At 44.3% G+C, this 72,089-nt stretch overlaps 1 protein-coding gene across 1 annotated transcript; it reads left to right on the top strand.

The window, feature by feature from the left end:
• Nucleotides 1-24,371: 24,371 nt before the first annotated feature.
• On the top strand, nucleotides 24,372-25,123 carry LOC123134855 (uncharacterized). Its single transcript, XM_044554013.1, has one exon. The coding sequence runs from the start codon at nucleotides 24,462-24,464 to the stop codon at nucleotides 24,987-24,989; it is 528 nt and encodes a 175-aa protein (XP_044409948.1). The 5' UTR covers nucleotides 24,372-24,461; the 3' UTR covers nucleotides 24,990-25,123.
• Nucleotides 25,124-72,089: the final 46,966 nt, after the last annotated feature.

The raw sequence follows: 72,089 nt of genomic DNA on the forward strand, positions 1-72,089 counted from the left end.
CAAATTAATTTTGCAAAAGACTGTGAATAGATCTAGGAAGAATTGGTCCAAAAAACTTGATGATGCATTATGGGCCTATAGAACTGCATACAAAAATCCTATTGGTATGTCTCCGTATAAAATGATTTATGGAAAATCATGTCATTTACCTCTTGAACTTGAACATAAAGCATATTGGGCTATTAAAGAGCTCAATTATGACTTCAAGCTTGCCGATGAGAAGAGGTTATTTGATATTAGCTCACTTGATGAATGGAGAACCCAAGCCTATGAGAATGCCAAGCTTTTCAAAGAAAAAGTCAAACACTGGCATGATAAGAGGATACAAAAGCGTGAGTTTAACGTAGGAGATTATGTGCTATTATTCAACTCTTGTTTAAGATTTTTTGCAGGAAAACTTCTCTCAAAATGGGAAGGTCCCTATGTTATCGAGGAGGTCTATCGTTCTGGTGCCATAAAAATCAACAACTTCAAAGGCACAAATCCGAGGGTGGTAAACGGTCAAAGAATTAAACATTATATTTCAAGTAATCCTATCATTGTTGAAACTAATATTATTGAAACCGTAACCCTTGAGGAATACATAAGGGACACTTTCCAGAACATTCCAGACTCCGAAAAGGCATAGGTATGTGGTACGGTAAGTAAACCGACTCCAAAACAACTTCAATGGCAATTTTTATCAGTTTTGGAATATTTAAGAATTTTAGGAAGAAAGAAGTAGTCCGAAAGGGACACGAGGATCCCACGAGAGTGGAGGGCACACCCCCCTGTCTCGTGGGCACCTCGTGTGCCTCCCGGACTCTGTTTTCTTAGACGTTACATATTTTGGTTGGTAAAAATTCATTATATATACTCCCGAAGGTTTTGACCACCGTATCACGCAAATATCCTTTGTTTTCGTTTCGAGCTATTCCTGTTGCAGAATTAAGCAAGATGTCTTCTCAGGAGTCAGTTGGGGAGAGCCGGGTGTCTCACCCAACGCCAGGTCCAGGAGCGAATAGCGATGCCTACCACTTTGGACCATCAACAGAGGAGGAGATGGAGGCTGATTTGAAAAGGATAGATGCCGTGGAAGAAGATCAAGAAGTCTCCACTTGTCTCCGAGCAGAATTCATGATAGGGGAACTACCGAGCGTGGCTGTTCCAACTTCGCCCATCCCTTCCAATTCTAAATTTCTTTCTTATGAAAATATGAAAAAGAGTTTCACTTGTTCTCCAGAAGCTATGCAACATCCTTGGGTAAAAGGAGCTTTGGCCGTTACGGGTAAGCTCCGTAAAGAGATTATGGATCTCAAACAACAAGTCAATAAGCTCGAGGATGAGAACCGCATCCTGATGGGCATCATCGCCAAGAAGATCATAACACCAACCGTGAAGAAGGAGAAATAATCACATGGGTATGGGCACTCCCCTTGGCTACTGCCAAGCTTGGGGGAGGTGCCCCGGTATCGTATCACCATCACACTCCTATCTTTATTGCTTTATTTAGTTCGATCCTTTTAGTAGTATTTTGATCTAGTAGATTGAAGTTTTGATATCAAGTAGTTTGAGTTTTGCATTGTGATCTCTTTTTGTATTCGAGTCCACGAGTTATCTATAATAAAGATTAGTGTTGAGTCAAGGGCTTTGCTATGTGCTATGATCTTGAGAAAGTAGAAAGAATAAAAGAGTTCATATTGATCTTATGGATAGTGATAACTTCACCTATAGGAAGTATGAGGCATAAAAATTGTTGAGAGTTGATAAACATAGTTTTGGTCATCGTTGCAATTAATAGGAAGTGATAAGGAAAGAGAGGTTCACATATAAATATACTATCTTGGACATCTTTTATGATTGTGAGCACTCATTAAGTATGACATGCTAAAAGAGTTGACGGTGGACAAGGAAGACAACGTAATGGTTTATGTTTTCTCACATCTCAGTTAAAGTATGTTGTCATTGACCTTCCGAACATGTTGAGCTTGCCTTTCCCCCTTATGCTAGCCAAATTCCTAGCACCAAGTAGAAATACTACTTGTGCTTCCAAATACCCTTAAACCCAGTCTTGCCATGAGAGTCCACCATATCTACCTATGGATTGAGTAAGATCCATCAAGTAAGTTGTCATTGGTGCAAGCAATAAAAAGTGCTATCTAATTATGTATGACTTATTAGTGCGGAGAAAATAAGCTTTGTACGAACTTGTTGTGGAAGTAATAAAAGCGACGGACTGCATAATAAAGGTCCACACACAAGGGGCAATATAAAGTGACATTCTCTTGCATTAAGATTTTATGCATCAACCCTAAAAGCGCATGACAACCTCTGCTTCCCTCTGCGAAGGGCCTTTCTTTTACTTCATGTTCTTACCTTATGCTTTTATTTTGCGCTTGAGTCAAGGTGATCTCCACCTTTCCCTTTTTCATTTTATCCTTTGGCAAGCTCTTCATGTTTGAAAGCTCATGATATACATATCCAATTGGATGTTCGTTAGCATGGGCTATTATTGTTGACATCACCTAAAGGTGAATACGTTGGGAGGCAACACAATAAGCCCCTATCTTTCTCAGTGTCCGTCTAAAACTCCATAACCACAAGTATTGTGTGAGTGTTAGCAATTGTAGAAGACTATATGATAGTTGAGTATGTGGACTTGCTAGAAAGCTCTATTGTTGACTCTTTCTGATGTTACGATAAATTGCAATTGCTTAAATGACCGAGATTATAGTTTGTTAGTTCCCAATGAAGTTTTTGGACCATACTTGACATTGTGGATTGCTTGTTACTTGAGCATAGGAAATCATATGACAAAATCTATATATATTTTTGTTAATAGAATGATCATGATGCCCTCATGTCCATATTTTATTTTTATCGACACCTCTATCTCTAAACATGTGGACATATTTTTCGATTTCGGCTTCCGCTTGAGGACAAGCGAGGTCTAAGTTTGGGGGAGTTGATACGTCCATTTTGCATCATGCTTTTATATCAATATTTATAGCATTATGGACTGCTATTACACATTATATCTCATTACTTCTGGCTATTCTCTCTTATTTTACAAGGTTTACCATGAAGAGGGGGAATGCCGGCAGCTAGAATTCTGGCTGGAAAAGGAGCAAACGTTGGAAACCTATTCTGCACAACTCCAAAAGTCCTGAAACTCCACGAAACAACTTTGTGGGATTTATAAGAATTTCTGAGCAAAAGAAATAGGCCAGGGGGCCCACACCCTGTCCAGGAGACAGGGGGCGCCCCCTATAGGGCGCGCCCCTATCTCCTGGGCCCCTTGGTGGGCCTTCGGCATCCATCTTCTGCTATATCATCACTTTTACCCTGGAAAAAATCGGGGGCAAGCTTACGGGACGAAACTCCGCCGACACGAGGCGGAACCTTGGCGGAACCAATCTAGGGCTCTAGGACACTTCCCTCCAGGAGTGGAAAATCATCACCAACGTCATCACCAACGATCCTCTCATCGGGAGGGGGTCAATCTTAGATATAACCACATGTGGTGGTGTGCTGGAGGAGTACCTTGTTTTCCTGTGCTCATATATTACAAAATCATACGGAGTAGAATATAATTTTGTTTGCCATGCAATCTAATCATATGTCTCCTGTCCTTTATTTTTCAACCACCTGCTATCTGCTACTTTTACAGTGCACTAGTTCTGCACACACTTCACCCATACTCTCACTATTGTGTTTTTATGCAAGGGTATTTCAGAGTCTGCCGAAAGAGAAGCAGCAAAGAAAAGAGAGAAGTCGCGCCAGCTTTCTTCGCGGGTATGCACGACACGTTACAGCACTATAAAGGGTGCAGCGTCAGCAGATGGAGACCGTAAACATAGCTCTGGAGTTGATGACCTCGCTCGCAATGAACCACCATCCCAGGTGCTTGCTTTAACTTCGCGGTGTCATATGTGGTTGCATGTTCCATATGGTGTCTAGCTTGTATTCGAAAGGCCGTAGTCGGTCTGATAAGGAAAGATATTTTTTTACATGAATCACCATCCCGTGAGCACCAGAAGACAAATAGCTAGTCAGGGCACTGGACGAGCCAGTGACAAGCCCAGCAAAGATAGGCATCACCTAGAAGCCAACTAAAATCTATGATGGTGGCGAAGCAGCCCGCTTCCCACCAGGATCTCAGGTCCTAGATGATCATGCTCACCACTCCAGCCGGATGTCTAGCTTGTATTGCTTCCAATTTGGTTAAATTGCATCTGCTTAGCTTACACATTATACCTTTGAATATGACATGCCTTTCTGTTTTTGGTACATACTAGTACATCTGTGTATTAACCATGTTCTTACATCAAACTAATGTGCTTGTGTATCCCTCATCAATCACTTATGATGAGGCAGGCAGGCAAGGGGACTACTCCTCATTTAAAGAATGCAGCTCAGCCTCCCGACATGATTCTCAAGAAACAGAAATGCTAGATGAAGATAGTGAACGTAGCTCTGTAGTTGATTACATCATTTCCCCTACACTAGCATCGCAGGTGCTTGCTCTAACTTGGCAGCATGATATGTGGTTGCATGTTGCATATGGTATCTAGATTGTAATTCTTCCAATCTGGTTAAACTGCATGTGCTAGTCTGCTTAGCTTATACATTATACCTGTTAATGTGACATGCCTTCCTGTATTTAGTACATAGTACATCTGTCTAACAAGCATGTCCTTACATAAAACTATTGTTTTTTTGTATCCCGCATCAATCAATATGATGAGACACCTTTAGTATATGCAGTGTGATATTAGTTGCATCTTTCATATGATTTATAGCATGCGCTGCTTCTAATTTGTTGAAATTCCATTTATGATGGGATGCTTTTAAATTGGCAGAGTCATATTGGTTGCATCTTTCATGTGGTGTCTAGCTTGCATTGCTTCTTATTTGCTGGAATGGTTTCTGCTTAGTTTACACAAACAGTTGTGAACATGCCATGCCATCCTGTTTTTCGTACATATTCCATCCTGGTATCATGTGTTTGCCTTACATCAAAGTAGTGATTGTCAGTATCATGCATGAATGAGTTCTGAAGAGAGAATTTTATTGCTTTTTCTTGTCGGTTTTACTTGACAATTCAAAATCAATAAAGCGGAAGGAAGTTAGCAAGGCAGCGGATAAAGGTGCTCCTTCCGAACGGAGGGCCTCTACAGTTTCTACTCCTCCACACCCCCAAGATGATTTCCAAGACGACACATGCATAGACACTCAACAAAGCTGTGTTTATGATGAGCACGTATCCCTTAGTGCAGCATCACCGGTGCTCCCTCTAACTTGGCACTGTTATATGTGGTTGCATGTTATGTGTGATGTCTAGCTTGTATTGCTTCTAATTTTTTTGAATTCCATCTGCTTACTTTACACACTATACTTGAATAAGACACGTGTTCCTGTTTCTAGAACATACAATATATGTCTATCACACCATGTTCTTACATCAAATTACTACTGTTGTGTAACCTGCAACAATCACTTATAATAAGACACGTTTGACTTCGGAGTGTGATATAGGTTACATCTCACATTCTTTTCTAGCTTGTACTACTAATTTGTTGAAATGGCACTTATGATGAGATAGTTTTAACTTGGTAGAGTGATATTCGTTGCATCTTTCATATGGTGTCTAGCTTTCATTGCTTCTAATTTGTTGAAATGCCTTCTCCTTAGTTTACACATCATAAGCTGTGAATATGCAATGTTGTGAATATGCAACGGCACTAATGATGATAGACCTCTAACATGGTAGTGTGATGTTGTTTGCATCTTGCATATGATTTATTTCTTGTACTGCTTCACATTTGTTTAAACGCCATTTATGATGAGACACTGTTAACTTGGCAGAGAGATATTTGTAGCATCTTTAATATGGTGTCTACCTTCCACTGCATTGCTTCTAATTTGGTGAAATATCTTCTTCTTAGTTTACACATCATAGTTCTGGTTATCTCTTCCATCCTATTTTTCATACATATTACATCCACCTATCATGTGGTTGTCTAACATCAAAGTTCAGTTCGTCTGCATCATGCATCAATTTGTTCTGAAGAACTAAATTGTTATTCGTTTTTCCTGTCGGCTTGACTTAACATGGCTCAGAGAAAGAGGAACAAACAAAGAATGGCAGGGAATGAGATGCGGATGAATCCTGCAGATTCTGCTGGTACTGATGGTGCAATAGAAGGTCAATGTCCAGCGGAAAATTCTACAAACACGCCATCCCATGCTACACGAGCTGCAAAAAAAGCCAAATAGAAACAAATAGCTGCCACCAAACAAGCAGAGACAACCCTAGGTCTTGCAACACCTACCACAGTACTACCAGCTACACGACTTACTCGTGCGTCAACTAAGCTAGCAGCATGTTCCCAAGCTCCCTTGCCACCTGACACTACTTCCCAAGCACTCTTGACACAAGATGACTTGGCAATATCAGATGAACCTTGTGAGCCTCAATAGCAAGAAGGTAGTTGCTGGAGTCAAGTTACAGTTGCATGCTTCTTTATATGTAGTCTAACAGTTTGAGGTACACTAGCACTTCCTATGTTCGTTGTTAGACTAGCACATAGGCACAAGAGGAAATAAACATCATGGATATTGCTTGATAGGTTAACTAAATCTAGAGGAGGAAGAATGGAGATCCGTTTGGAGGCAGGTTTAAAAAGGCCACGTGATGCTACAAAGTCAGTCAAGTTAGTATCAGAGGCAGCGGTTGTCGTTAGGTGTCATGTACATATCCTCCCAACATGGATTCAGTACAGGAATGACAAAGACGAAACCCAGTTCAACACCTTCCTCGACCATTTATCTGTTAGTATGGTTATGTATGGAAACTAGTAATATTGTCTTGCTCTGTCCCATACTTTCTAGGTTGCTGATAATGAGACTCCCATAATTTTCAACAGATGAGGTTCAAGTTGGATAGCCAAGATGATGCAACCAGACAAGCTTGCACCCATGTTTTCATGTCTGCTCTGCGACAGTATTGGTATAACTTGAAGAAAACTCACTTTGAAGGCAAGGCTAACAGTGAACTTTCCCAAACATCTCCAGTGGAAAATATATCGGATGAAGACTAGAGGGGCCTTGTTAAACACCGGTCTGATCCGAAGTATCAGGTACATTATATATATATATATATTATATGTGATCAGATCACATGTTGAAGTCCTATTTACGCATGTGCCACACAAATCTATCTTCTTGTAGGTAAACTACTCAAAGAACAAGGCCAACCGTACGAAAGTGAAATTCCTACAGACGACAGGATCTCGTAGCTATATTGCACACTGCGAGGCTCTTGTAATTAGCTGCTGTTTCACTCTTTTAGTTGTACCATATTATCAGATATATATTGACTTGTTCGAAATGCAGAGGAAAGCCCGCAAGGACCAAAAACTACCTGAACCAAATGCTGTGGAAATCTTCAAGGACTGTCACACCAGCAAGAAGAAGGGCATGACTACACCAGTCAAAGCCGCTGTTGTAAGTCCTTAATCCCCATGCCTTTTAACTACTACTTACTCTGACTTGTGCCTTGAACTGCATGGTTTGCAGCCAATGTCTATTACTCTTTTCAGTTTTATACACAATTGTCTTAGTGTATCATTGCACCTTACAAGGTTTAAAAGAGAGGAGTGATGTTCCTTTGATCTTGACCCGTAATCTAGTTCCGTGCTGGACTTGCCCACACAATGTTACAATTGCATGTTTGTCTGTTCTCAGTTGTTTTGTGATATGAATGATGTCATATTATGCTTACCGTATTATAAACTTCGTCTCTTTATCCTTAGCCCTCAATACAATGTGAAGAAATAGACAATACATTAGTGATGGTACATGGTCATATGTTTGGAACCTGGTTTTATTATGTACTTTGCAATAAAATACAACTAATATTTTACATGGGTTCACCAGAATAAGTTCTGTATATAGACCAAAGCTATTTTTTTTGGTTTTGCTGCCTCCTTAATATCTTCTGTTCTGGTACTACTAATGTAAAACCTCAACTTTTCAGCGAGCTATGAAAAAAATGGTGGAACCTCCACCGTCTGAAGGTGGCGAGGCAACTATAACCGCAATGTCAGCTCTTGCTGCAGTGGGTCAGTACCTGTCCACTAACAGTGCCAAAAGCACGTTCCTGCGTAATACTGGGTTGGTTGTTACGGCAATATCGTCCAAACTGCCTCATGATCAAGATATGCAAGCTCAAAGCAATGTTGTATCTGCGCTCCAGGCACAAGTCCATTCCCTAACAGAGACCCTTTGTGAAACAAGGAGAGACATTGTTCGATGTCGTCAAGATATGCATGGTTTTCAAACCAGACTATCAGACATTTGCTATGTTGTTCAGGAGCCTAGGGGAAATGAAGGCGAGGGTTATGGTGCTCCATCGGACAATACAACATGAAAATGTAACAGTCAGGTAAAATGAACTGAGCTTCTGAACTTCTGGTGGTGCATTTATCTGCTAGACTGTTCAGTTTTATGCCAACCTTCCTTTTGTTATATAGTTATAATTTGTTTTGGCGCGATACAAAATTTATTCTTAACATGCAGCCACCGGCTGAAGAAAACAACAAGCCATTTTTGTATAGTGTAGGGTGTTCCCTATATTTGCACTGGTGTCGATCTTTGATGCTGAGTGGATGTAATCTGTGCAATCGCCTTAATAGCCTAGCGTTAGTTTCGGCCTTATTTATTTCCTAGTCTTCTTTTTCCCAGGTTTGCTAGTGGCCACAACTACCATGGGCCATATACGGGCCGTAGGATCCATGAGTCTCCTACGGGTCATAGGATCCATGGGTCTCCTATGGGCCGTCGATAAATGGGCCTCCAACAGGGCCGTAGAATCGGTCGGTTTCGGGCCGTCAGATAAATGGGTCTACATGGGCCGTAAATGGGCGTAATTGGTATCGGCCCAGCACGGTAACGGGCCGTTAACTGGTCGTAGGACAGCAAAGGCTTAATTCTGTGAAAGGCATAATGGGTTGTTAATGGGCCAGAATATAGGACGGACTGGAAACGACGCAACGGGTTAACAGGCCAGAAACGGGCCTACTCTTTCCATGGGCCGAATTTGGTCAATTAGGGTAACAGGCCAGTAACGGGCCGACTCTTGCCATGGGCCAAATTTGGCCCATTAGGGAATAGGCCAGAAACGGGCCGACTCTTGCCATGGGCCGAATTTGGCCCATTAGGGTAACAGGCTAGTAACAGGCCGACTCTTGCCATGGGCCGAATTTGGCTCGTTAAGGGAACAGGCCAGTAACGGGTCGGAAGTAATCGGGGGCTGAAAAGGAGCCCAAGAACATATGGGCCATCAATAGGCCGAAAGCTAACACGGGCTGGAAACGGCCCATGTAAATCACAGGTCGTTAACGGGTACATAGAAAATTACTGTTCATTATGGGCTAGAGTCACCGTGGGCCTGTAAAGGGCCGAAAGATACAAAGGCCTCATATGGGTCGAAAGACATCATGGGCCATACATGGGCCGAAAGTGAAATCGGCTGGTGTTATATTCGACGGCCCACATGACGTTGTTGGGCCGATATCCTTCAGGGCCTAACGGTCCGTGAGTTAACGCGCCGTAAAATGGGCTATTTGCGAAGAGACCATTAACAGGCTTTTCATGGGCCAGCCCGTTAACTTTTAACCAAGTCAAACGGGCCGGCTTTGTAAGCTAAATGGGCCAGTGGTGGACTGTGGCACCTGTCGACATATCATAGGCGCCTATCTGACCCACTGACGAGCTGACATGTGTTTTGTCCGGCCAATCAGAATTTTACACGTGGAAATTTCCCATTGGCCGGGGCTGTTAACGGGTTATCGGATTGAAAACCGACCCGATAGCTTAACGGTGTTCCGTTACGGTGGACGCCACGTGTCGGTCACCCTTGACGAAAGTACTTCTGTGACACGCTATTTATCGTCATGGAAATGGATACTTCCGTGATGATAAATTTGGTAATGTCATGGAACACTTCTATGACAGCACAGGTATGACTATCTTGATTCTGTCATAAAATCGTCATGGATGTACATGCATGACAAAAAACGCGACCTACTGTGACAAACACGTATCATCACAGAAGTGTATTTTTTTGTAGTGTTGATTCCTGCCAACCCAACAGACACTTTCGGAGATACCTGTAATGCACCTTTATAGACAACCAGTTACGTTGTGACGTTTGGTACACCCAAAGCATTCCTACGGTATCCGGGAGTTACACAATCTCATGGTCTAAGGAAATGATACTTGACATTAGAAAAGCTTTAGCAAACAAACTACACGATCTTGTGCTATGCGTAGGATTGGGTCTTGTGCATCACATTATTCTCCTAATGATGTGATCCCGTTATCAATGACATCCAATGTTCATAGTCAGGAAACCATGACCATCTGTTGATCAACGAGCTAGTCAACTAGAGGCTCACTAGGTACATGTTGTGTTCTATGTATTCACACATGTATTACGGTTTTCGGTCAATACAATTATAGCATGAACAATAGACAATTATCATGAACAAGGAAATATAATAATAACCAATTTATTATTGCCTCTAGGGCATATTACTAACAGGAGGTCCCCGCCAGGACCACGGAGTCCTGAATGTGTCGCCCGCCGTCCAAACATCGCCATGGCCGGAGTTTTACAAGGCTCAAGGCTTCGTACTACTACGTTGCCAAGAAGCTCGGTAGGCAGTCCACGACAACCACCGCCGAACAAGTGCCTTACATTTCGGACGTAAACACAGCATTGCTGCTCTTCTCAGAATCTGCTTCGCCAGAGCTCGTCTGAGTATGGACAACGGGTGGGGATCACATGGGTGTCCGCACACTGTTCGCTCCTATGCCTATAGCTGGGGAGAACATGTACGATGACGGGGAGAGGGAGATGTTCGAGATCATCCATGATTGAAGCGGGGGAGGAGGTGGTTATGGGGCAGACATGTGGAAGACTCAGATCTCATCCAATCTGGCAACTACACCAACACGCAGCAGGGCTACACCTAGACCGACACGTAGTCTTACACCCAGATCAGCATGGGCACAACACAACAGGATTGGCCCGTCGGACAGGCGGAGGAGGAGGACGGCGAGGATGATGATCCGACTGATTTTGCCAGTGATCCGAAGAAGAAGGATAGAGGAGAAACCTTTGACATGCAAGATGAGGAGATGTCATGTGATGCATGGTTGGCCACTAGCCTCGATCTAATCCATGAGATGGAGCAAAAGAGAACAAATTTTTGAGCCAAAATTCACACATGGTTTCATGAACACAAGCATTTCACGCCCTACTCTGATGCGATCATCCGCAACCATGAATCAAAGTCCCCCAACCATCTTTGGTACACCATCCAAGAGGCCGTGTTGAAGTATTGCAACCACTTAGCACACCTCATCGCACGATGGCCTAGTGGTGCGCAAATCACAGAGCAAGTAAGTTCATTTGGACGGATATACGTAGTTGTGTTGATCACCAGCCGAATATGCATAGTTTTATTGATCACTAGCCAGATATGCATAGTTTTGTTGATCACTAGCCAGATATGCATAGTTTTGTTGATCACTAGCCAGATATGAATAGTTTTATTTTCACTAACTGGATATAAATAGTTTTGTTGATCACTAACCGAATATGCATAGTTTTGTGGCAGAACATGCATAGTTTTGATGATCACTGATCGGATATGCATAGTTTTATTGATCACTAGCCGGATATGCATAGTTTTGTTGATCACTAGCCGGATATATATGCATAGTTGTGTGTCCGGATATGCATGGTTTAGTTCACAATGTTTTGTTTTGCAGCCTTCTCATGCATGTACGGTGTTCAAGAAGTTGGAGAAGAAAAACTTCACCATCATGTATTGTTGGTTAAAGTTGAATGGAAACCAAAGTGGAATGTATACATAGCCAAGACAGCCATTCAAGCCACCGAGATAGAAACCAGTGACCCAACTAATCCAACAAAAGAACCACTCAAGAAGGTTTCGGGGAAAGAAGTGGCTGGAGGAGAGGGCTAAGCGAGAAGGTGCGACGGTCAAGATGACAAAGAGGTTTGAGGACATCTTGTCCAAGAAGGAGGCATACGTCAAGCGCTCGAACATCAAGGAGGGGAAAAAGGCAGAGAGGTTCAAGCTATTGATGGGGGCGATCGAGAAGAAGCTAGTTCTTGAAAGAAGAGGGTCGTGATCGAACATAATAAGGTCATGCTCGAGGACAAGAAGAGGATGCTCGAAGAAAAGAAGGTGAAGATCACAGCCGATGTGGAGGACAGCAAGATGTTTTCATTGAATATGGGGTCTTTGGATGTCGACACAAGGATGATCATGCAAGCCGTCCGCTACAAGATATTGCAGCGGAAGAAAGATGAGTTGGAGGCGGCAGACAAGAAGGAGGAGAAGGAGGTGGAGGCTTCATATGTGGCGGCGATGGCACCTTGAGCGTGGAGGCTCGGATTGTTGGTCCGACAGGGTAGAAAACTCCATTTATACATGGAGTGTCGTACTGATATTATTTTCTTATTGGGCAAGTACAAAACTTAATCATACTTGTCTCTTGTTGGTTGTGATCGGGCATGTGTTTGGCTGCTGGTGTGATCCAACAGACGCTATGAATTTATTTGAATTTGAAATTGCCTTTTACTGGCGGACATATACAAGATAGCATTGGATGGCCGGCTCCCGCATCCGTGTACGCAGACTAGGGGCTGGAGCAAATTTGCGTCTCAGTGTTGGAGATGCCCTAACTGATGGAGAGTGCACGTGCGCGAAGTACGTCGCATATCTTTCTGCTTGCATAGCTACTGGAAGCTATGAAGCACCGATACGGCGATACAAGATACGGTAATTTCTAGAAATAGTAATACGAAGATATGACAAGTATATATAAATAATAATAAAATGACATGTAATACAAACTAACATAATGAAATATATGAGATGAGATCAAAATACCACCCATTGGTTGCTTGACTCCTTCCACGCCTCTTTTCTTTTCTAGGCTTGAATCATCATCCAGGTCCTCAACTCGTCATGGTGTATGCAAATTAGAAAATACGTCAGATGATATTAGACTTCATAATATGAGATACACATCCAGTGGTGGGGCTTGAGAAAGCTGGTGGGGAGGGGGGGACCGAATCTGAATTTTGTAGGGTACAAAATACAGCAGTATATCTAATGTATGCTCTCCCTGATAAAGTTTCTTCATAAATGATAAATAGAAAGATCCATAGTCAGATAACAAGATAAGGGCATCTCCAGCCGTTGGAGCCCCCCAGGACAATCCCCGGACCAAAAATAACACGTCTTGGGGGGCAAAACGCTTCCTCCGGGGGGCGGCGAGTACGTTTTTCCAGCCGTGGGTGCCCCTGGGACAATCGCCGGACAATCGCCGTGGGTGCCCCCAGGACAATCGCCAAGAAAAAGGATGCGTGGGGGAATAGGATTGGTCATTGCTTCCGCCGGCGCCCCCAACAGCCCCTCGACCCGCTGGGTTTGGCTTGAGTTCGCCTACACTTTTTTGAGGTCCTAGGGGTGCTTGGGGGGCTTTCGTTGGGCCGAATTTTGCCTTTTTTACGTCGCCGACGAAGAAAAAGGGCTCCTAGGGGCGCTCAGGGGGGGGGGAGGCTGGAGATGCTCTAACAACAACATCCGAGACTCAGGTGTCAATAGACCCATAGTCAAAGACTTCGATCGAGTACGCTGGGCGTGAGGAGAGGCCCCCGCTCCCCCGCTCCCAAGGGTTCCCCCGCCGCCGCCGCGGCCGGAGCCGCCGAAGCCACCAGCCCCCTCCTCCCCCTGTTCCCCTTATCCTCCCCCACCCCTCCTCCACACCCCCGTACCCCCGCGCCGCCTCCCCGAGCGAGGCGGCCGGGGGCCCTTCCTCCGCGCGCCTCTAGCCCCTCCCCACGCCCATCCCTCCTCCCGCCGCCGTCAGCCTGCGCCACCGGTCCTCGGCTGCGTGATGCTGGCGGCGGTGGGATTGCCCTTCCCCACTCGCGGTCCTGCCCTGCTCGGGCGGTGATGGCCGGTGGCGGTGCGCCTCGGCCGGTGGTGGTCCGGCGTCCTGGTGTGGACGCCGGCGATGCTCGTCGTGGATGGTGCCGCCTCTTGGCGGCGGGGTTGTCCGGTGGTGCTGGCCGGCCGGGGGCGCGTCCCCGGCCTATATCTGGGCCCTTAGGGTCCCTTCTGGGTCCTTGCGGGTCGGCTCTGGAGCGACCGCGACGCTCTCTCTATGGGGAGGCAGGGGAGCGATTGGACTGGGATAACGACACCGACGGCATACCAGCTGCTGCGCGGAGGCGGGAGCTGTCCGGGTCTTTGAGGGCCCAGCCGGGCCTGTTGGGACACGGGCCCGGTAGGCTCCTGCCATGGTGTCCGGTCGCCTACCATCGTGGATGGTGGATGTGAGGCCCTCCCGTATGCCGACGGTGTTGTTGCCCTAGTCCCGGCTCCTCTTCTCCGTTGTGCAGACCTGTTGGGGATCGTTGCAGAAAATAAAAAATTTCTACGCATCACCAAGATTAATCTATGGAGTAACTAGCAAAGAGAGAGAGAGAGGGGAGTGCATCTTCATACCCTTAAAGACCGCGAGGCGGAAGCGTTACAAGAACGTGGATGAGGGAGTCGTACTCGAAGCGATTTAGATCGTGGTGGATACCGATCTTAGCGCTGAACAATGGCACCTTTGCGTTCAACACACGTGCAGCCCGGTGACATCTCCCGCGCCTTGATCCAGCAAGGAGGAGGGATAGGATGAGGAAGAGGGGCTCCAGCAGCAGCACGACGGCGTGGTGGTGATGGAGAGGCAGTACTCCGGCAGGGCTTCGCCAAGCTCTTGCGGAGGAGGAGAGATGTTGGGGAGGGGAGGGGCTGCGCCTTAGGTGTGGTCCTGCAGCCCTCCCCTCGCCCCTCTATTTATAGGAGAAGGGGGAAGGGGGCCGGCCCCCTCTAGATGAGATCTAGAGGGGGCGGCGGCCCAGGGAAGGGGGCTTGGCCCCCAAGCAAGGGGGGCGCCCCCTTTAGGGTTTCCCCCCCAACCCTAGGCGCATTGGCCCAAGGGGGGGGGTTGCGCCCAGCCTTCCAAGGGTTGTTTCCCTTCCCTATACGGCCCATGAGGCCCTCCGAGATATGTGGCCCCTCCCGGTGGACCCCCGGAACCCCTCCGGTGGCCCCGGTACAATACCGGTATGCCCCCGAACTTTTCCGGTGACCGTATGACAACTTCCCATATATAAATCTTCACCTCCGAACCATTCCGGTACTCCTCGTGACGTCCGGGATCACATCCGGGACTCCAAACAACATTCGGTGATCACATACAAGTCTTCCTAATAACCCTAGCATCATCGAACCTTAAGTGTGTAGACCCTACGGGTTCGGGAATCAAGCAGACATGACCAAGACAGCTCTCCGGCCAGTAACCAACAGCGAGATCTGGATACCCATGTTGGCTCACACATGTTCCATGATGATCTCATCGGATGAACTACGATGTCGAGGATTCAAGTAATCCCGTATGCAATTCCCTCTGTCAATCGGTACGTTACTTGCCCGAGATTCGATCGTCGGTATCCCAATACCTCGTTCAATCTCGTCACCGGCAAGTCACTTTACTCATTACATAATGCATGATCCCGTGACTAACCACTTAGTCACATTGATCTCATTATGATGATACATTACCGAGTGGGCCCAGAGATACCTCTCCGTCATACGGAGTGACAAATTCCAGTCTCGATTCGTGTCAACCCAACAGACACTTTTGGAGATACCTGTAGTGCACCTTTATAGTCACCCAGTTACGTTGTGACATTTGGGGCACCCAAAGCACTCCTACGGTATCCGGTAGTTACACAATCTCATGGTCTAAGGAACTGATACTTGACATTAGAAAAGCTTTAGCAAACAAACTACACGACCTTGTGCTATGCTTAGGATTGGGTCTTGTCCATCACATCATTCTCCTAATGATGTGATCCCGTTATCAATGACATCGAATGTCCATAGTTAGGAAACCATAACCATCTGTTGATCAACGAGCTAGTCAACTAGAGGCTCACTAGGGACAGGTTATGGTCTATGTATTCACATATGTATCACGGTTTCTGGTTAATACAATTATAGCATGAATAATAGACAATTATCATGAACAAGGAACTATAATAATAATCTTTTTATTATTGCCTCTAGGGCATATTTCCAATAGTCACCCACTTGCACTAGAGTCAATAATCTAGTTACACTGTGATGAATCGAACACCCATAGAGTTCTGGTGTTGATCATGTTTTGCTCGCGGAAGAGGTTTTTCAACGGATCTGCGACATTCAGATCCGTATGCACTTTGCAAATATCTATATCTCCATCTTGAACATTTTCACGAATGGAGTTGAAGTGACGCTTGATGTGCCTGGTCTTCTTGTGAAACCTGGGCTCCTTGGCAAGGGCAATAGCTCCAATGTTGTCAAAGAAGAGAGTGATCGGCCCCGACGCATTGGGAATAACTGCTAGGTCGGTGATGATCTCCTTCATCCAGATTGCTTCATGTGCTGCCTCCGAGGCTGCCATATACTCCGATTCACATGTAGATCCCGCCACGACGCTTTGCTTGCTGCTGCACCAGCTCACCGCCCCACCATTCAAAATATACACGTATCCGGTTTGTGACTTGGAGTCATCCAGATCTGCGTTGAAGCTAGCATCGACGTAACCCTTTACGACGAGCTATTCGTCACCTCCATAAACGAGAAACATATCCTTAGTACTTTTCAGGTACTTCAGGATATTCTTGACCGCTGTCCAGTGTTCCATGCCGGGATTGCTTTGGTATCTTGCTACCAAACTTATGGCAAGGTTTACACCAGGTCTGGTACACAACATGGCATACATAATAGACCCTATGGCCAAGGCATAGGGGATGACACTCATCTTTTCTTTATCTTCTGCCGTGGTCGGGGATTGAGCTGAGCTCAATTTTACACCTTGCAACACAGGCAAGAACCCCTTCTTGGACTGATCCATATCGAACTTCTTCAATATCTTATCAAGGTATGTGCTTTGTGAAAGACCTATGGGGCGTCTTGATCTATCTCTATAGATCTTAATGCCTAATATATAAGCAGCTTCTCCAAGGTCCTTCATTGAAAAACACTTATTCAAGTAGGCCTTTATGCTGTCCAAGAGTTCTATATCATTTCCCATCAAAAGTATGTCATCCACATATAGTATGAGAAATGCTACAGAGCTCCCACTCACTTTCTTGTAAACGCAGGCTTCTCCATAAGTTTGCATAAACCCAAACGCTTTGATCATCTCATCAAAGCGAATGTTCCAACTCCGAGATGCTTGCACCAGCCCATAGATGGATCACTGGAATTAGCATTCTTAGGATCGACAAAACCTTCCGACTGCATCATATACAATTCTTCCTTAAGATAGTCGTTAAGGAATGCCATTTTGACGTCCATTTGCCATATCTCATAATCATAAATGCGGCAATTGCTAACATGATTCGGACAGACTTCAGCTTCGCTACGGGAGAGAAAGTCTCGTCGTAGTCAACCCCTTGAACTTGTCGATAACCTTAGCGACAAGTCAAGCTTTATAGATGGTAAAATTACCATCTGCGTCCGTCTTCTTCTTAAAGATCCATTTATTTTCTATCACTCGCCGATCATCGAGCAAGTCTGTCAAAGTCCATGCTTTGTTTTCATACATGGATCCTATCTCGGATTGCATGGCTTCAAGCCATTTGTTGGAATCTAGGCCCGCCATCGCTTCTTCATAGTTCGATGGTTCACCGTTGTCTAACAACATGGTTTCCAGGACAGGGTTGCCATACCATTCTGGTGTGGAACGTGTCCTTGTGGACCTACGAAGTTCAGTAGTAACTTGATCCGAAGTACCTTGATCATCATCATTAACTTCCTCTCCAGTCGGTGTAGGCACCACACGAACATCTTCCTCGCTACGGTACTTACCGGTTCAAGAGGTAGTACTTCATCAAGTTCCACCTTCCTCCCACTTACTTCTTTCGAGAGAAACTCTTTCTCCAGAAAGGAACCATTCTTGGCAACAAAGATCTTGCCCTCGGATCTGAGGTAGAAGGGATATCCAATTGTTTCCTAAGGGTATCCTATGAAGACACATTTTTCCGACTTGGGTTCGAGATTTTCAGGTTGAAGTTTCTTGACATAAGAATCGCATCCCCAAACTTTTAGAAACGACAGCTTAGGTTTCTATCCAAACCATAATTCATACGGTGTCGTCTCAACGGATTTAGATGGTGCCCTATTTAAAGTGAATGTAGCTGTCTCTAAAGCGTATCCCCAAAATGATAGCGGTAAATCGGTAAGAGACATCATAGACCGCACCGTATCCAATAGAGTATGATTACGACGTTCGGACACACCGTTACGCTGAGGTGTTCCAGGCAGCGTGAGTGTGAAACAATTCCACATTTCCTTAAGTGCGTATCAAACTTGTAACTTAAATATTCTCCCCCATGATCTGATCGTAAGAACTTTATTTTTCTGTGACGTTGATTTTCTACCTCATTCTAAAATTCCTTGAACTTTTCAAAGGTCTCAGACTTGTGTTTCATTAAGTAGACATACCCATATCTACTTAAGTCATCAGTGAGGGTGAGAACATAACGATAGCCACCGCGAGCCTCAACGCTCATTGGACCGCACACATCAGTATGTCTAATTTCCAATAAGTTGGTTGCTCGCTCCATTATCCCGGAGAACGGAGTCTTGGTCATTTTGCCCATGAGGCATGGTTCACACGTGTCAAATGATTCGAAATCAAGAGACTCCAAAAGTCCATCTGCATGGAGCTTCTTCATGCGTTTGACACCAATGTGACCAAGGCGGAAGTGCCACAGATATGTGGGACTATCATTATCAATCTTACATCTTTTTGTATTCACACTATGAATATGTGTAACATCACGTTTGAGATTCATTAAGACTAAACCATTGACCAGCGGGGCATGACCATAAAACATACCTCTCATATAAATAGAACAACCATTATTCTCGGATTTAAATGAGTAGCCATCTCGTAATAAACGAGATCCAGATACAATGTATATGCTCAAAGCTGGCACTAAATAACAATTATTGAGGTTTAAAACTAATCCTGTAGGTAAATGTAGAGGTAACGTGCCAATGGCGATCACATCGACCTTGGAACCATTCCTGATCCGCGTCGTCACCTCGTACTTCGCCAGTCTCCGCTTATTCCGCAACTCCTGTTTTGAGTTACAAATATGAGCAACCGCACCGGTATCAAATACCTAGGAGCTACTACGAGTACTGGTAAGGTACACATCAATAACATGTATATCACATATACCTTTGGTGTTGCCGACCTTCTTATCCGGTAAGTACTTGGGGCAGTTCCGCTTCCAGTGACCGTTCCCCTTGCAATAAAAGCACTCAGTCTCAGGTTTGGGTCCGTGCTTTGGCTTCTTCCCGGCAACTGGCTTACCGGGAGCGGCAACTCCCTTGCCGTCCTTCTTGTAGTTCTTCTTACCCTTGCCTTTCTTGAAACTAGTGGTTTTATTGACCATCAACACTTGATGTTCCTTTTTTATTTCTACCTCCACTGATTTCAGCTTGAAAATACCTCAGGAATAGTTTTCACCATCCCCGGCATATTGTAGTTAATCACAAAGCTCTTGTAGCTTGGTGGGAGCGACTAAAGGATTCTGTCAATGACCGCCTCATCCGGGAGGTTAATGTCCAGCTGGGACAAGCGGTTGTGCAACCCAGACATTTTGAGTATGTGCTTGCTGATAGAACTATTTTCCTCCATCTTACAACTGTAGAACTTGTCGGAGACTTCATATCTCTCGACCCGGGCATGACCTTGTAAAACCACTTTCAGCTCTTGGAACATCGCATATGCTCTGTGTTGCTCAAAACACTTTTGGAGCCCCGGTTCTAAGCTGTAAAGCATGCCGCACTGAACGAGGGAGTAATCATCAACACGCGACTGCGAAGCGTTCATAACGTCTTGTTTCGCTGGGACGGGTGCTTCACCTAGCGGTGCTTCTAGGACATATGCTTTCTTGGCAGCTATGAGGATGATCCTCAAGTTCCGGACCCAGCCTGTATAGTTGCTACCATCGTATTTCAGCTTGGTTTTATCTAGGAACGCGTTGAAGTTGAGGTTGACATGAGCGTAGGCCATTTGATCTACAAGACATTTTGCAAAAGTTTTAGACTAAGTTCATGATAATTAAGTTCATCTAATCAAATAATAATGAACTCCCACTCAGATAGACATCCCTCTAGTCATCTAAGTGATACATGATCCGAGTAAACTAGGCCGTGTCTGATCATCACGTGAGACGGACTAGTCATCATCGGTGAACATCTTCATGTTGATCGTATCTTCTATACGACTCATGTTCGACCTTTCGGTCTCTTGTGTTCCGAGGGCATGTCTCTACATGTCAACCTAAGTGTTTTGCATGTGTAAATCTGGCTTACACCCGTTGTATGTGAATGTTATAATCTATCACACCCGATCATCACGTGGTGCTTCGAAACAACGAACTTTCGCAACGGCGCACAGTTAGGGGAAACACTTTCTTGAAATTATTATGAGGTATCATCTTATTTACTACCGTCGTTCTAAGCAAATAAGACGCAAAAACATGATAAACATCACATGCAATCAAATAGTGACATGATATGGCCAATATCATTTTGCTCCTTTTGATCTCTATCTTCGGGGCGCCATGATCATCATCGTCACCGGCGTGACACCATGATCTCCATCATCATGATCTCCATCATCGTGTCTCCATGAAGTTGTCTCACCAACTATTACTTCTACTACTATGGCTAACGGTTTAGCAATGAAGTAAAGTAATTACATGACGTTATTCAGTAACACACAGGTCATACAATAAATAAAGACAACTCCTATGGCTCCTGCCGGTTGTCATACTCATCGACATGCAAGTCATGATTCCTATTACAAGAACATTATCAATCTCATACATCACATATATTTCATTCATCACATCCTTTTTGGCCATATCACATCACAAGGCATATGCTGCAAAAACAAGTTAGATGTCCTCTAATTGTTATTGCATGTTTTTACGTGGCTGCAATAGGGTTCTAGCAAGAACATTTCTTACCTACGCCAAAAACCACAACGTGATATGCCAATTTCTATTTACCCTTCATAAGGACCCTTTTCATCGAATCCGATCTGACTAAGGTGGGAGAGACAGACACCCGCTAGCCACCTTATGCAACTAGTGCATGTCAGTCGGTGGAACCTGTCTCACGTAAGCGTACATGTAAGGTCAGTCTGGGCCGCTTCATCCCACGATGCCGCCGAAACAATATAAAACTAGTAGTGACAAGTAAATTGACAAAATCTACGTCCACAACAAAATTGTGTTCTACTCGTGCATAGAAACTACGCATAAACCTGGCTCATGATGCCACTGTTGGGGATCATTGCAGAAAATAAAAACTTTCTATGCATCACCAAGATCAATCTATGGAGTAACTAGCAAAGAGAGAGAGAGGGGAGTGCATCTTCATACCCTTGAAGACCGCGAGACGGAAGCGTTACAAGAACGCGGATGAGGGAGTCGTACTCGAAGCAATTCAGATCGCGGTGGATATCGATCTTAGCGCCGAACAACGGCACCTCCACGTTCAACACACGTGCAGCCCGGTGATGTCTCCCGCGCCTTGATCCAGCAAGGAGAAGGGAGAGGTTGAGGAAGAGGGGCTCCAACAGAAGCACGACGGCGTGGTCGTGATGGAGAGGCAGTACTCCGGCAGGGCTTCGCCAAGCTCTTGCGAAGGAGGAGAGGTGTTGGGGAGGGGAGGGGCTGCGCCTTAGGTGTGGTCCTGCAGCCCTCCCCTCGCCCCTCTATTTATAGGTGAAGGGGGAAGGGGGCCGTCCCCCTCTAGATGAGATCTAGAGGTGGGGGGGCAAGGGGAGGGGGCTTGCCCCTCAAGCAAGGGGAACGCCCCCATTAGGGTTTCCCCCCCAACCCTAGGCGCATGGGCCCAAGAGGGGGTTGCACCCAGCCCTCCAAGGGCTGGTTCCCTTCCCTCTACGGCCCATGAGGCCCTCTGAGAGAGGTGGCCCCTCCCGGTGGACCCCCGGAACCCCTCCGGTGGCCCCGGTACAATAACGGTATGCCCCCGAACTTTTCCGGTGACCGTATGGCAACTTCCCATATATAAATCTTCACCTCCGGACCATTCCAGAACTCCTCGTGATGTCCGGGATCTCATCCGGGTCTCCGAACAACACTCAGTAATCACATACAAGTCTGCCTAATAACCCTAGCATCATCGAACCTTAAGTGTGTAGACCCTACGGGTTCGGGAATCAAGCAGACATGACCGAGACAGCTCTCCGGCCAATAACCAACAACGGGATCTAGATACCCATGTTGGCTCCCACATGTTCCACGATGATCTCATCGGATGAACCACGATGTCGAGGATTCAAGTAATCACATATGCAATTCCCTTTGTCAATCGGTACGTTACTTGCCTGAGATTCGATCGTCGGTATCCCAATACCTCGTTCAATCTCGTCACCGGCAAGTCACTTTACTCGTTACATAATGCATGATCCCGTGACTAACCACTTAGTCACATTGAGCTCATTATGATGATGCATTATCGTGTGGGCCCAGAGATACCTCTCCGTCATACGGAGTGACAAATACCAGTCTCGATTCGTGTCAACCCAACAGACACTTTTGGAGATACCTGTAGTGCACCTTTATAGTCACCCAGTTACGTTGTGACGTTTGGGGCACCCAAAGAACTCCTACGGTATCCGAGAGTTACACAATCTCATGGTCTAAGGAACTGATACTTGACATTACAAAAGCTTTAGCAAACGAACTACACGACCTTGTGCTATGCTTAGGATTGGGTCTTGTCCATCACATCATTCTCCTAACGATGTGATCCCGTTATCAATGACATCCAATGTCCATAGTCAGGAAACCATGACCATCTGTTGATCAACGAGCTAGTCAACTAGAGGCTCACTAGGAACATGTTATGGTCTATGTATTCACACATGTATCACGGTTTCCGGTTAATACAATTATAACATGAATAATAGACAATTATCATGAACAAGGAAATATAATAATAATCATTTTATTGTTGCCTCTAGGGCATATTTCCAACAAGACCATCTTCGTGGTGCCGTGGTGAAACATCGTGGGAAGCTTCATGTCCGTGTTGGCGCAGGGTGGTGGTCGGTCTGGTGGCGAGCTCCGGATTGCCTGAGGTAGAGGCTGGGATCGGGAGAAATCTCTGTCGGCTTGGCCGACACCGACGGGTGGCGCCTGAGGGTGCCGCCGGACCTTCCTGGAGGGCGTCGGGGATACCCTTCCTCTCTCCTCGTCGTGTACCGGGGGAAACCATTGGCAGCAGCGTCGTCATCGTCGCATCCCTTCTTGAAGGTGTTGTTGGGTACCTGCACTTCGGAGTCTCAGAGCTTGGTGGGCGATCTCTGGTGGGCGATCTCCGGTGGACGCAGCGGTCACGAGGCTTCGTCGTTTTTGTCGATCCGCCGTTATCGGCATATGTTTCTTTTCTTTTTTCTCTTTCTTTTCTTTTGGGCGTGTTTGTGTTGCTTCCGCCCCAGCCTCTATCGTCAGTTGTATCGGTTGGTTGCTTTGTAATACAAAGCAGGGGAAACCCTTTTTCTCATAGACCCATAGTCAAACAATGTATAATTATGCATTACAACATAACAACAACATAAACTAAATTAGGACAGATCAAGTGAGAGCATACATGATCTCAGCCTCCAATTTGGATTAAGTGTTGACTGCCACCATCCGGCTGCACATGGCCAGGCTCAGTACTTAAAGCCTGTCGTGATTAAAATCTATGAGGGGAACCGCTGGGATCAGACTACCGGGCACCTAGCAGTTCACAGTAAATTGCGCCCATGCACACAAGACAGAAAAAAGAAAGCGACAGAGAAACGGATGGCAGTGAAACTGAAAGAGACGTCAACGTCTAATCGTTCGGTCGACCAGAATCGAAGGAGAGTCAGAGACGCAGAGCAGTAGCAACAAAAGCGGCCGGATGACGACGCGCTGCGGCACCATCGCCGGCTCCACCATCACTTCCTTCCCGCGTACTCCACAAATTGACGATGCTCCCGTGCATGCATTTCAGAGGTCGGCCGGTTTCCAAGCAAAGCTGAGGCGATCCCACAGTCGCTGCTCTCTGCCCGCGCGCCACGTCGTTCAGGTCCTAGATACTCGTCTCTATAAAAATCTCGCCTACTGAAGCTCGTCCCTATAAATTCAGGCTTACAACTCTCAGTCTCCCAAACCATCGCAGAGTGACACCCGAACCTCTATCCCCTCCACGCACCCGACTTCAACTGCACACACTCCTCGATCTCTCATGGAGACGGCGGCTGCTAGTCGGTCCAGCGGGCCAGTGCTGTCGACACCCAACTGCCGCTCCGCCTCACCCACCCCCGTCAAACTCGCCGGCGGCGGCGCCACCCACTCGCCGGGGCCGGGCAAATCCGTCAGCGGCTCGTCCCCGTCCTCTACCAGGAGCCGGCGCTTCTGCACGTGCTCCCCGACGAACCACCCGGGCTCGTTCCGGTGCAGCCTCCACAAGGCGCGCAAGCAGGCGGCCGCCGCCGGCAGCAGCAAGCCCGCCTCCCCGCCGTCCAGCCGCGGTCTGGGCCCGAGGCGAATGAACAGCCAGCAGTGCGCCCGCAGGGCCCTCGCGCCGTCCGCCGCGGCGCAGCAGTCGCAGCACCTGAGGCGCGCGGGCGGGTTAATCCCCAGGACGAGCAGGCTCTCCACAATGTCCACGGCCGGCGAGCGTCCCGGCGACACGCTGTACTTTATCAGTTTGGTTGTGGAAGTTAGTGTAGATTTTCTTGTTTGGTTGTGGAACCTCGCACGGGGAATTTAAATCCCACGATTCCAACGGGATTTGTGTAGTTTTTCTTTTCTGCTTCTGTACTTTATCAGTTCTGTTTCCTCGCCGGAAATCAGCTGCTTGGCATACCAACAATTATCAAATAGTCGGGCGTTCCATTTTTCCTTAACGATCATACTCCCTCCATCCAGAAATACTTGTCATCAAAATGAATAAAAGTGGATGTATTTAGATGTATTTTAGTTCTAGATACATCATTTTTTGTCTATTTTGATGACAAGTATTTTCGGACGGAGGGAGTACATTGTACCGGTGTAGACAAAAGATCGTCTCACTTAAGTTCCTGTGTATCTGGATGTAAGCCAAGCATAAGTTCATGGGTTCTCGGCTCCTATATGTTGAGTATTGAAAGAAGAAAACACGGCAAAGACAGTGAAACGTATAAGAGGGTGTTTGTTTCTAGGGACTTATTGGCTTAGGAACTTAAAAAAGTCTCTATAAGTCCCATCTAAACCAAACAGGAGAGATTTATAGAGACTTAAAGTGGGCATTTGATATTTATAAAATAAGACTCTCAAGGAGGGACTTATAGGAACTTATAGTTGTAATATGGTCTTATAGGGACTTCTAAGTCTCAGGAACCAAACAGGTAGGGACTTTTTAGGGACTTGAGACTTATAAGTTGGGACTAAAGAAAGTCATAGGACTTATGAACCAAACAGGGCCTAAGCCGAGAGTGACAAAAAGTATATTCTTTTTTTTTTTGCATCGGACAAAAAGTATACTCGGCTTACAAAATAAGCTCTGCATATACCACATAAAGAGTACGACTCCGCCACGGTGTTGACTGTAAGTTGTGTATATGAGAGGCTCGGCTTATGTAATACGTAAGCCTAGTACCCGATAAACAACACTTGGCTTATACTTTGCATATTTTTTGTAGAACTATTTCTTAATGAAAAATGACTTTTTAATATTTTTCTATTGCATTTATATTTACTTATTGCATTTTAAAATGACTTTTCAAATATACTCTTGTGACAAGTAAGTGGTTAATTACATGTTGTTGCCGCCTCCTCCTCGCAGCGCGGCTCTTCTTCCTCTCAGCTCAACGAACAAGATGCACTACATCAGCTTATATAGCCCAGCACACAGGGCTGGCCGCCACACTCGGCCACGCACGCACGTAGCACCCACTAACTAACCCTACATGCACTTCCTTACCCAGCTGATGCATGCACTAACTAACTAGCCTATACGCGCCTCCACTCTCGCTAGGCCGCCGGATCAGCACGCCCTGGCCGGCTCGCACGACGCGCTCCTACGCGCATGCTGCGCCTGGAGTTCCAACAGATCATCAACGGCCGCAGCGCTACACGGTGGACTCGGGTGCACACACACCATCGCGACACACGCGCACCCACGCCCTGGACCCGACGCCGGTCGCCAGCGCACGAACATGGCTTATTGCCAACAAACTTCACATATTAACATGCATGGAAACGACATGACCAAATATATGGAACCGTACACAAACTATGACCAGTATATTATATTTCGGAGTCTAGAGGTAACACTTGTTATTAGAGTAGAAAGTTAACAACTAAGAGTTTGAATGCCAATATTGAGGGAATCACCCTATAAACTATCACGTTCCGGGGCATCTCCAAGCTTAGATGCTTGAATTTCCTTGAATATTTCCTTCGGGCGCCTTGAGTATCCCCAAGCTTAACTCTTGTCTCTTCTTATTCCTCTAATATAGATGTCTCCCCTCAATGTTAAAAACTCTATCCACACAAATTTCGCAAAACTTATTAGAGGGGTTAGTACACATAAAAATAAATCACCTTACATGTACGGTCAAGACAATTTGCATAATTATTTTCAAACAATAGCTATTGTATACTCTCATTTCCACAATTTATATCCCCCAATATAAACCATGGATACTCAAGTATAAGCAGATAACAAAACATAACAACAATCTGTCAAAACCAGAACGACCGTTGTAATCTAATTTAACTTCTGCAACTTCAAAAATTATGAAAACTTAGGACGTAATAGAGAAATTATAAGAAAGTACTTTGTAAACATCCTCAAGGCTACTCTTGGCACATTATGATCATTACAATAACAATAACCATATTGACACACAAGAAAAAAATAAAAAGAAATATTGGGTTGCTTCCCAGCAAGCACTTTTTTAGTGCCTTCACCCGCTTCAACAGGCGCTCCTCCAAGCGCAGGTATGACACGGCCTCTTGGAAGGTCGGCGGAGGGTAGCAAGGTGAGGTTGGAGGCGGCGTTGCCAAAATCCTCATTTAGGCTGGTAGCGAGGGTGCTAAGAAGGAGCTCATCGGAGATCACTTCTCCGATGTCACCCAGGTCATCGGAGTGCATCTTCAGGTGCATGCGATAGTCATCAATGGAGAAGTCATGCTAATGACACCCGTAGAATTCCAGCTGAGGGAACACCAGAGCTGGAGGTGGTTGTCGGTGAAGAAGCCATTGAGGCTCGTGCACATGGAGTAGGCATCATCGTAATCGCGTACGACCTTGTGGAAGAGGTCCTTCAAGATGGTCGTAGAACCAGCGGATAAGCGTGGCGTCTATGGCCATCCACTCCGCGCCTCCCTTCGTGAGACTTGCGCTAACAGAGTCGTCGACGTGATCATGGTGGTAATACTCGCAGAAGACCAAGGAGAAGTAGGTTTTCCAGGCAGAGTAGGTGGAGGTGTATTGATCAAGACGCATGGGAACGCGATCGAAAATGTTGAGATCGCGGATGTCATCCAAGACATGAGTAGTGTTTTTTCTCTCTCCTGTAACATGCAATCACATATTATTTCCTACTCATTTAGTTTCATTCAGATAAATAGATGTCTAATATATTTTGAAATAAAAGTTTGACTTACATTATTTTTGTAAAATTTGTTTTTTCTGACAACATTTTTAAAACAAGACCGATAGTGATTATATTTTTAGAAATTATTATATTGACAACTGAATCATCATGTTTCAAAATTTTTATTGTCACAATCATTTAAATATATTCAGAAGTGGTCTGGTTTTAAACTCCGCGTTATCATAAACCCAAATATGCAAACAAATTATAACTTAGGCTTTGGGTACAAAAGACAGAATCGATTTAAACATAGGAATAAGATGAAAAAGTACGGGATTGTGAAGCGTAATCCTTCATGTGGAGAAAGAAACAGCTGACTAATTTTGATTACCCATGCATTCATGTTCCCAGATCTGGCTCTCGGGCTCTCCCATGCAGGGGACTTTTCTCTGGCTTTTCCGTCATGATATTTTGGAACTCGGCAATTCACAGTAAAATGCGCTGATAACAGATAGCAGTGAAAGACACGGCGACGTCTGTTCGTCCGGTCGACGAGAATCGAAGGAGAAGCCAGATGGCAAACGCAGAGAGCAGCAGCAACAAAAGCGGCCGGATAACGCGCTCCCGTGCATGTCGGAGGTCGGCCGGTTTTCAACCAAAGCTGAGGCGCCACGTCGTTGAGGTCCTCACCAATCACCATCCATGTCTTGATCCGAATGTTCCTAGATACTCTAGTCTCTATAAAAATCTCGCCCACTGAAGCTCGTCTCTACAAATCCCACCCAACCCGCTTCACTCAGGTTTACAACTCTCACAGTCTTCCCAAACCACCGCAAGTGACACCGAAACCTCCGGGGACCCCTCCCTCCACACACCTGACTTCAACTGCTCACGCTCCTCGATCTCCCATGGCGACGGCGGCTGCGAGTCGGGCCAGTGGGCCTGTGCTCTCGACACCCAACTGCCGCTCCGCCTCACCCACCTGCGCCAAGCTCGCCGGCGGCGACGCCACCCACTCGCCGGGCAAGTCCGTCAGCGGCTCGTGTCCGTCCTCCACCAGGAGCCGGCAGTCCTGCACGTGCTCCTCGACGAAGACGAACCGCCCGGGCTCGTTCCGGTGCAGCATCCACAAGGCGCGCAAGCAGGCGGCCCCGGCCGGCAGCAGCAAGCCCGCCTCCCCGTCGTCTAACCGTGGTCTGGGCTCGAAGCGAATGAACAGCCGGCAGTGCGCCCGCAGGGCCCTCGCGCCGTTCCCCGCGGCGCAGCAGTCGCAGCACCTGAGGCGCGCAGGCGGGTTAATCCCCAGGATGAGCAGGCTCTCCGCCATGTCCACGGCCGGCGAGCGTCCCGGCGACAAGCCGTACTTTATCACTTTGGTTGTGGAAGTTCTTGTTTGGTTGTGGAACCTCGCACGGGGAAATTAAATCCCACGATTTCGACGAGATTTGTCTAGTTTTCTCTTTCTTTTATGGCTGTGTACTTTATCAGTTCTGTTTCCTCGCCGGAAATCAGCTGCTTGGCATACCAATAATTATCAAATAGTAGGGCGTTCCTTTTCCTTAACGATCATACATTCTACGGGTGTAGACAAAACATCGTGTCACTCAAGTTGCCGTGTATCTGGATGTAAGCCGAGGGTAAGCGTTCTTGGCTTATAAGCCTATACGGCGCGTATTAATAAAAGAATGAAAACACGAAAGCAATGGGCTCGCCTTATATGAACATAAGCCGAGAGTGGCAAAAAAATATGCTCGGCTTATACCACAGAAAGATCACGGTTTATATAACCATCCTGGCAAAGCTTGGCAATCACGGAAATGGTTGACGGCTCCGCGGCGATGTTGCCTATAAGCTGAGTGTGTCTCAGCCCGATAAACATCACTCAAGTTATAATTTGCATTTCTTTTTGGGCACTGATAGGCGCCGGTGCGCCGGCCCAAAATTGGGCCGGTCGCACCCTGCCCGTTCGATGGCTCCACTCTAACCGTTCAGATCTTATCTTATGCTTCGTCCCCAACACTCCGCACCCTGCATCATATCCAGAAAAGGAGAGAGCGCACTCGTCGCGCCCATCGCATCTCCTCCGTCGGGCTTCTGCTTCACGAGACGCAACGGCCGCGTTCATCGGCGTCGTCGGCCCCGGCTGCACCAGCGCGTTGTCGCCTGCCGCCCCCCTTGTCTCACGCCCGCCGTTGGGTGCCAGCTTCAGCTGCAACTGCAGCTCTGACGCTGGCTGGTTCCAGCGCACTGGTAGTGTGGTTGTAGCAAAATCTCTGGCGTCACCATCTCTGCCTCGCCACCTCCGTCGACTAGCACTCTCGTGATCCAGCAAAACAATCTCAGTAACAAACCCCCAATCATCAATTGAAGCAAAACAATTAGCCGGTTCCAGCTAACAATAATACCGGTAGAAGCAAAAATCACAGGAAGCAAAATCCACCAGCAAAAGTTAATGTAGCAAAAACACTAACAGGTTCCAGCAAAACATATAGCTGGTTCCAACAAACCCACATTGGTTCGAATAAAAGTCACAGGAAGCAAATTCCAAAAGAAAAGTCGATGTAGCAAGAAAAAAAAACCAGCAAGTTCCAGCAAAGCATAAGGCTGGTTCCAGCAAAAATCACGACGGCCGTGGGAGGAGCGTCCGGTTCCAGCACCGGTGGACGCTGGTTCCAGCTCTACAACTCATCGGTTGCAGCTCCGCCGGTGAGGGTTGCAGCAAAAACAAATTGTGTCGTCGGCGGCAGCGGCGGGAAGCAGCAACGGTACTTCGCGGTTCCAGCACCGCTGCCCAACGGTTGCAGCTCCACTAGGTGCGGGTTGTAGCACCGCCGTCCTGCTGCTTGTTCCCCGTCGTCGCCCATCTGCATCTCTGCGCCGGCCGCCTTGTGCACCATGAGGCGCAGCGCTCGTCCGTGGGGGAGGGGGGCTGAGCAGGTGTGGGGGCTGGTTCAAGCTTACATGGGATGGCCATGATCGCCGAGGAGAGAGATGAGTGGGCAGGGGCGATGCGGTGGAGAGGAGCCGTCAGCTGTGTGGCTCCCGGAGAGCGGCCTGGTGGCGGAGATGGGGAGCATGGGAGTAGATAAGGCAGAAAGAGATAAAAAGGATGGGAAGGAGATGTAGTGCGTGGGGCCCGATGGGGTACGTGGCTACGTAGAGACTCATGCACGAAGTGAGCGAGCCGGGGCGACCGGCGCAAGGTTCAGCCGGTCGTCCGGCGAGAAACGTGTCCCTTTCTTTTTTTGCAAAACTCGCCTTAATGAAAAAAAAGGCTTTTAAAGGTTTTTCATTGCATTTATATTTGCTTATTACACTCCAAAATGACTTTTCAAATATACTCTAGTGACAGGTAAGTGGTTAATTACGCTTACGTGTTAACATCACATATTAAAATACATGGAAATGACATGACTAAACATATGAAACCATACAAAAACTACCGCGAGTTTATTCCGGAGTCTAGAGGTTAACAACTAAGAGTTGAAATGCCAATATTGAAGGAGTCGCCCTATGAATTAAATATTACAAAACAAAGACACTCAAATTATCTAGATTTGACTCAATCCCTGCATGGTGTAGGCACTCCTAACATATTATGGGGTGAACCTATGTTTTGTGGCCTTATATATGTAGCAACAACTTCTTAATTTGCATATGTCAAACTACAATAGCATTTATTTCATATTGGATCTCATTGTTTGCCCTAAACATTGAAACTATGACCAACACTACAAGAAATATGTCAACTAGTGACCTTCTGTCAGTGACCCTGGAAGAATTGGTCATAGATCTATGACCATTTGAGACCAATTGGTCAAAAGCTGTTCGGGGGGCTCCAAACCTAAACCATTGCGACCATTTTGGTCAGAAAGGTCGTAATATCCTTACACGAAATGGTCACAAAGCAAACATGGCTGGTCCGCTGCCTTATTTCTAGTTGTTAACGGCCAATATAGATGGTCATAGCCTTGTAGATTGTGGTGGGTTGTGATGACTAGGCGACATCTCATCAGTTTTGCCTATGTGTCATGTCCATGTGTCAATTTTTTCCCTAGGTTGTGAAGCAACCTATATATCTGTTATTCCAAAAATTCCCAAATAATTCTCATAAATTGTTTGGATTATATCTTCATCAAATATGTCAAAACATTCCTTGCCTAGTTCAAAAATAACTCAACAATATTCATTTTCCTATTCTGTTCAGAGCAGCAGTTTGTGAATGAAGTACCACTTTGGCCTGTCCAAATAGTATCCATTTTCTACAGTGCTTTCCTATGCCCAAATAACCATCCTCCACCAAATGCCAGCTCAATCCATTCATTATTTTGAGCCGAGCTTCAACATTTGTAGTTATGTTCAGTGTGGTAGTTTGCAAAGCAAGTACCACCTAGGCTCCTCCTTTTGAGATGAAAATTTGTGAAGACGGTCTTCTTAGTAACTGATCATCCTTAGCCAAAACTCACGCCCATTAGCCATGTACATTTCCCGTACCGCTAATCAAACACTTGGCTGCTAATTCATGTTTGAGCATCGATCGGTCCCCTCATGAGAATGTTATGTTATAATTTTCTTCCTATAGCACCTACCTGGGGAGTGCCCAACCCACTAGACATGCCTAGGCTGCCCAGAACACATGGCAACGCCACGGTCACGCGGTGACCACGCGGCGGGCATGCGAGTTTACGCTCTAGAGTTGGGGGCCTCGGCCATCGCCCAAACCTCGACGTATCACCACCAAACTATGTATTTATTATTAAATAGGTACTTATGTAACTATAAATGATTTTTGGAAAAAATAAATAGTAAACTATGAGGCAACTGCAGTTCAAATTTGACCCGCTTCTAACTCAATCGGCGGGAATTTGTCTTTTTCACCAGAGGTGGATCAAAACTTTTGACACCCAACCATTTGGTCAATTGTGCATTAAATATAGCCTAGTGTTTTATAAAATTGATTTGGTCCAATTTTGCAACAAATATATGGTAGGTCCTTCACAAAAAAAACTCATTTCGGGCACTCGGAAAATGGAAAATGAATTTTCCGTGCAATGAAAATGAAAACTCCCTTAGGCAACATTGTTTGGAATTTCAAGATGCACCCTTGTGCACAATATGAGATCATTTGAACAAACTATGCCATGAATGTGGCCATATGATTGATCATTTGGCTTGAAAGTCATGAATCTTCACACCTGATAGCTCATTTCTGAGAACACTTTTTTAAAATAATTACCATATTACAAGTTTATTATTTTTTCTGGAAACTTGGTCACATATAGTGACACAATGCGGAGGTTTTCCATTTTTCTGATTTTTTTTGAATTTTTTATGCCCGTTTCAAAATGCGGTCAAAACAGCGAGAATGACCGTTCCTAGCTAGTGGTTGAATCTTGAAATTTTTTTGGTGTTTATCTGATTAAATAGATACTTATGTACCTAGAAATGATTTTTCGAAAAAATAAAGAGCAAACTACGAGGTAGCTATAGTTTAAATTTGACCCGCTTCCAACTGAATCGGCGGGAATTTGTCTTTTTCACCAGAGGTGGATCAAAACTTTTGACACCCAACCATTTGGTCAATTGTGCATTAAATATGTCCTAGTATTTTAGAAAAATGATTTGGTCCAATTTTGCAAAAATTATTTCGGAGGTCCTTCAGAAAAAAACCTCCTTTCGGGCACTCGGAAAATGGAAAATGAATTTTCCGTGCAATGAAAATGAAAACTCCCTTAGGCAACATTGTTTGGAATTCCAAGATGCACCCTTATGCACAATATGTGATCATTTGAACAAACTATGCCATGAATGTGGCCATAAGATTGATCATTTGGCTTGAAAGCCATGAATCTTCACACTTGATAGCTCATTTCCGAGAACACTTTTTAAAAATAATTACCGTATTACAAGTTTATTATTTTTTCTGTAAACTTGGTCACATATAGTGACACAATGCGGAGGTTTTCCATTATTTTGAATTTTTTGAATTTTTTATGCCCTTTCCAAAATGCGGTCAAAACGGCGGGAATGACCGTTCCTAACTAGTGGTTGAATCTTGGATTTTTTTTGGTGTTTCTCTGATTAAATAGATACTTATGTATCTAGAAATGTTTTTTAGAAAAAATAAAGAGCAAACTACGAGGCAGCTACAGTTCAAATTTGACCCGCTTCCAGCTGAATCGGCGGGAATTTGTCTTTTTCACCAGAGGTGGATCAGAACTTTTGACACCCAACCATTTGGTCAATTGTGCATTAAATATGTCCTAGTATTTTAGAAAAATGATTTGGTACAATTTTGCAACAATTATTTGGGAGGTCCTTCAAAAAACCTCCTTTCGGGCACTCAAAAAATGGAAAATTGATTTTCCGTGCAATGAAAATGAAAACTCCCTTAGGCAACATTGTTTGGAATTCCAAGATGCACCCTTGTACACAATATGTGATCATTTGAACAAACTATGCCATGAATGTGGCCATAAGATTGATCATTTGGCTTGAAAGGCATGAATCTTCACACTTGATAGCTCATTTCTGAGAACACTTTTTTAAATAATTACCGTATTACAAGTTTATTATTTTTTCTGGAAACTTGGTCACATATAGTGACACAATGCGGAGGTTTTCCATTTTTTTTTGTTTTTTTTGAATTTTTTATGCCCGTTTTAAAATGCGGTCAAAACGGCGGGAATAACCGTTCCTAGCTAGTGGTTGAATCTTGGATTTTTTTGTGTTTCTCTCATTAAATAGATACTTATGTACCTAGAAATGATTTTTGGAAAAAATAAAGATCAAACTATGAGGTAGCTGCAGTTCAAATTTGACCCGCTTCCTACTGATTCGGCGGGAATTTGTCTTTTCCACGAGAGGTGGATCAAAACTTTTTACACCCAACCATTTGGTCAATTGTGCATTAAATATGTCCTAGTATTTTAGAAAATTTATTTGGTACAATTTTGCAACAAATATATGGTAGGTCCTTCACAAAAAAACCTCATTTCGGGCACTCGAAAAATGGAAAATGAATTTTCCGTGCAAAGGAAATGAAAACTCCCTTAGTCAACATTGTTTGGAATTCCAAGATGCACCCTTGTGCACAATATTAGATCATTTGAACAAACTATGCCATGAATGTGGCCATAAGATTGATCATTTGGCTTGAAAGCCATGAATCTTCACGCATGATAGCTCATTTTTGAGAACACTTCTTTAAAATAATTGTCGTATTACAAGCTTTTTTTTGGTATCTTGGTCACATGTAATGACACAATGCGAAGGTTTTCCAATTTTTTTATTTTTTTTATTTTTTATGCCCGTTTCAAAATGCGGTCAAAACGACGGGAATGACCGTTCCTAGCTAGTGGTTGAATCTTGAAAAACTTTTGGTGTTTCTGTAATGAAATAGCTACTTTTGTACCTAATTTTTTTTTGGAAAAAATCACGAGCAAACTATGAGGGGGTTGCAACAAGAATTTTTTTAAATGACAAAAAATAGCTAGAAGGATCGGAAATGCATACAAATTGGTTATCACCCATAAAATGTGGTCTAAATTACGTGAAAATTTTATTGATGCCATTTTGAAAAATAGTTTTGGCAGCTGCTTCAGAAAATACCCTATTTTTAGGTCTAAGAAATAATTTTAAATACCTCATATTTTGAACCAATCAAGAGGCAGCCCACGAATCACCCCCCACTATACTCGATCTGAGCCGTCCACACCCTCCCGCAGTCCCTCAATCTAGCACCTCTCCCTCGTTCCCTTAGTCACAGGCACACCCTTCCCCCTCAGTCCCTTCAAGATCCAGATCCAGATCCAATTCCGCCGCCTCCCTCACCGACCGCCGGCGCCTCTTTCGCCGATCGCCGTCGCCGACCCCCGAGCCCCAACCCTCCGCTCCCTCTTCTCCCGTGGCCTCACCTCCTACCCGGACCCTCCCCTCGAGGCCGTCTGGTTCTTCTCCGTGCTCCCCGTGGCTAGGGTTTTGGGGGCGGCGCTCACCACTTCAACATCGCCGGCGACCACAGCCACAACCACGGCCTCCACCTCCACTCCCTAGACGGAGATCCACTCGATTCCTCCCCTTCCCCTGATTCCTCTCCAACCCCGCTGGCTGGAGATCCACTCGAGCTCCCCCGTGATTCATCTCCAATCCCGCCGCCGTCCTCCGCTCCTCACCACAAGCTCCAGCAAGCCCGCCCTCCCCGCGCCCCTCGGCAGCGGTCGCCGCGCCCTGCGGCTCGCGAGGTGACGAGCTTCGCAGCGCCTTCGACGACCGCGCCCAGAGGCCGCTGCCGTCCTCCCCGACAAGGCCACTGTCGTCCTAGAGGCGTGCCTAGGCCCCGCAGCAGCGGACCAGCCTGCGTGGGTGCCACTCATCCTCACTTGTTTTCCCCCTCCGATCCGATTGATCCGCAGGAGGCTGTAGCTAACCCCCTCTCTCACCTCGCCTTATGGATGCAGATCCGTCAAGGGATACACTATCGCCGGTTGGGGAGCAGGATCTGGCGCTGGGGTTCAAGGTCAACACCAAGGGCACTACTGCTGCACGCCTTCATCAGTGTCAACACCTTCTTCAGTGAGACTGGTACTGGGAAGCATGTCCCCTGTGCTGTTTTCGTTGATCTTCAGCTCACTGTGATTGATGAGGTGAGGACTGGCACTTCTTCAGTGAGACTGGTGCTGGGAAGCATGTACTACTTGTTGCAGCGTTACCCTTCTAAGTTTACCGGGCTCGATAAGGCATTAAGTGTCTTTAAGATTGCTGTTAGGACAATACTGCAATTCAGGTTGTGAGCATATCACTTATTCCTGAGAAGAATGGTAGTATTTGCTTTAAGCAGAGTAGAAAAATGTTCAGTGTTAATTTGTTGTGTATATACGAGTAGCTCAAAACTTGTTGCCAAAAATAGAATAACTCATGTCTTGCTTGAACTAGACAAGGAAGACCCATTGATCTTTCCTTGAGATAGATTGTCTTTGTCGCGTAAGGACTATAGAAAATTTGGATTAAGACATGGCAAAGCTACATGATATAGAGTACTGTTTTATTTGGTCTAAAATAAATACACGGACAAACTTTTTCACATATGTAATTTGTATGTACCGCCTCATAAACCATTTATGTTTCATAGAATGGATGGTCCATCATGTGGAAGCATCACGCGGCATTGTAGTCAATGATAAAGGACTTATGTTGGTGTCCAATGACTCGACAATATGAAAAATTAATCTATTTTGCAGCTGGTTATTGATTGCTAGTTAGAGAGGAACGACTACAATGGTTGTCTACAAGATGTTTTTAGTTCATATTTCCTGGTTGATGGATTCAAACCTGTGCAACAACATAAGTTTGATGTGCTCTATGATCATGTATGCAGGACGAGCAGTACCTGGGGAAGATGAAGCAGCCGCACCTGGAACATCCAGTTCCAGAAGTAGGTGCAGCTACAGGTGATCAGACGTCGATCTGTTGGGAACGGAAGGGAGCTGTTCCATGCATCGAATCTGGGGAGAAAATCACCTTCGGCATGTACGCCATCACCTTGGTCATGCTCGTGGTGCTGCTACTCGGGCTCGATCGACTCCAGCAGCACCCCCATGGTGACGCTCCGCTCCTCCTAGCCCCCGTCTCATGTGCATTTTGTTCCTGTAGTCGTCTTTCCGTTTGATTTTGAGCCATGGCCGCCATGGACAACACTCAGGATATATATGCCTTTCTTATCATATAATATATTGTTTGTTTCCCCTGCTGAAATAGTGTGCCTACCGGTATTATGTGTTGGCTTAGTTCCATTTTGTGTTGCTTCATCCTGGCGGTTGTCGTGCTCCTAATGTCCTTGTAAGACAAGTTTACATATCCGTTGTAAGAAATGTTATTACATATACCTATTGAGCTTGCGCGTTGTTTGTTATACACCAAAATTGATTTACATATCCATTCTGGATGGTCGTCACATAGGACTGCATGAGCTCTATTGAACCTGATTTCTACTTGTACAAGTTATGCCACATCGGAAGATTGCCTTTTGCATTTACGCTTGCTATAACTGTACTCATGATATGTCATACAAGTTTGGACTCTTTCATGCTAGATCTATGACAATGTTATATTAATCAATTAGCTCGTCGGAATTGACTATATTGGTATTATAAGTGTTGCATGTGTAATTAATAAATGGCAGAAATAACACCTGCTTGGAATATCCCGACCCTGACGCGTGTGATCTGACTGGGTTGCGTTGGTGTGTGGTTGCAACACAAGGTGGTGAACCCGCTGTTCGAGAAGAGGCCGAAGCAGTTCGGCATCGGTGGCGCCCTGCTGCCAAAGAAGGACCTACACCGGTTCGTCAACTGGGCCAAGGTCATGCGCATCCAACGCCAGCGCCGCATCCTCAAATAGTGCCTCAAGGTGCCCTCGGCGCTCCATGAGTTCACCCGCACCCTCGACAAGAATCTCGGTATATATGAAACTTGCCTGTTCATTCGTCGCTGGACTCGGAATCCACAATGCCCGAGGTCATTTAGTTGCTGTGAGGTATTATTTTGACTTGTGGGTATGCAATAGCTAAGTGAGCGAGTATTAACTTGGCCAAGATAATGAAAAGAGTTGATGGATGTGTTTTAAGATTCCTGTTGTCAGATACATTGGGAGCCTCCTCTTGTGTGATAAGGGCAATGCATGTTGTTGTCCTACATACCTACTACTATATTTATTTCACTGAATATGTTGACATGCCATGACATTATGAAGTAATAGACTAGTTAGCAGAAGCTTTCACTTCTAAGGATGCCAGTAGGAACAATCATTGTAGTTAAGTGACTGTGTGGCTGTTGTGGCCTTGCTATGTTTTTACCTGAAGTCACACCTCTATAATTGCTTTTTCTTTTATGTTGGAACGTGTCTAGTTATGGCACTATGAGCTCTCTCTTTCCTGGATTTTGAATTACTTAGTTATGTGATCTACTCATGTTCGTGCTAATTGACCAATACATGCTTTTCTGTAACTTTAGATACTTTCAAGAATAGTTTGCTTGGTCCTTCATATCTAAAGCTTTCATGTATTGTAGAAGCTCTACTTTATGCTAATACTGTTGGGGAACGTAGTAATTTCAAAAAATTTCCTACGCACACACAAGATCATGGTGATGCATAGCAACGAGAGGGGAGAGTGTGTCCACGTACCCTCGTAGACCGAAAGCGGAAGTGTTATGACAACGCGGTTGATGTAGTCATACGTCTTCACGATCCCACCGATCCAAGCACCGAACGTACGGCACCTCCGTGTTCAGCACACGTTCAGCTCGATGACGATCCCTGGACTCCGATCCAGCTGGGTGTCGGGGATGAGTTCCGCCAGCATAACGGTGTGGTGATGATGATGATGTTCTACCGACGCAGGGCTTCGCCTAAGCACCGCAACGATATGACCGAGGTGGAATATGGTGGAGGGGGGCACCGCACACGGCTAAGGAACGATCACGAAGATCAACTTGTGTGTCTAGAGGTGCCCCCTCCTCCGTATATAAAGGGGGGAGGAGGAGGGGGCCGACCAAGGGGGTGGCGTGCCCTAGGAGGAGGAAACCTACTGCAAGTAGGTTTGCCCCTCCCTTTCTTGTCCAAGAAGGAGGGGGAAGGAAGGAGTGGGAGAGGGGAAAGGCAAGGGGGGCGCCGCCCCCCTTCCTTGTCCTATTCGGACTCAAGGGGAGGGGACGCGCCTCTTGCCCTGGCCGGCCCCTCTCTTTCTCCACTAGGGCCCAACAAGGCCCATTAGTTCCGGGGGGGGGGGGTCCAGTAACCCTCCGACACTCCGGTTTTCTCCGAAATCATCCGGAACACTTCCGGTGTCCAAATATAGTCATCCAATATATCAATCTTTATGTCTCGACCATTTCGAGACTCCTCGTCATCTCCGTGATCACATCCGGGACTACGAACAACCTTCGGTACATCAAAACTTATAAACTCATAATAAAACTGTCATCGTAACGTTAAGCGTGCGGACCCTACGGGTTCGAGAACTATGTAGACATGACCTAGAACTGTTTCCGGTCAATAACCAATAGCGGAACCTGGATGCTCATATTGGCTCCTACATATTCTACGAAGATCTTTATCGGTCAAACTGCATAACAACATACGTTGTTCCCTTTGTCATCGGTATGTTACTTGCCCGAGATTCGATTGTCGGTATCCAATACCTAGTTCAATCTCGTTACCGGCAAGTCTCTTTACTCGTTACGTAATGCATCATTCCATAATCAACTCATTGATCACATTGCTTGCAAGGCTTATAGTGATGTGCATTACCGAGAGGGCCCAGAGATACCTCTCCGACAATCGGAGTGACAAAACCTAATCTCGATATACGCCAACTCAACATCTACCTTTGGAGACACATTTAGAGCTCCTTTATAATCACCCAGTTATGTTGTGACGTTTGGTAGCACACAAAGTGTTCCTCCGGTAAACGGGAGTTGCATAATCTCATAGTTGTAGGAACTTTGTATAAGTCATGAAGAAAGCAATAGCAACATACTAAACGATCAAGTGCTAGGCTAACGGGATGGGTCAAGTCAATCACATCATTCTCCTAATGATGTGATCTCGTTAATCAAATGACAACACATGTCTGTGGTTAGGAAACATAACCATCTTTGATTAATGAGCTAGTCAAGTAGAGGCATACTAGTGACATTAAGTTTGTCTATGTATTCACACATGTATCATGTTTCCGGTTAATACAATTCTAGCATGAATAATAAAAATTTATCATGATATAAGGAAATAAATAATAACTTTACTATTGCCTCTAGGGCATATTTCCTTGAGTCTCCCACTTGCACTAGAGTCAATAATCTAGATTACACAGTAATGATTCTAACACCCATGGAGTCTTGGTGTTGATCATGTTTTGCTCGTGGAAGAGGCTTAGTTAATGGTTCTGCAACATTCAGATCCATATGTATCTTGCAAATCTCTATGTCTCCCACCTGGACTTGGTCCCGGATGGAATTGAAGCGTCTCTTGATGTGCTTGGTCCTCTTGTGAAATCTGGATTCCTTTGCCAAGGCAATTGCACCAGTAATGTCACAGAAGATATTCATTGGTTCCGATGCACTAGGTATGACACCTAGATCGGAAATGAACTCCTTTATCCAGACTCCTTCATTTGCTGCTTCCGAAGCAGCTATGTACTCCGCTTCGCATGTAGATCGTGCCACGATGCTTTGTTTAGAACTGCACCAACTTACAGCTCCACCGTTTAATAAAAACACGTATCCGGTTTGTGATTTAGAATCGTCTGGATCAGTGTCAAAGCTTGCATCAATGTAACCATTTACGACTAGCTCTTTGTCACCTCCATAAACGAGAAACATATCCTTAGTCCTTTTCAGGTATTTTAGGATGTTCTTGACTGTTGTACAGTGATCCACTCCTGGATTACTTTGGTACATCCCTGCTAAACTTATTGCTAAGCATACATCAGGTCTGGTACACAGCATTGCATACATGATAGAGCCTATGGCTGAAGCATAGAGAACATCTTTCATTTTCTCTCTATCTTTTGCTGTGGTCGGGCATTGAGTCTGACTCAACTTCACACCTTACAATACAGGAAAGAACCCTTTCTTAGCCTGATCCATTTTGAACTTTTACAAAACTTTATCAAGGTATGTGCTTTGTGAAAGTCCAATTAAGCGTCTTGATCTATCTCTATAGATCTTGATGCCTAATATGTAAGCAGCTTCACCGAGGTCTTTCATTGAAAAACTTTTATTCAAGTATCCCATTATGATATCCAGAAATTCTATATCATTTCTAATTAACAATATGTCATCTACATATAATATCAGAAATGCTACAGAGCTCCCACTCACTTTCTTGTAAATACAGGCTTCTCCAAAAGTCTGTATAAAACCATATGCTTTGATCACACTATCAAAGCGTTTATTCCAACTCCGAGATGCTTGCACCAGTCCATAAATGGATCGTTGGAGCTTGCACACTTTGTTAGCACCTTTTGGATCGACAAAACCTTCCGGTTGCATCGTATACAACTCTTCTTCCAGAAATCCATTCAGGAATGCAGTTTTTACATCCATTTGCCAAATTTCATAATCATAAAATGCGGCAATTGCTAACATGATTCGGACAGACTTAAGCATCGCTACGGGTGAGAAAGTCTCATCGTAGTCAACCACTTGAACTTGTCGAAAACCTTTTGCAACAAGTCGAGCTATGTAGACAGTTATATTACCATCAGTGTCAGTCTTCTTCTTGAAGATCTATTTATTCCCAATGGCTTGCCGATCATCGGGCAAGTCAACCAAAGTCCATACTTTGTTCTCATACATGAATCCTATCTCAGATTTCATGGCTTCAAGCCATTTTGTGGAATCTGGGCTCATCATCGCTTCCTCATAATTCGTAGGTTTGCCATGGTCAAGTAACATGACTTCCAGAATAGGATTACCGTACCACTCTGGTGCGGATCTTACTCTGGTAGACCTACGAGGTTCAGTAGAAACTTGATCTGAAGTTTCATGATCAATATCATTAGCTTCGTCACTAATTGGTGTATTTGTCACAGGAACCGGTTCTTGTGATGAACTACTTTCCAATAAGGGAGTAGGTACAGTTACCTCATAAGGTTCTACTCTCCTCCCACTCACTTCTTTCGAGAGAAACTCCTTCTCTAGAAAGGATCCGAATTTAGCAACGAAAATCTTGCCCTCAGATCTGGGATAGAAGGTGTACCCAATAGTCTCTTTTGGGTATCCTATGAAGACACATTTCTCCGATTTGGGTTCGAGCTTATCTAGTTGAAGTTTCTTCACATAAGCATCGCAGACCCAAACTTTAAGAAATGACAACTTTGGTTTCTTGCCAAACCACAGTTCATAAGGCGTCGTCTCAACGGATTTTGATGGTGCCCTATTTAACGTGAATGCGACCATCTCTAGAGCATAACCCCGAAATGATAGTGGTAAATCAGTAAGAGACATCATAGATCGTACCATATCCAATAAAGTACGATTACGATGTTCGGACACACCATTTTGTTGTGGTGTTCCGGGTGGTGTGAGTTGCGAAACTATTCCGCATTGTTTCAAATGTAAACCAAACTCGTAACTCAGATATTCTCCTCCACGATCAGATCGTAGAAATTTTATTTTCTTGTTACGATGATTTTCTACTTCACTCTGAAATTCTTTGAACTTTTCAAATGTTTCAGACTTGTGTTTCATCAAGTAGATATACCCATATCTGCTCAAATCGTCTGTGAAGGTGAGAAAATAACGATACCCGCCGCGAGCCTCGACATTCATTGGACCACATACATCAGTATGTATGATTTCTAACAAATCAGTTGCCCTCTCCATAGTTTCGGAGAACGGCGGTTTAGTCATCTTGCCCATGAGGCACGGTTCGCAAGTACCAAGTGATTCATAATCAAGTGATTCCAAAAGTCCATCAGTATGGAGTTTCTTCATGCGCTTTACACCGATATGACCTAAACGGCAGTGCCACAAATAAGTTGCACTATCATTATTAACTCTGCATCTTTTGGCTTCAACATTATGAATATGTGTATCACTACTATCGAGATTTAATAAAAATAGACCACTCTATAAGTGTGCATGACCATAAAAGATATTACTCACATAAATAGAACAACCATTATTCTCTGATTTAAATGAATAACCGTCTCGCATCAAACAATATCCAGATATAATGTTCATGCTCAACGCTGGCACCAAATAACAATTATTTAGGTCTAAAACTAATCCCGATGGTAGATGTAGAGGTAGCGTGCCGACCGCGATCACATCGACTTTGGAACCATTTCCCACGCGCATCGTCACCTTGTCCTTAGCCAATCTTCGCCTATTCCGTAGTCCCTGTTTCGAGTTGCAAATATTAGCAACAGAACCAATATCAAATGCCCAGGTACTACTGCGAGCATTAGTAAGGTACACATCAATAACATGTGTATCACATATACCTTTGTTCACTTTGCCATCCTTCTTATCCGCCAAATACTTGGGGCAGTTCCGCTTCCAGTGTCTAGTCTGCTTGCAGTAGAAGCACTCAATCTCAGGCTTAGGTCCAGACTTGGGTTTCTTCTCTTGAGCAGCAACTTGTTTGCTGTTCTTCTTGAAGTTCCCCTTCTTCTTCCCTTTGCCCTTTTTCTTGAAACTAGTGGTCTTATTGACCATCAACACTTGATGCTCCTTCTTGATTTCTACCTCCGCAACCTTTAGCATTGCGAAGAGCTCGGGTATAGTCTTGTCCATCCCTTTCATATTATAGTTCATCACGAAGCTCTTGTAGCTTGGTGGCAGTGATTGAAGAATTCTGTCAATGACACTATCATCAGGAAGATTAACTCCCAGTTGAATCAAGTGATTATTATACCCAGACATTTTGAGTATGTGTTCACTGACAGAACTATTCTCCTCCATCTTACAACTATAGAACTTATTGGAGACTTCATATCTCTCAATCCGGGAATTTGCTTGAAATATTAACTTCAACTCCTGGAACATCTCATATGCTCCATGACGTTCAAAACGTCGTTGAAGACCCGGTTCCAAACCGTAAAGCATGGCACACTGAACTATCGAGTAGTCATCAGCTTTGCTCTGCCAGACGTTCTTAACGTCGTCAGTTGCATCTGCAGCAGGCCTGGCACCCAGTGGTGCTTCCAGGACGTAATTCTTCTGTGCAGCAATGAGGATAATCCTTAGGTTACGGACCCAGTCCGTGTAATTGCTACCATCATCTTTCAACTTAGCTTTCTCAAGGAACGCATTAAAATTCAACGGAACAACAGCACGAGCCATCTATATATAACAAACATAGACGAGCAAAATACTATCAGGTACTAAGTTCATGATAAATTTAAGTTCAATTAATCATATTACTTAAGAAATCCCAGTTAGATAGACATCTCTCTAGTCATCTAAGTGATCACGTGATCCAAATCAACTAAACCATGTCCGATCATCACGTGAGATGGAGTAGTTTCAATGGTGAACATCACTATGTTGATCATATCTACTATATGATTCACGTTCGACCTTTCGGTCTCGGTATTCAGAGGCCATATCTGTATATGCTAGGCTCGTCAAGTTTTAACCTGAGTATTTCGCGTGTGCAACTGTTTTGCACCCGTTGTATTTGAACGTAGAGCCTATCACACCCGATCATCACGTGGTGTCTCAGCACGAAGAACTTTTGCAACGGTGTATACTCAGGGAGAACACTTCTTGATAATTTAGTGAGAGATCATCTTAAAATGCTACTGTCAATCAAAGCAAGATAAGATGCATAAAGGATAAACATCACATGCAATCAATATAAGTGATATGATATGGCCATCATCATATTGTACTTGTGATCTCCATCTCCGGAGCACCGTTGTGATCACCATCGTTACCGGCGCGACACCTTGATCTCCATCATAGGATCATTGTGGTTACGCCATCTATTGCTTCTACGACTATCTCTACCGCTTAGTGATAAAGTAAAGCAATTACAGGGCGTTTGCATTTCATACAATAAAGCGACAACCATATGGCTCCTGCCAGTTGCCGATAACTTCGGTTACAAAACATGATCATCTCATACAATAAAATATAGCATCACGTCTTGACCATATCACATCACAACATGCCCTGCAAAAACAAGTTAGACGTCCTCTACTTTGTTGTTTGCAAATTTTACGTGTCTGCTACGGGCTGAGCAAGAACCGTTCTTACCTACGCATCAAAACCACAATGATAGTTCGTCAAGTTAGTGCTGTTTTAACCTTCGCAAGGACCGGGCATAGCCACACTCGGTTCAACTAAAGTTGGAGAAACAGACACCAGCTAGTCACCTGTGTGCGAAGCACGTCGGTAAAACCAGCCTCGCGTAAGCGTACGCGTAATGTCGGTCCGGGCCACTTCATCCAACAATACCGCTGAACCAAAGTATGACATGCTGGTAAGCAGTATGACTTGTATCGCCCACAACTAACTTGCGTTCTACTCGTGCAAATAACATCAACGCATAAAAACCTGGCTGGGATGCCACCGTTGGGGAACGTAGTAATTTCAAAAAAATTCCTACGCACACGCGAGATCATGGTGACGCATAGCAACGAGAGGGGAGAGTGTGTCCACGTACCCTCGTAGACCGAAAGCGGAAGCGTTATGACAACGCGTTTGATGTAGTCGTACATCTTCACGATCCGACCGATCCAAGCACCGAACGTACGGCACCTCCGTGTTCAGCACACGTTCAGCTCGATGATGATCCCCGGACTCCGATCCAGCAGGGTGTCGGGGATGAGTTCCGTCAGCACGACAACGTGGTGACGATGATGATGTTCTACCGACGCAGGGGTTCGCCTAAGCACCACAACGATATGACCGAGGTGGAATATGGTGGAGGGGGGCACCGCACACGGCTAAGGAACGATCACGAAGATCAACTTGTGTGTCTAGAGGTCCCCCCTCCTCCGTATATAAAGGGGGGGGGAGTAGGAGGGGCCGGCCAAGGGGGTGGCGCGCCCTAGGAGGGGGAAACCTACTCCAAGTAGGTTTGCCCCTCCCTTTCCTAGTCCAAGAAGGAGGGGGAAGGAAGGAGTGGGAGAGGGGAAAGGCAAGGGGGGTGCCGCCCCCTTCCTTGTCCTATTCGGACTCATGGGGAGGGGGCACGCCTCTTGCCCTGGCCGGCCCCTCTCTTTCTCCACTAGGGCCCAACAAGGCCCATTAGTTCCCGGGGGAGTTCCGGTAACCCTCCGGCACTCCGGTTTTCTCCGAAATCATCCGGAACACTTCTGGTGTCCGAATCTAGTCATCAAATATATCAATCTTTATGTCTCGACCATTTCGAGACTCCTCGTCATGTCCGTGATCACATCCGGGACTCCAAACAACCTTCGGTACATCAAAACTTATAAACTCATAATAAAACTGTCATCATAACGTTAAGCGTGCGGACCCTACGGGTTCGAGAACTATGTAGACATGACCTAGAATTGTTTCTGGTCAATAACCAATAGCGGAACCTGGATGCTCATATTGGCTCCTACATATTCTACGAAGATCTTTATCGGTCAAACCGCATAACAACATACGTTGTTCCCTTTCTCATTGGTATGTTACTTGCCCGAGATTCGATCGTCGGTATCCAATACCTAGTGCAATCTCGTTACCGGCAAGTCTCTTTACTCGTTACGTAATGCATCATTCCGTAACCAACTCATTGGTCACATTGCTTGCAAGGCTTATAATGATGTGCATTACCGAGAGGGCCCAGAGATACCTCTCCGACAATCGGAGTGACAAAACCTAATCTCGAAGTACGCCAACTCAACATCTACCTTTGGAGACACCTGTAGAGCTCCTTTATAATAAGCCAGTTACGCTGTGACGTTTGGTAGCGCACAAAGTGTTCCTCCGGTAAACGGGAGTTGCATAATCTCATAGTTGTAGGAACTTTATATAAGTCATGAAGAAAGGAATAGCAACATACTAAACGATCAAGTGCTAGGCTAACGGGATGGGTCAAGTCAATCACATCATTCTCCTAATGATGTGATCTCGTTAATCAAATGACAACACATGTCTATGGTTAGGAAACATAACCATGTTTGATTAATGAGCTAGTCAAGTAGAGGCATACTAGTGACATTACGTTTGTCTATGTATTCACACATGTATCATGTTTCCGGTTAATACAATTCTAGCATGAATAATAAATATTTATCATGATATGAGGAAATAAATAATAACTTTATTATTGCCTCTAGGGCATATTTCCTTCAAATACCTACTTGTGTAACAATTTGCATGGTATACTTCTAAATGGAAAAGTACATGCGACGTCCAGTGTCAACGATGTGCAGACCGTATGTTCAACTGCAGCCCCATCCATTGCATCGACACAAAGGTATGTGCTCGTCTTGCTGGACAAATATGGGCCTAATGCTTGCTGTCCTTATGTCTGATGCATGTATCATATGACACACACATTAGTAAATCTGAATTAACTTTGACATAGTTTCTCTGTTACAGTAGATAGCAAGATGAATATCTAGTGTCTGTTTATTTCAATCATGCACCTGGTAGTTTAATAGGAACTATTGATTGAATATGAATGTTGTTCCTTATACTCAAATGCAACTTCGATCTGCTATAACTTTAAATGATGGTTTTTAAACCTTGTCATGTATGTGAAACATTCCATGCTCGTTTGCTCCTAAGTTTGTCATATGTGCCAGTTCAATTCCCAATTTTGATGAATAGCCATATTCTAGATAAGTAGAATGATCTGGTTAAAAATAATAATAAGTAGAATGATAATATACTAGTGTATCGTTAGTTTTTATTTCAAAAGTACTCTGTAATGTTTCTTCTATCAGTGACATACCTCTTCTTCTTTTTTGAATGCTCAGATCTTTTGCATAAGCCTCTAAGGGAGAAGCGGGACTTGGAGAAGAAATCTTTCCATTAAGCAGATTACATGTTTGGTTGCTGTGAAGTACCAGATAGGCTAGTTCTATTTTTTTCACGATCCTGGAGTATTTTAGCAGTGCCATGCAAATGCAGTAGCGTTAGGTTTCTGATTCACATTTTGTAAAAACTTAGTTAGCCTGCAGTCAGTCAGTAGTAGCTCAGCCAGCCAGCCAACCAGCCTCAAATAGTATTGCTGGAATGAATGGTTGTAATATAATAACATTGCACGCTGCTTTGAAATTGTATTAGAACTGGGCTAGGCCCAAGATAGCTTGTGGTGTGGTGTGTTGTAATGTCAATGGCATAATAATTTTTTTTGGATTGGATCAATTTTTTCGGAACTGGGCTAGGCCCAAGTTATATTGGACAACTATTTTTGAAGGAAAACATGAGAGGCCCAACAAAGAAATGGCCCAGAAAAATACATGATCAAAAAGAAAACCTGCTGTTAAAAGGGCCATGCAAAGAAATCAAAGGCTGAATTGTTGGGCCAGACCCATGTAGCTAATAAAAGCATAGGAAAAAATACATTAAAAACGCCGAATTGTTGGGCTAGGCCCATGTAGAAAACCGAATTGGACGAGGCTGAATCTTGTGCCACATCAGCTTGCCACGCTGGATGCCTACGTGGCCTGGGGAGGTTGCTAGTGACCAAAATGCCACAGTGGACATATTTTGGTCATAAACATCCACGACCATTCCAGAAGAAAGGTCGCTATAGTCAGTTTATGACCGCCAGCTTTTGACCTTCTGTTTTTGGTCACAAAAAGGTCGCAAATGGAAAACCATGACCTTTTAGTGACCAATAGTGGTGGTCACAAGTTGACATATTTCTTGTAGTGCAAGGCAACATGGTCATGGTATGAATTCATGCCATACACTAAAATATGACTAAGGCAAGTGGAATCAACCTAGTTGTATTTTTAATGACCAACAAATAGAACCAAATATTTATACCCACATAGTAAGTTTACAATTATTGTTTAACATTTCAATAAATCCCACTGTTAACATAGCCATAAGAGAAAATTGCCATGATCTACCCCCCCCCTCCTCGAAGCCGGTCAAAGGGCAGGACGACGCCGGGCCCATTGGTCGGCGTTTCATTTGAAACCGCACGAGGGAGGAACAGAAAACTTCCATCGCTTGCATGTGGCCCTACTATATCTATACAAGGTTAGTGTAAGGTCGAAAAATCTAGTACATAACTCTAATGTGGGTCTTCCTTCCTTCACAAACAGGACCATCGCGTAGGAAGGTTTTGGACTTCTCGTGTGAAACCCCCACTTCGAGGCTCAATTTTGGTTTTCCATATTGTTATGACCTACCCTAACACAAAGAAAGAGAAAATCCCCATTGTCTACCCCTTTCAAAACCGGTCAAAGGGCATTACGACGCGGGACCATAGATCAGGTGGTTGTTTTGTGGATGCTATTTCCTCACACTAGATTGAAAGGAGGGAGCGCAAAGAAGAAGAATATCAAGTTTTATACTACAAAGGAATGCAATGGCGAAATAAAAAATACTTTGTGCGAAAGGAAAATAAAAAGAATACCAAATGTAAGTCGAGCTCTAAATTTTGGGCAATCGACCTATACGGGGCTTACCTCTTGGATATTCGTCTTATAAACAGGAGCGATACTTAGTGAAAATTTGCACGCGTCATCCCCCCCCCCCAAAAAAAACTCCAAACCCCGTTGCCCACCCCCCGCTTGGGCCAAACACACTGCCGCCTAGCTCCTTCTCCCGCCGCGCACCCCATCCTTCTCTGAAGTAGAACAAGGTTATGGAGGAAACTCGACCTTGCTGTACAAGTTGTACATCATAAGTGTTGAAGGAACAACTTCAACGTGTTGTGCTAGATACTGCTCTAGAGGCGGAGATAGGGCTGATATGTTAGCAAGAGTTTAATCCAAAGCCCCAAGAGCCCAAGATCTATTCTGAGATCTTATATAAAAACATCAAGTTCTACTATAGGTATCGGGGGTGTGCATAGTCTGGTTACAAAGTAGATGTGGGGACCTCTATTTATAGGATACTGGGAAGCCTTCACATCCCGCTTCTACTTACTAGATGTGTCATTGCGCCAATTGGTGCTCAGAGCAGTTGCAGACTGAAAATTAAGTGAACTATTTGAAACATAAATTGAAGTTAAGTGAGCTATTGGAAGTATGATAGTCTGAAAGTGGTTATGCTTGTATTGCATTTTTTTCTTCCCCGTACATTTACCAATGACAAAAACGATTATCTTTGCTGGTCGGGGCAACCCAAAAGCCACATCGTAGAGAGGTTCACTGCACTACGTCACCTGAACTATCAGAACCGGAGACTCTTACTTGGAACAACCAAGGCAACTCAGGACCATTCGGGCAGACCACAGAGTCCAAATACCAGGCAACTGGTGCCAACTGGAACTCAAAACTGAAGCAACTTATGAATAACATTATTTGCTGACCAGATCAACCCCAACATCAGGGTCAATAGAAAAAACGACCGCACCCCCATGGTACATCACCTGAATTATCAGAATGAGGCATACCTAGTCGAAAAAACGGACGCAACTAGTTACCATCAGGGCACACTAGAGAGCACCCGCACATGCGTCCTCATTCGATCCCGATGGGCCGGGGGGGACATGGTCCAACAAGTGCTAATGGCTGATACGTCTCCGTCGTATCTACTTTTCCAAACACTTTTGCCCTTGTTTTGGACTCTAACTTGCATGATTTGAATGGAACTAACCTGGACTGACGCTGTTTTCAGCAGAACTGCCATGGTGTTATTTTTGTGCAGAAATAAAAGTTCTCGGAATGACATGAAAATCCACGGAGCAACTTTTTGGAATGAATAAACAATACTGGCGAAAGAATCTGCACCGGGGGGGGGGGGCCCACACCCTGTCCACCAGGGTGGGGGCGCCCCCCCTAGGGCACACCCCTGCCTCGTGGGCCCCCTGAAGCTCCACCGACCTCAACTCCAAGTTCATATATTAACGTTCGGGGAGAAAAAAATCAGAGAGAAGGATTCATCGCGTTTTATGATACGGTGCCGCCGCCAAGCCCTAAACTCTCTCGGGAGGGCTGATCTGGAGTCCGTTCGGGGCTTCGAAGAGGGGAATCCGTCGCCGTCGTCATCATCAACCTTCCTCCATCACCAATTTCATGATGCTCACCGCCGTGCGTGAGTAATTAATTCCATCGTAGGCTTGCTGGACAGTGATGGGTTGGATGAGATTTACCATGTAATCGAGTTAGTTTTGTTAGGGTTTGATCCCTAGTATCCACTATGTTCTGAGATTGATGTTGCTATGACTTTGCTATGCTTAATGCTTGTCACTAGGGCCCGAGTGCCATGATTTCAGATCTGAACCTATTATGTTTTCATGAATATATGTGAGTTATTTATCCTATCTTGCATGTCTATAGTCACCTATTATGTGTTATGATCCGTTAACCCTGAAGTGACAATAATCGGGATACTTACCGGTGATGACCGTAGTTTGAGTATTTCATGTATTCACTAAGTGTTAATGCTTTGGTCTGGCACTCTATTAAAAGGAGGCCTTAATATCCCTTAGTTTCCAATAGGACCCCACTGCCACGGGAGGGTAGGACAAAAGATGTCATGCAGGTTCTTTTCCATAAGCACGTATCACTATATTCGGAATACATGCCTACATTACATTGATGAACTGGAGCTAGTTCTGTGTCACCCTATGTCATAACTATTACATGAGGAATCGCATCCGACATAATTATCCATCACTGATCCAATGCCTACGAGTTTTTCACATATTGTTCTTTGCTTAGTTACTTTGCCGTTGCCACTGTTACAATTACTACAAAGTTGCTACTGTTACTTTTGCTACTGTTACCGTTACTTCCATACTACTTTGCTACTAAATACTTTGCTACAGATACTAAGTTATCCTAGTGTGGTTGAATTGACAACTCAACTGCTAATACTTGAGAATATTCTTTGGCTCCCCTTGTGTCGAATCAATAAATTTGGGTTGAATACTCTACCCTCGAAAACTGTTGTGATCCCCTATACTTGTGGGCTATCAAGACTATTTTCTGGCGCCATTGCCGGGGAGCATAGATCTATTCTTTGAGTCACTTGGGATTTATATCTGCTGGCCACTATGAGGAACTTGAAAGACGAAAGAACTAAGATTTATCCCTCAACTACGAGGGGAGGTAAGGAACTGCCATCTAGCTCTGCACTTGATTCTCCTTCTCTTATGAGTAAACTTGCGACACCTAAACCTGCTTCTGCTATTAATTCTTATATGTCGCATGTTATTGATGAAGCCACTTCTACTATGCATGATACTTATGATGAAACTACTTCTATGCTTTATACTACCGTGCCATTAGGTGAATTTCTTGATGAACAACTTACTAGGGCTAGAGAGAATGAAATTCTTGAAACTGATAATATTGATGAAAGTGATAATGAAGATTCTCCCCCTAGATATGAATTGCTTGTTGTGCCTGAGGGTTATGTTATGGATGAAGAAACTGCTAGAGATTTTCTTGCTTGCAATGATATATCTGATCTTAAGAAGTTATTTGCTAAGCTAAAACAAAAGTCTCTGAATGGTAGAATGAAATATGACCCTGCTTTTGCTACTTCACCTATCTGTGTTACTGATAAGGATTATGATTTCTCTGACGATCCCGAGATAATTACTTTGGTTGAATTTGATCCTTTTTATGGCTATGAATCTAAAACTGTTGTGGCACATCTTACTAAGTTAAATGATATAGCCACCTTATTCACTACTGATGAGAAAACTCGCTACTACTATATCCTTAAGATATTTCCATTCTCATTAAAGGGTGATGCTAAAACTTGGTTTAATTCTCTTGATCCTGGTTGTGTGCGTAGTCCCCAGGATATGATTTATTACTTCTCTGCTAAATATTTCCCTGCTCATAAGAAACAAGCTGCTTTAAGGGAAATATATAATTTTGTGCAAATTGAAGAAGAGAGTCTCCCACAAGCTTGGGGGAGGCTACTCCAATTACTTAATGCTTTGCCTGATCATCCTCTGAAGAAAAATGAAATACTTGATATCTTTTATAATGTACTAACCAATGCTTCCAGAGACCACCTGCATAGTTGTGCTGGTTGTGTTTTCAGGGAGAGAACTGTTGATCAAGTTGAATTGTTATTGAATAATATGTTGACTAATGAAAAAAATTGGACACTTCCTGAACCAACTCCTAAGCCAACTCTGAAGAAAACAGGTGTTCTATTTCTTTGTCTCGGAGATATGCAAGAGGTAAAGAAATATATGAAAGAAAAAGGTATTCAAGCTGAAGATGTTAAGAATTTACCTCCTGTTGAAGAAATACATGGCCTTAATATACCACCTATTGAAGAAATACATGGTCTTGATAACCCGACACAGGTAGTAAAGGTAAATTCTCTCTATAGATATGATAAAGTTGAAATCATGTCTACTAAGTTTTCTAGCCAATGCTTGGATGAATTTGATGACTTTATGGGTAAACAAGAAAACTTCAATGCTTATGTTGGTAGACAATTGAAAAGTAATGCTTATATGATTGGACACTTGAGTGATTATATGTCTAGAGTTAAGGGTGAACTTAAAATCATTAGTAAACATGCTTCTATGGTTACCACTCAAGTAGAACAAGTGCTTAAGGCTCAAAATGATTTTCTCGATGAATTGAATAATAATAAACTTGACTTTCCTGTTAGAGTAGCAACTAGAACGGGTAAAATGACTCAGGAACCTTTGTATCCTGAGGGCCACCCTTGGAGAATTGAGCAAGATTCTCAGAGAAACAATGTTGATGCACCTAGTCCTTCTAAGAGGAAGAAAAATAAAAATGATAGGACTTTGCATGCTTCTAGTGAACCTGTCGTAGACACACCTGAGAATGCCAATGATATTTCTATTTCTGATCCTGAAATACAATCTAATGATGAACATGAACCTAGTGATAATGTTAATGATGATGTTCATGTTGATGCTCAACCTAGCAATAATAATGACGTAGAGGTTGAACCTGCTGTTGATCTTGATAACCCACAATCAAAGAAGCAACGTTATGATAAGAGAGACTTTGTTGCTAGGAATCACAGTAAAGAAAGAGAACCATGGGTTCAGAAACCCATGCCTTTTCCTCCTAAACCATCCAAGAAAAAGGATGATGAGGATTTTGAGCGCTTTGCTGAAATGATTAGACCTATCTTTTTGCGTATGTGTTTGACTGATATGCTTAAAGTGAATCCTTATACTAAGTACATGAAAGATATTATTACAAATAAAAGAAAGATCCCGAAAGTTGAAATTTCCACCATGCTTTCTAATTATACTTTTAAAGGTGGAATACCTAAGAAACTTGGAGATCCAGGAGTACCAACTATACCTTGCTACATTAAAAGAAACTAAGTTAAAACTGCTTTATGTGATCTTGGAGCCAGTGTTAGTGTTATGCCTCTCTCTTTATATCGTAGACTTGAATTGAATAAGTTGACACCTACTGAAATATCTGTGCAAATGGCTGATAAATCAACTGCTATACTTGCGGTATTTGTGAGGATGTGCCTGTTGTGGTTGCAAATGTTACTATCTTAACGGACTTTGTTATTCTCGATATTCCCCTGGACGATAGTATGTCGATTATCCTTGGTAGACCCTTTTGAATACTGCAGGGGATGTTATTTATTGCAACAAAGGCAATGTCACTTTTCATGTTAATGGTAATGAACATACGGTACACTTTCCGAGGAAACAACCTCAAGTTTACAGTATCAATTCTATTGGAAAATTTTCATCGATTATTATTGGAGGTTTTGAATTTCCTATTCCTATTATCAAGAAGAAATATGATATTCTTATTATTGGGGATGTGCATATCCCCGTTGAGGTAACCTAGTGTTATTCGAAATTTCTTCGGTTCCATGTTATTCGGAATGAGTTTGTTAACAAGACTTGATCAACCTTGTTAGTGGATTCCTTTTGATGAGCATGAGATGAATGAAGTTAGAAAGCACAACCTTCTGTATCCTCCTTTTACTTTCTGTTATTTAGATTAAATAAAGCAAAAATAGTATTTTTCTGTCTATTTTCCGATTTATCTGTGCAATAAAAAATACCCCGAAAATAAAAGTTCTCTAAATGCCCTGAAAATTAAATATGATTTTTCTGGAATATTTGACAATATCTGGAACTGAGAACACAGCAGGGGGAGCAAGCACCTGGCCACGAGGGTCCAAGGCGCGCCCACTCCCATGGGGCGCGCCACCCTGCCTTGTGGGCCCATCGGGGGATTGTTCTTTGGTATGTGACACCTCCAATGGTCCAATTAGTTTTTGTTCTAGTTCTTTATTCATTGCAAATTTGTGTTGCTTAGGTGACCCTATTCTTGAACTTGCATGTCATATTTATATGGTCCCAAGTAGTTCCAATGCATGATATAGTCTCTAGGCACTTGTGAGAGTAGTTGCTATCAATTTTGTTGAGATTGGTTCACTTTTATTTTGAGTTACTAAAAATTTCAGAAATTTTCAGAAAATGATAAAGAGATTTTTGAGGGGCTCTTCGAGCCAAAGCTTGAAGGATAAACAAAGTAAGGAGAATGAAAAGCCCAAATATAATCTCCCCCGCGTCGCGAAAGTTCGGTCGTGTGAATGGCCTTGTGATGAGTTCTTGAGAGCAGCCGGGATTCATGATGATTTTTATTATTTGGCTGAGATGCAGGCCTCACCGACTTCCTCCACGACCAGCTCGATCAGTATCTCCTACTCACTAATACTTTCGTGCAAATTTTTTATTTTCATACTAAGAAATCACCACCTTCAGTGGAGTTTCATTTATATGATGAGGTTAGGGAGATGTCACTATGTGAATTTTGTGCGGTTTTCAAGATACCCTTCGGGGGCAGCATAGAGGAACCACATCGTAGAGATGTGGATGGATTTATTGATATGATTACTATAGGGGAAACGAGTAAGGTTTTCGATGCAAGAATTACTAGCATACACTTTCCTGTTCTACGTTACTTTGCAATATTTGCTAGTAGATGCTTAATTGGCCGCGGGAACTGTGGAAACCTTAGTGTTCTTGATATTGTTATTTTGTGCCATGCTTTATTTCGTGATAACACTGTTAGTTTAGGTGCTATTGTTGCTAAACGATTAAGTATGAACCGTACAAAGGGCCCCATCATTGGTGGTATCTATGCTTCACGCCTTGCTAAACACTTCAGGATACCTATTAGGCATTATGAGAAAAAGGAAAAGCTGTTGCCCCCTACTTTTATAGATTATAAGAGTATGGTAGCACCTGAGTTTATTGTTCAAAAAGATGAGAAGATGCTTAAGTATAATTTGAGATCTCATAAAACTCACAGTGAGACTATTATCTTTCCTGCACCCTCTTTGTTTAACTTATCTTCAGGCACGTTTCTCGTCTTGCCGGAGGCCGTTTACGCGTACCGGGGCCAGACATCAGCTCCAGAGCCTGAGCCGGAACCACCACTTGACCCTTATCGACTGTCTTTTTATCAGTGGGATCCGGAGGAGATCGCCAGCCAGTGGCAGTCAGATGACACTCCTCAGTACACTGGAGAGAGTAGTTATGATCCATGGCCATAGACCAACTTAGGCCAAAAGCCTAAGCTTGGGGGAGTACGTATTTCTCACCAACATTACATTCATGTTCACACACTCATTCTAGTTGTCAGTGCTCGTACTTTTTCATTGTAATATTCATGCTAGTTTATTTTCTTTTTCTAGCTTTCTTCTTGTGTGTTTGAATAACCTTAAGAAAAACCAAAAAATAAGTTGTAGCTCTTAGCTAGTTTACTTTCCATGCTTGTAGTAGTAATTAAAAGAAAACCCAAAAAGATTTCTCGTTCTTCTTTTGATTGTTGGGAGCTTTCCCATGTAAATAGTATTTATTTCTTTTCTTTTCTTTGGGGGTCGAGATGAGAAGACCATGATGAAAATGTTGAGTGGCTCTCATATGCATTATTGTTGATTTAACCATGAGCCCATATTACCTTGTCTTCTCTCTTGAATTGAATGCTTGAAGATTCCATCTTAGTCCAGCGCACGTGCACTATTACTATTATCCACACTGTTCGGTCGTGCAAGTGAAAGGCAATAATGACGATATATGATGGACTGATTGAGATGTGAGAAGCTGGTATGAACTCGACCTATCTTGTTTTTGTAAATATGACTAGTTCATCGTTCCTGATTCAGCCTATTATGAATAAACATGTTTGCAATGACAATTAGAGATTATAGTTGCTTATGCCATGCTTAATTAGCTAGGAGTTTATAAAGGTTTACCTTGTGTGCCAACATGCTATTAAAATGGTTGTGATGTGGTATGATAGTGTGGTATCCTCCTTTGAATGATTCAAGTGACTTAACTTGGCACATGTTCACGCATGTAGTTGAAACAAAATCAACATAGCCTTCACGATATTTATGGTCATGGTGGATTATATCCTACTCATGCTTGCACTCAGTGTTGATTAATTTTAATGCATGTTCATGACTGTTGTTGCTCTCTAGTTGGTCGCTTCCCAGTCTCTTTCTAGCCTTCACTTGTACTAAGCGGGAATACTGCTTGTGCATCCAAAATCCATAAACCCCAAAGTTATTCCATATGAGTCCACCATACCTTCCTATATGTGGTATCTACCTGCCATTCCAAGTAAATTTGTATGTGCCAATCTCTAAACCTTCAAATGAAATTCTGTTTTGTATGCTTGAACAGCTCATGTATCACCTAGGGTTGTTTGTATCTTCCATGCTAGATGGGTTATTCTCAAGAGGAGTGGACTCAGCTCCTCACTCACGAGAAAATGGCTGGTAACCGAGATGCCCAGTCCCATGCTCAAATCAAATCAAAATAATTGCAAACAAAACTCCCCCAGGATTGTTGTTAGTTGGAGGCACCCATTGTTTCGGGAAAGCCATGGATTGATGATTGTTGGTGGAGGGGGATTATAAACTTTACCATTCTGTTTGGGAACCGCCTATAATGTGTGTAGCATGGAAGATATCGAGATCTCTCAGTTGTTATGTTGTCATTGAAAGTATACCACTCAAAATGTTATTTATATCTATTTCAAAATCGAGCTCTGGCACCTCTACAAATCCCTGCTTCCCTCTGCGAAGGTCCTATCTATTTACTTTTATGTTGAGTCATCACCCTCTTATTGCACAGCACCCGTTGGAGAGCACCGCTGTCATTTGCATACATTACTATTAATTTATAATGGGTATGACTATGACTGGATCTCTTTTACCATGAATTACAATGTTTATTCAGTCCTTGATCTTCAGAGGTGATCTGCATTTATGTTTTGCTGTCTCAGAAAGGGCTAGCGAGATACCATCTTGTTATATCATATTATGATTGTTTTGAGAAAGTGTTGTCATCCGAGATTTAATATTATTGCTCGCTAGTAGATTATGCCCTTGATATGAGTAAACATGAGACCTAAGTGTTATTGTGAATATGGTTAGTTCATAATCTTTGCTGAAAACTTGAATGCTGGCTTTACATATTTGCAACAGCAAGAGCAAACATGGTTTGTAAAAGTTTTTCTTTATCACTTTCAGTTTGTCAACTGAATTTCTTGAGGACAAGCAAAGGTTTAAGCTTGGGGGAGTTGATACATCTCCGTCGTATCTACTTTTCCAAACACTTTTGCCCGTGTTTTCGACTCTAACTTGCATGATTTGAATGGAACTAACGCGGACTGACACTGTTTTCAGGAGAACTGCCATGGTGTTATTTTTGTGCAGAAATAAAAGTTCTCGGAATGACCTGAAAATCAACGGAGAAACTTTTTGGAATTAATAAAAATACTTGCGAAAGAATCAGTACCAGGGTCCCACACCCTGTCCACGACGGTGGGGGGCGCCCCCCTAGGGCGCGCCCCCTGCCTCGTGGCCCCCCTAAAGCTCCACCGACCTCAACTCCAACTCCATATATTCACGTCCGGGGATAAAAAAATTAGAGAGAAGGATTCATCGCGTTTTACGGTATGGAGCTGCCGCCATGCCCTAAACTCTCTCGCGAGGGCTCATCTGGAGTCCGTTCGGGGCTCCGAAGAGGGGAGTCCGTCGCTGTCGTCATCATCAACCTTCCTCCATCACCAATTTCATGATGCTCACCGCCGTGCGTGAGTAATTCCATCGTAGGCTTGCTGGACGGTGATGGGTTGGATGAGATTTACCATGTAATCGAGTTAGTTTTGTTCGTGTTTGATCCCTAGTATCCACTATGTTCTGAGATTGATGTTGCTATGACTTTGCTATGCTTAATGCTTGTCACTAGGGCCCGAGTGCCATGATTTCAGATCTGAACCTATTATGTTTTCATGAATATATGTGAGTTCCATATCCTATCTTGCAAGCCTATAGTCACCTATTATGTGTTATGATCCGTTAACCCTGAAGTGACAATAATCGGGATACTTACCGGTGATGACCGTAGTTTGAGGAGTTCATGTATTCACTAAGTGTTAATGCTTTGGTCCAGTACTCTATTAAAAGGAGGCCTTAATATCCCTTAGTTTCCAATAGGACCCCGCTGCCACGGGAGGGTAGGACAAAAGATGTCATGCAAGTTCTTTTCCATAAGCACGTATGACTATGTTCAGAATACATGCCTACATTACATTGATGAACTGGAGCTAGTTCTGTGTCACCCTATGTTATAACTATTACATGAGGAATCACATCCGACATAATTATCCATCACTGATCCAATGCCTACGAGCTTTTCACATATTGTTCTTTGCTTAGTTACTTTGTCGTTGCCACTGTTACAATTACTACAAAACTGCTACTGTTACTTTTGCTACTGTTACCGTTACTTCCATACTACTTTGCTACTAAATACTTTGCTGTAGATACTCAGTTATCCAGGTGTGGTTGAATTGACAAGTCAATTGCTAATACTTGAGAATATTCTTTGGCTCCCCTTGTGTCGAATCAATAAATTTGGGTGGAATACTGTAACCTCGAAAACTGTTGTGATCCCCTATACTTGTGGGTTATCAATGGCCGTCGTGCAGCAAGCCCCGACCATAGCCCCGTGGCCTTGGCCTAGGCAAGCTCGCACGACGCCACGTCTGTGGCCATCATCGCCAGTTTGCCCATAGAGTAGTGATGTGACGACCACCACCACCTTGCACCGTGCCTGCAAGGAGAGAAATCACTGCCCGCGTTCACCACCTAGACCGAAGCCAACCATCCATACCTAGCAAGACCCCCCAACTCGCCTCGGGCCCAGATTTGGTCCGCACGGTCGCGAGTCCTAGGTCCAAGACAACAAAGGTTCGGGCCAAGTAGAAGGTGTGGCGGCGCCACCACCCTGCACCACCCATCAGAACCAAGCCGCATGATTCACGATGTCAAGACTTTATTAGGTTCGCATAGCCGTCGTCGCGCCCAACGACATGGCCCGCAAGGTTCTTGGCCACCACTCTGTGCAGGTCGCCTAGGACCAGCCCCCAACGGCTGGCAGGAGCCATGCCACCACGCCACCACTAAGGGGCCGCAGCCTGCAGTGCCATGCATGCTGGCAACGCCTGCTACAGCATCCTGCACCACCCACACCCTTGATGCTGACTGCAGCCGCCCCCCAGATTGAAGCTGGACCAGGATGCCGCCTCGGCCATGTTTTTTTAGAAAATGAGGATGTACCCCCGGCCTCTTCATCTGGACAATGCATTACCCATATTATTAATTATTCACAAAGACCATAGGAGGTGATACATCAATAAGCCTGAAGCCACCATCTTGGCAACGCTGTTGCTACTCCTATCCCCTTGATGAAGGTGTGTCGAATGTTCGGGCCTAATACCATTCAAGACATCGCACCAAAGCCTAACATCTAAAGCCGGGTGTCCCATTCAAGACACTACCTAGATTGGGTCCCATCCCGGTCTGGCACACTCCCAATGAGCACCGCACGCTGCAAGGGCAGTCACCTCCATCGTCCTTCTGTCCATCCTCAGAGCAGAACTAATGTACCAACCTTGCCAGGCCTCTCTGCCATCAATGCCACCATGATGCCAGACAGCTTCCTCCTCCTGCGCACGTCCATCCAGACACATCCGTCATCGAGAATCAGCTACACCATGCCGGCAATAATCATCGTTGTCAACGTGGTAGACCCAACACCGCTCCACCTGCCGACCTCCTCATCGTCGCCGATGCAGGAACTGCCATGGAGAGCCCACCACCCACAGTACCTCTCCCCCGAACACCCAAGCCTCCCAAGACGACGCCTCCATGGAGGACACGACGCTAAGGGCGCCACCGTTGCCCAATCCAAGATGGATTTTGGAATTTCGTCCGATAGTGGATCAGAGGTGGATAGGAGGGGACCTTGGCTTCACCTCCAAGAAGGGTAACGACGCCAAAGCCGTCGCCGATGCCAGGTCAAGCTAGCCGACCAAACTTTCCTCCGGTCCCCAACATGTACAACCAACCTCTGTCTGCTCCGGATCTGGCCACAAACCGAGAAATGAAACCATCCGGAGAAAAAAGCACCATGGGACGACTCTGGTGCAAATCCGTCCATGCTCCAGATCCAGAGAATCCAACCTAGGCAACGACGAGTACCACCACCCCGTACTGGCCGCCGGCGTCCAAGCGCCAGATCGCAGAAGATCTAAACCGAACGCAACGACTCACGCGGCCACCAGTCCCTGGTGCTCCCGCAGCCGCCAATACGTGCTACAAGCATGGACTCCAGCCATCGGCGCATCGTGCATGCCGCCGCCAGGATCGCCCGCAGCGCTGCCGAACCCCACGGTAGTCCGACGCCACTTCACGCACATGCCGTCCCGTGCCAGCTAGATCGGGGTAGGGGAGAGATGCCCCGCTGCCGCCCTTGCTGGCCAGGCTTCGCCCGATGGCCCTGCAGGCGGCGGTGAGGGCGAGGGAGGCAGGGGAGAGACGCCTAACGGCGGCGGTGGCTAGGGTTTCCACCTGGCCGCCCACGGGGGTGGACGAGGGGGTTACAATGAGCGATACCTTAAATTGGGGGAGAATTTTACTTCGCCACCCTCTGCACGAACTAAGGATGCATACGGCCTTTTGAGTATGATTACTAGGATTTTTAATCTCGATTACGCACCGAGCGTAGTCCTCAATAAATGCGTGAGTACCAGGAAAACCTGATCCTCAAGAATAAATAGGAACCTAAATTCGCCTCCATGAGGATTTGAACCCAGGTGTTGGGTTTGTACATCCACTCCCACAACCAGTTGAGTTAGGCTCACTCCCAATATAAAAATGGGAGACATTTTCACTTCTCGGCCTCTGCACCAACCAGGGATGCATACAACCATTTTTAGTATGAGTTCCAAGATAAACATGGTCCTCGGAATTTTTTAAATGAATATGAAGATATTTTTTGATGAGACGTTACACCACACACCAAGCTTGATCCTCAATAAATGGGGGAAAACCCCTATGCATCACCTGTCAATTATAGGAATTGAACTCAGGTCGCTAGGCTGCACAACCACATGCCCAACCACTGAGCCAAGGCTCTCTTTGCCTCGGCCATGGTTGATTAATCCATTGTATAACTTACACGCCAGAAGATTTCTGCCTCAGAAAAAGTATACCCACTAGAAAGCTTTTACCTGTCTGGGAGAGAATAATCGAGAGGCCTGCCATGGAACCTAGACAAGTTCAGTGGCAACTGATTAGGTAGGCAATCGATGGCTTTGTTCTGCGTTTTTCCAGTGTCCACGTAGGACGCGAGGGCGACTGATAGGCCGGCCAGGAAAAAAGTTCAGAATCAGTACACCAGCAATAACGTGGTGCGCCGGAGACAATGTACCAACCCAGCGCTGGCGGCGCTGCCATTGAATCAGCTTGGATGTATTTGTTTGCTGCCGGAAGTCACAGAGTTGTGCCCCCAGCCCCTAATCTACCAGGATTGGTTGGGGACGCAGGCGTGGGTGCCTACCCAGATTCGGTTACTGATGCCAGGCTAGGAGTACATGGTGTGCCTCTCTCTTCCTATCGTGGCCGAGCGCGTTGTGAAGTGGGCGGTGTTTGGTATCTAGAGACAAGGTTGCCGGGCGGCGGCCCGGATGGCGGTCCGCATGGTTTGCTCATCGGTGGGCACCTTCGCGGTGGTAGTGGACCTCCTCCTTGCTTGTGCGGGCGACTGAAGGTGTAGCGGTGGGTGGCTTGGGCATGCCCTCTGACCTCTTAGGGTTGTTGCCCTGATCTGGCTCTGGGATCGGACCTCGCCGCACTTGTCCTGGCGGCCTCGTGTTTACATGGTTTAGTTGCTGGACGAAGATCTGCGCCTTAGCGTCGATGACGATGATGCCCGTTGGTGCCGCGCTCTTCTTGAAGACGACGTCGTGATTTTTCTCTCATGTTTCAGTGCTCCGGGTGAAGACCTTGGTCCATTGTGGACTCGGCAGCGGCGACGCTCTATGTCGTTCTTCCTCTTGAGGACGTTGTCGTGGAGCTTAGGTGTGCTAGTCATAGTGTAGTGGTGTGCTCATTTCTTCCCGTGTTCTTTGTTCGTAGCGTAGGCTCATGCATTTTACGTGATCCGATTATCCTAGGATCAGCTTTGTAAGAGGGCGACCTCATCATCTTGTGTCGTTCTGCCATGTCTTTTTCTTGGTTGTTGCTTCACGTATAAAGTGGGGCAAAAGCCTATTTTGAGGGTGGGTGTCTTGGCCCTGTTTCGGTGTTGGATAAGCTCCTCAGGGCATGGCCAACGCTCCACCTTGAAGTGATGCCCCATGTAAAAAGTTGCTTATGTGGATGAGAAAGGGGAAAAGACTAATGCTTGCAGAGAGGAACGACCTCTTGCAAAGGAAGCCGGTGCCACGTCAAAAAGGTGATAGAAAAGCTAGAGAGAAGAATTGGTAGTGAGAGATGTGGTGCATGTGTTGAGGGAAAAGTAAGAGCATCTACAGCCGGGCGTCCCAAACGCATCTCAAACACCCGAGCGGGCGGACCGGTCACAAAAAATCAACCCATCGGGTGCCTCAATCCGGCCTCAAACGCTCAGGTTGTTCGGTGCCCCTCATATCCAGGCAAAATCTAGGGCATATATGGGCCGATCCGGGCACGACCATGGACGATTTTGCCACTATATCCATAGTAAGCGGCCAATAGCATATTGATCATTATCTTACATACTAGCTAGCTAATGTGGACATGAATAACTCCGATACGACTAGAAGTGTTGCGCGCACGCACACACACATTTAAAGTTAAACTCTATTGCTATTAACTCATATACAATATTGTAATTGAAGATGATACAACACTTTATTTAATGCAAAGTTAACAAAGATTTGTACTGATTATGTGTTATGGTACAACTTTGTGCGTATATACATACATAAATACACTTATGCATGTGTATATTCTTATTAATGTTGGAAACCACTGAATACGAAATTGTTTTTGACATTATTAAAGATAATTTAAAGTCATCTAATAGAGAAAAGTTTTGTGATATCAATTGCATGTAAAAGTTGGTATCTCGATTGCAAATGGAGTATACGACATAAAAAATATTAAAACAAACAATGCTTATCTGTAATTTTTATTTATACTGAAATTCTATACTTTTGTCGAATTTGTTTTGACAACATAATATCATGACTACTATATTTGTAGTTATATGTTTAGTGAAATATCCACATATCATGTTTGCTAAATTTTTGAGACATGCAGTTTTTGTCAAAACCATTTTATGTTCCATTGCAAATATTATTCACAAATAACATTTGCTTTTTCCTTGAAAATTATATATATATATATATATATATATATATATATATATATATATATATATATATATATATATATATAGTGTGAGAAATTTAATCTCAAGAAAACCATTTGATCCACTAATGAAATCTTTATATCTAGGAAAAATATAAGCACCATGATAATATGCAGCTGGATCAACCTTGCAAATTTGTGTGAGATGTATTATGTTGTATAAATATATGTATGTATCCAATGTTCTGTGCCTAAATATATTGGTGGATATATTTAGTTTACATGTGACAAAATATGTATTGATAGTGGTTTCTAGAATCTAAGAATGACGATCTTATCTAAGGCAGTTCTAAAGGGTTGTCCTTAAATGACTGTAATTGCCTATTTTTCTTTCATTCATATTTGATATAACTGGTTAATGTTTGTGGAATCTAGAAAATAAAATTTATTGAGTGTAATAAGATCCAAAGGATAATGAATTCAAAAGCAACTAAAATATTCCTTGGTGAATCGAGTTAGAACCTTGCAAATCACATCATAAGTGAGACATGCATATTTAAAAATGAGTTACAACAATTAATCCTAATGAAAAATTAGTCAATTAATCCTTGCTCAACTGTTCCCACTTCTAAAATATTAGCCATCGCGAGGTCAATGACAAACATAAACATCACACCTCGGTGGACATTTAGTATGAGTGCATGTGAACAATATGTTGAATGTCGCATCCGATCATTCCACAACTCCAATTGTAGGGCTGCCCCAATCAATGTCTCCACCTAAGGCAAGGTATTCAATGTCACCTCGAGTAACGGTTTCGACATCCCCGACAACGCCTACACCATGTTCTTCGCTACCATGATGTCCAAGAAGGTCCTTGACGTCTTCGACAACCTCTCAGACCTATCTATCACAAGGACCTCGGTGTCCTTGTTGGCTAGGAGTCTTAGTTTCAAGCCAAAAACTATGTTTTCATTGAAGTCAAATGCAAGTCTTTAGAGAAAGTAATAAGGTGACGTAAGCAGACTATAAGGATATAAATACTATATTGTAGATGTGTTGGAGGAGAGACAGGTGAGAAAGAAGAGGAGCGGGTTGTAACCTAGCAGCCATATGCAGCAAGATCTCCAAGAAAAATTGTGAAATGAAAGAGGTGGACCACATAGTGATAAAGTAGTTAAAGCTTATATGAACTGACATGGCTACAAGATAGAGTTGGCAGCTGAAATGTCCTATGCAACTGATTTGATAAGTACTTCTTTCCCACCAGCAGATAACAGCTTCTCCATCCAATGTCTAATCTTCTCCCCGGTCTCCGAGGTATTCGAAAGTGCCATTTTTTTCTTTCCCAACCTCGGTTGGCATGCCCAAATATCTTTCACTCAAGGACTCATTTTACACCTCAAGAGAATCCTTCACCTTATGTAGCAGGGTTTGGGGAAAGCCACTACAAAAGAAGAGAGAAGACTTTTCATGATTCACTTCCTTGCCAGAAGCTGCACAATAGGTATTAAGCAAGTTTGATACCACGTTAGCTCCCTCAACACTTGACTCAAAAATCAACAGGTTGTCATACGCAAATGAAAGATGGTTAACAATTGGCGCCGTTGGGGCCACTTTGATGCCACTGAGAACTGATGATTGCGAACTGGATTTTAAAAGGCACGAGCGGCCTTCTGCTGTAATTAAGAAAATATAAGGGGAAATAAGATCTCCCTGTCGAATACATCTTGTGGATTTGAATTCTTCAGTATTTCACCATTAAACATAACTAACAAAGGTACAAATTTGACCATTCCCAAACCTGTTTCAACCCAGGCATGAGCAAAACCCAGCTTGCTTGTCATGACATGGAGATAGGACCAGTCTAGTCTGTCATAGGATTTCATCATATCCAAATTTAGGGCACAATAACTATTAGTTTTGAACGTCTCCCTCTTCATAAAATGTAAGCATTCATAAGCAGATATGATGTCATCCACAATCAATCTCCCTCGCACAAAGGTTGTTTGATCCACATATAATGTCAGGCAAAACAAGCTACAACATTTTTGCAACTACTTTTGATGCTATCTTGTAAAGGATGTTCCACAGGCTTATCGATCTAAACTGGGACAGTAGAGTATGATTTATTATCTTTGGAATTAACAGGAGAAAATATCGTTAATGCATTATGTGCTCTCTTCTCCCCAAACTATCCACATCACCACCTTGGTACTCTCTTCACCGCAAATATTCCAGTGTCTCTGGTAAGATGTGCCAGAAAGCCACTAGGACTCGGTGCTTTAGCCGGGGACATTTAAAAAGGGGATTTTTTTGAATTCCTCATTACAATATGGATCACGAAGGATTTCATTAATCTCAGGTGTTACCTTGCGAGGTACATGCACCAACATATCATCCATCCCATTCACTCCCTCGGACGTGTACAAGCTGTCATAGGACTCCAAGGCCATTGCTCTCAACTCCGTCAGGTCTTCCATAAGGATTCTCAAAGAATTCGAAAGTCCTATGTTCGTCCTTCTTACACATCATATTAGCGCCCAAATGAAAAAAAATCGGGTGTTCTTGTCCCTGCCGAAAACCACTCAACCTTTGCTACCACATAATCTCTTCTCTATGGTACAATTCAACATGTTTCTCATTTAGCTTGATATCCCATGGGTAGGTCCTCAGGTGCATTACGTAGTTGCTCCAATTCTAGCTTCAACTGCTTTATCTCCTTTCTAACAATGCCAAAGGCATCGGTGATATAAACCGTTAGATCTTTTGATAGTGCCATCAGCTTATTTAAAAGATCCATAACTCCTTGGACCAGCCGTGTTGCATTCCACCTCTCAGTGATCATGTCCTGCCACAAATCACGAGTCTCCCACATGTCCTCGCAATGGAAAGTTTGCTGTGAAAGCCCTTGCATCCCTTGAAGCTACGATAATATTGACCCATGGTCTGACATCACCACTGGCAAGTCGCTCGGTCTCGCAAGAGGGAAACGAGTAAACCACGTAGCTGTCACTAGGGTGCAATCAAGCCTGACGCGCACAGATGAAGCTCACATGACCCTTTTTCCCAAGTCCAGAAATGACCTTGATAGCCAATATCTAGTAACAAGCAAACTTCAACCACATCGCAAAATCCTTGAATCTGAGCATTAGTACGTCCTACTACTTGCTACTTCTTGAGCTTGCGTTGGTTTCCCTTGAAGAGGAAAGGGTGATGCAGAAAAGTAGAGATAAGTATTTCCCTCAGTTAGAGAACCAAGGTATCAATCCAGTAGGAGGCACAAGCATGTCTCCAATCTATGCACCTACACAAACAATCAAACACTTGTACCCAACACGATAAAGGGGTTGTCAATCCCTTCACGGTCAATTGCAATGATGAGATCTGATAGAGATAGATATAAAAGATAACTAAAACTTAAAATGAAATTAAAGTAAATAAATTGCAGCAAGATATTTTGAGTTTTTCGGTTTATAGATATGAAAACATATAAGGGAAAATAGACCCGGGGGGCAAATAATACGGTGGATGAACAAATTACTGTCGAGTTGTTGATAGAATAGCACAAAGTTGTGACGATATCCAAGGCAATGATTATGCATATAGGCATCACGTCTGTGTCAAGTAGACCAAAATGATTCTGCATGTACTACTGTTACTCCACACATCGACCAACTCCTGCCTGCATCTAGAGTATTAAGTTCAAGAGAATAGAGTAACGCATTAAGTAAGATGACATGATGTAGAGGGATAAAATCAAGCAATATGATGAAATGTCCATCTTTTTATCCTTGATGGCAACAATACAAATACGTGCCTCGCTAACCCTACTTTATCACTGGGTGAGGACACCGCAAGATTGAACCCAGAACTAAGAACCTCTCCCATTGCAAGAATACCAATCTAGTGGGCCAAACCAAACCGGTAATTCGAAGAGAAATACAAAGATATCAAATCATGTATATAATAATTCAGAGATGATTCAAATAATATTCATAGATAATATGATCGTAAATCCACAATTCATCGGATCTCGACAAACACACCGCAAAAGAGTATTACATCGGATAGAACTCCATGAACATCGAGGAGAACATGGTATTGAAGATCATAGAGAGAGAAGAAGCCATCTAGCTACTAGTTATGAACCCATAGGTCTGAGGTAAACTACTCAGGCTTCATCGGAAGGGCAATAGGGTTGACGTAGATGCCCTCCGTGATTGAGTCCCCCTCCGTCAGATCGCCGGAAAATACCCCAAGATGGGATCTCACGGGAACAGAGACTTGCGGCGGCGGAGAAGTTAAGTATTTTTGTGGACGCTTTTGGTGGTTTGGCACTACTAGGGAAAACCTTATACACAGAAATTTAGCAGCAGCACGGGTCAAAAAAGGGCGCTAGTGCTAGATAGCAGTAGCGAGTTAGCAAAAACTGCACTACGGATAAAATTGTAGCAGTAGCGCGTGCGGTCGTAAAAGCGCTACTACTAATATTACCATTACTAAAACAATAGGCTACGCATGGCAGTAGCAGGCTTGGAAGAAGCGTGCTACCGCTAGGACATAAGTAGTAGCGCGGTTCCTACGAAAAGCGCTACTGCTAATGGAAATAAAATAAAATGAAAAACAAATAGAAAAATAAATGAAAATGAAAGAAATAGAAAAAGGAGAAAGGAAAAAATAAAATGTAAAGCAAAATAAATGAAAAAGCGAAAAAAGGAGAAAGGCATAGCAGTAGCATCTCTTCGTAAGAGGCACTATAACTAATGTAGCTGCAGCGCGTTTCCTAGACCCACACTGTAGAAACAGAAAAGGAAATAAGAAAGTGGAAGGAAATTACATAGCTATAGCAGTAGCGCGTTTTGCTAAAATCGTTATAGCTACATTAGCTATAGCGCATTTGGCGAAACGCGCTACCGCTAAGTTTGACTTAACCAAAAAACCTTTTTCCCCCAGCCACCACTTCTCCCCCAAATCGCTCGACCCACCCCGCCGCCGTCTCCCCGATTCGTCATCGCCCCACTTTGTCGTCGTCTCCTGTCGACGTCGACGCCCCCAGAGCCACCAGAGCCGCGCGCCGTCGATGCCACCGGAGCCGCCTCCAACGCCACGGAGCCGCGCGGACTCATCAATGCCATCGGAGCCGCCGTCGACGCCACCGGATCCTTCCTCGCCACAACTGCCTCCCTCGCTGTCACCGGAGATGCCCCTGCCTCCCTCGCCACAACCGGATACATCCTCTGTAAGCCCCCACCCCTCCTCTCTCTCTCTCATGCATATATAGCACAAACACTGGACATAGAACCTAGGTTACCTAGTTTAATTAGGTTAATTATTTGGGTTAGTGCAAAAATTTAGTTAGGGCTTTGAGAGAAAAGTAGTTAGGTTAACTAGTTTAATTCACGTAATTATCTAGGTTAGTACAAAAATTTAGTTAGGGCTTTGACAGAAAACTAGTTAGGTTAACTAGTTTAATTAGGTTAATTATCTAGGTTAGTGCAAAAATTTATTTAGGGGTTTTGATAGAGAACTAGCTATGTTAACTAGTTTAACTAGGTTAATTATCTAGGTAAACTAGGTTAAATAGGTAGGTTAATTAGGTTCGTTAGATTAACAAGCTAGGTTAAGTAGGTTGGCTAGATTAGAGCAAAATTTTATTTTAGAGCATTAGGTCAGAAGGGTTAGAGAAATGGAGTTCCTTTGCAATTTAATTGGGTTCTATCCTAGGCAGAGAAGGGTTAGAGAAAATAATGTGTGTGTGTGAGAGAGAGGAATAGTTAGATCAACATAATTTGGGTTCTGTCCTAGGCAGAGAAGTGTTTAGTGAGGTCATTTTGCAAAGGTTTTTGATTTTTGAAAAGACCACTATTTTTCAAGGAAAAGAATTTAGGCAAGTTTTATTTTAAAGATGATCCCTTCCTAGACTGTTATTGTTGATTATATCTTTTCATTGAAGTGGTCATGTTATATCTTTTCATTGAAGTGGTTCGATTGTGCCCAAGTGGCTTTGTTGTTTCCAGGGAATGAAGCCGGGTGGCCTATGTTTTGCTGGAATGTTGATTCATTTCCGTTCCGGCAAATTTCAGGTTCTCGATTTGTCCACTTTTTAGCAAAAGTCATGACGAAAGTTTCCGTGAATTTCGGCACGACTTGTGCTACAAACTATGACATATCGAGTGCCCGGGATTTGCCGCACCAGGAAGGAGTCAACGTTCCTGCATGTCATTATTCATTTTATTAGGTCTAGAATTAATTACTAGATTTAATCATAGGAAACATGGCTAGCAACGATGAAGGACAGGGTTCTGGTGACTGTGATAACGTCTACCGGGCGGCAGAAGAATTTTTGAGGGACGCTGATGATCAAGAGTTGATGTTGGTGGGTCCACCTGTCACATCGGAGGTGGACGACGGCAATTTTGAGCCAACCACACCCAAGGAAGCACGCACGTGCTACGACAATCAAGTAGGTTGCATCATACGAACAACCGCCACCATCAACGATGATAATCTAAAGAAGATAGATAATATGAGGCCCTCCCTCCTAAAGAAGCTACACCAGATATTCTTGTTCCCGGGCCGGAATGAAAAGGATTATAAAGATCCAGATAAAGACCCGACAATGAAGAAGATAAACAAACACGCCATGACCAAGTTTAGCGACGTCTTGGCCGCCTAGAAATCAAGGGTGAAATATCGGATCGTCACCAAAAAGGAACCCTACTCCGAGATTGTAAAGGATAATCCGATAATCACGGCAGATCACTTTTAAATATTCAACGTGGCTTGCAAGGCCGAAGCTGCCAAAAAAAAGTCAAAGTACATGAAGGGGCTTCAACAGAGGCACATTGGGAGCCACCACCTCGGAAGTCGTGGTTACGGCGGGAAGAGGTCCATATGGGCCAAGGAGGACGCAGAAGCCGCGAGTCTCGGCATCCCAGACCCCTTGGCGGAGTTCACCATCCCGCGGGAGCGTGACAT

Source organism: Triticum aestivum, chromosome 6B (assembly GCF_018294505.1).
Source record: "Triticum aestivum cultivar Chinese Spring chromosome 6B, IWGSC CS RefSeq v2.1, whole genome shotgun sequence".
Taxonomy (NCBI): domain Eukaryota; kingdom Viridiplantae; phylum Streptophyta; class Magnoliopsida; order Poales; family Poaceae; genus Triticum; species Triticum aestivum.

Bases quoted from the DNA above. Each gene is read 5' to 3' on its own strand.
- LOC123134855 (XM_044554013.1), top strand. From the start codon at position 24,462: ATGGAGACGGCGGCTGCTAGTCGGTCCAGCGGGCCAGTGCTGTCGACA.